The 69,448-nt window shown below is 41.1% G+C and overlaps 2 protein-coding genes across 4 annotated transcripts; both read right to left on the bottom strand.

The window, feature by feature from the left end:
- Nucleotides 1–12,398: 12,398 nt before the first annotated feature.
- On the bottom strand, nt 12,399–17,718 carry ASB12 (ankyrin repeat and SOCS box containing 12). The gene is made up of 2 exons (XM_077826282.1): nt 16,328–17,718; nt 12,399–14,358 (listed from the first exon to the last, which is right to left on the bottom strand). Exons 1-2 carry the CDS (start codon nt 17,115–17,117, stop codon nt 14,225–14,227), a joined length of 924 nt encoding a protein of 307 aa, XP_077682408.1. The 5' UTR covers nt 17,118–17,718; the 3' UTR covers nt 12,399–14,224.
- A 9,819-nt stretch (nt 17,719–27,537) lies between these two features.
- On the bottom strand, nt 27,538–66,221 carry MTMR8 (myotubularin related protein 8). Of its 3 annotated transcripts, none has more exons than XM_077825739.1 (14): nt 66,109–66,221; nt 60,802–60,924; nt 59,697–59,859; nt 55,518–55,675; nt 53,729–53,857; nt 50,687–50,821; nt 48,401–48,533; nt 46,347–46,456; nt 44,973–45,098; nt 43,650–43,699; nt 36,408–36,608; nt 35,853–35,981; nt 34,744–34,870; nt 27,538–33,811 (listed from the first exon to the last, which is right to left on the bottom strand). In XM_077825739.1, the coding sequence occupies exons 1-14, from the start codon at nt 66,130–66,132 to the stop codon at nt 33,518–33,520; spliced, it is 1,902 nt and encodes a 633-aa protein (XP_077681865.1). In that variant the 5' UTR covers nt 66,133–66,221; the 3' UTR covers nt 27,538–33,517. The 3 variants fall into 3 exon arrangements, with proteins under 3 accessions (XP_077681865.1, XP_077681867.1, XP_077681868.1); XM_077825741.1 differs by having other exon boundaries at nt 45,033–45,098; XM_077825742.1 differs by lacking the exons at nt 60,802–60,924; nt 66,109–66,221 and having other exon boundaries at nt 59,648–59,759.
- Between the last annotated feature and the right edge of the window lie 3,227 nt (nt 66,222–69,448).

Genomic DNA, 69,448 nt, shown 5'->3' with positions numbered 1-69,448 from the left:
ATAACTTTGGGACCGAAATGAGGGACATTTGAGAGGCATGTCACCAATCCCCAACAGTCATTCTTTGGAGAGGACGGATGGTCCAGTGGTTTGGGTGTAACCTGGGCAGATTTGGAGTCAATTCCTTGCCCTGCCACAGACTTCCCGTGTGACCTTTGGCAAGTCATTTGGTGCCTCAATTTCCCATTTGTAAAATGGGATTTTCCTATTTCCCTTCCTCACAAAAAAGTGTTGATGGTGGCTTTGTCTTCACTGCTGGAAAGAGGGATTTTTTTTTACCTCCGTAATTAACACGTGAGGTAAAAACACAGTGACGGTCACAAAATGTATTAGGTAAGGCAGTGGTATGGTGCTGACATCGACTAGTTTATCTTGTGGTAAAACTAATGTGCCCTGTTGTCACTGGGTTTTCACCTCGGGATAGTTCATGTGCATTAGTTACCCTGAGATAAAAACATACCTTTTGCTATCAGTGAAGACAAGACCTGAGAGATGCTCAGATACTATGGCAATGGGAGCCATATAAGTACCTGAAATAAATGTGAGATACAATTAAATCAACAGAAATACAAAAATAAAATACACATTAATGGAGCAAAAATCACTCTTGAACCCCAAATAAAACTGTACAAAAATGCAGCCTGTTTCTTAGCTTTTAATGTAAATAGTATACATGTAAATAGTAATGAGGGGTTTGCTTTGCATAGCTAGTCACATTAGTGGGAAAGATTGTATTGTTATGTTCTCATTTAAAGTAGGAGATATGACTAAGAACTAAGAAAGATTTGAATAAATGATTTGAAATCATATTATTTTCCATTAATAAGGCCTATTTTACATGCCTCCACCTGTTACTGTTTTAAGATAATCATTTGCTTCATAATCATAGTTTCCATTATGTTCAGTATATTAACTGTTTAAAATTTAGTGTTTTCCTGCTGAAGCTGAATTACAGCTCAGATTCCCGGATCAGTAATCTTAAAATAGTTCTGTGCTTAGTTCTGCTCACCCCAGCAGAACATCACTTCTCCTCCTTTGGTTGTACGATCATGTTGGTTTTACGATTTCAAGACTTTAATTTTCATAGAGTACAGTAGTTTGTTCCAATACTCCACAGAATCACACACTAGCCAGGGAACAAGTCAGCAAGATAGAGGGACAAGAGAAAATTGTTCTTGATTAGCTTTGGAGGACACCTAGTGGTTTTAGTTGGGTAACACCAAAGGAACCTGATCGAATCAAAGCATTTACAGCCCATTTTAGTGAGTGGTTGTTTGTAGACTTAGTTCCATTGTGCTCCAGCTGGCTTTGATGTTTGTGCTCAAGAACAGAGATTTCAAAACCTGCTGGCGAGCTCCCCAGACTATCCAAACTCCACTCACCAAAAGGATAACATTTACCAAGCTGCTGACTTCTCATTGCTATTGTATTTTATATCTTCATCATTTATGTGTTGCCATACCAAGCTCTGAGTCCCTTTGCGGCGGGGGCCCTTTATAAATAAAATGTATTATCATTAACCCTTAAGTATCAAAACAAAACACCCTTTCTCAACCAGTAATACATCTCTGATTGATTTTTTCCAGGTTCAAATCATTCAGTTCCACTTACCAGACCTGTAAAATACTCCAGCCACTTCCTTAGAGCTTTTTAGTCATTAAAAGAAATGCTCTGTCGTATTTTCCCTGGAAAAAAATGATGCACGGGATGTTAAAAGGACACAAGCTGTCACCACCAACTTAGTCCTAGCAGGCTTTTCCCAAAAGCTAAGATCAAAAGAAATCTTTATTTGATTGTTTTGAGCCAATTGAGAGTGCAGTTTTACAAATACAAACTCCTTCGCAGTGCTCATCAATCCAGAATATCACAGCACCAAGAAACGAAACAGACTTCACTGATTTTTCCTGTCAAAGCTGAGAGAAAAAGTAAGGAGACACACAAATGATGAAAATGTGCCAGCTGGAGTCCTTAGATTCTTTCCATTTTAATAATCTACTCTGCTATTAGTAACATAGGAAAGGAGATGTTTATTTACAATAAATCATTTTAAAGTGAATGTTGTTCGTTTGCAAAACAAACAAGCCAATCTATTATAGACAAGTACAGATCATGGTTGGAAGATGTTACTGACAGGTCATTTGCCATCAGCTTTTTGACTAAGTCTTTCTTCCAAGTTATAAAGATTTATGTTCATTATGGTAACTTTAAGGCTATTTTATTTGCATGACTCTCATTTGTTGTAAACCCACCTAATCATTCTAATTTCCACAGGAGTAATCAAAGGTGCATAGAGATGGCGGGGACAAGGACAGGGAGTGTGGGAAAGATCTGGGGGATGCAATGGAGGCAGTAAGCAAGCAGATGAGTCAACGTGTGGACAGAGGGTATCTGAGGGTTGCTGAAACTTCATAGACGAGAAAAGAAAAGGAGTACTTGTGGCACCTTAGAGACTAACCAATTTATTTGAGCATAAGCTTTCGTGAGCTACAGCTCACTTCATTGGATGCATACTGTGGAAAGTTTAGAAGATCTTATTATATACACACAAAGCATGAAAAAATACCTCCTCCCTCCCCACTCTCCTGCTGGTAATAGCTTATCTAAAGTGACCACTCTCCTTACAATGTGTATGATAATCAAGGTGGGCCATTTCCAGCACAAATCCAGGTTCTCTCACCCCCCCCCCCCACACACACACAAACTCACTCTCCTGCTGGTAATAGCTTATCCAAAGTGACCACTCTCCTTACATTGTGTATGATAATCAAGGTGGGCCATTTCCAACACAAATCCAGGGTTTAACAAGAATGTCTGGGGTGGGGGGGTAGGAAAAAACAAGGGGAAATAGGCTACCTTGCATAATGACGAAGCCACTCCCAGTCTCTATTCAAGCCTAAGTTAATTGTATCCAATTTGCAAATGAATTCCAATTCAGCAGTTTCTCGCTGGAGTCTGGATTTGAAGTTTTTTTTGTTGTAAAATAGCGACTTTCAGGTCTGTAATCGCGTGACCAGAGAGATTGAAGTGTTCTCCAACTGGTTTATGAATGTTATAATTCTTGATATCTGATTTGTGTCCATTTACTCTTTTACGTAGAGATTGTCCAGTTTGACCAATGTACATGGCAGAGGGGCATTGCTGGCACATGATGGTATATATCACATTGGTGGATGTGCAGGTGAACGAGCCTCTGATAGTGTGGCTGATGTTATTAGGCCCTGTGATGGTGTCCCCTGAATAGATATGTGGGCACAGTTGGCAACGGGCTTTGTTGCAAGGATAGGTTCCTGGGTTAGTGGTTCTGTTATGTGGTAGGTGGTTGCTGGTGAGTATTTGCTTCAGGTTGGGGGGTTGTCTGTAGGCAAGGACTGGCCTGTCTCCCAAGATTTGTGAGAGTGTTGGGTCATCCTTCAGGATAGGTTGTAGATCCTTAATAATGCGTTGGAGGGGTTTTAGTTGGGGGCTGAAGGTGACGGCTAGTGGCGTTCTGTTATTTTCTTTGTTAGGCCTGTCCTGTAGTAGGTGACTTCTGGGAACTCTTCTGGCTCTATCAATCTGTTTCTTCACTTCCGCAGGTGGGTATTGTAGTTGTAAGAATGCTTGATAGAGATCTTGTAGGTGTCTGTCTCTGTCTGAGGGGTTGGAGCAAATGCGGTTGTATCGCAGAGCTTGGCTGTAGACGATGGATCGTGTGGTGTGGTCAGGTGAAAGCTGGCGGCATGTAGGTAGGAATAGCGGTCAGTAGGTTTCCAGTATAGGGTGGTGTTTATGTGACCATCGTTTATTAGCACTGTAGTGTCCAGGAAGTGGATCTCTTGTGTGGACTGGACCAGGCTGAGGTTGATGGTGGGATGGAAATTGTTGAAATCATGGTGGAATTCCTCAAGGGCTTCTTTTCATAGACGAGCTGAAGGCTGGGTACAGACATGAGCATCATGAACTAGAAATTTGCACACAAGGACAGGAGGTAAAATATTAAAATGGCTCAATGCAATCACAGGAAAGAGACCCTCCCGGAGATGCAGCTTGCCATCCACTTTGCTCAGCATGCAGTAGGAAATAGATAGCAGAGATTCCTAAAGGCTTCAGTGGGCCTGCAGAGTTCTCAGTGCCTCAGCCCTTGGTCAGGGAAGATATTATGCCTTCTCAGGTACCAGATGCATCCCAGGATCCTACCACAATTCATCAGAAGAAAAGGCCTCAAACAGTTAGTGCAAAGGATTAACCTAGTGATCCAGAGGCCAGGCTGCATGTGGTTGAGAAGGTACATGCATATCTGTTCCAAGGGAGCAGCTTGTAGCATTCTGATCAGAACCCCAGGAGTAGGGCAGCAGGCTTTGCTGTCTGTGCTCAAGAACAGAGATTTGAAAACCTGCTGGCAAACTCCCCACACTATCCAAACTCCACTCACCAAAAGTTTCCATTCCTCCTCCTCTGGATAGTCAGGGTTCTGTTGTCTACAGAACAGATGACTACAGCTGGGCCAACTTTTTTCATCAAAACTTTTTTTTTGACAAAAAATGGCTTTTTGACCAAAGCAAACACTGTCATGAAAACTCAGTCAGTGAACTGATCTCCATTGCATTTTGAAGTGTGGCTACGTAGGTCCAAGCCTGAGACTGGGTGTCTGGACTCTTAGCTTTGACACTATTTCACTGTGTGACCTCAGGCCAGTCACTCAACTGCCTATTCCTCAATTTCCCCCTTCTATGGAATGGGGCTAATAATAATTCGCAGGGGTGTTGTGAGGCTTACATCAGTTGTGAAGCCCACTGAGATCTTCAGGTAAAAGGTACAGGAGAAGGACAAAGGATTATTGCTAGCTGAAAAGTGGCTTACTTGTCTCTGAATGTCAAAGACCCTCAGTTCAAACCTCAGGGCAAACTTCAAATACTGTCATTTGTTTTAAGTTGAGATTTCTCCAAACCTTACTTGAACCTCTTAGAACCATAAAATCAGACTAGAAATCTCTGGAATAGGGTCTCTCATGAGATATCTAGTACTGCCAGTTGGACCAGAAATAGCAGAGAACAGCTTCTCTCATGGTAGCTCAGCCCTCGCATGATGGGTGCTGACTAGTAACTGGATGTTCAGAAGCAGATGGAAGTGAAAAGTTCTCATCTTTCTGGGTCTGGGCTGGCTTTTCAGATCATTTCCTATTTTATCCAAAATGGTTAGCACATTCCTCTGTATCTCCTCTTGTCAGGTTTGGTACTGATTTGGCCTCTTTGTTTGGGTACAGCTAATTGAACCCCCTGAACTAGTCCTTCCTTGCTGAAGAACCACCTACAATAGTTCTCACTTGTTTACATACAAATTACTGTTTTCTCAGAGATTTGACTTCTTTAGATCCCACGCAGTTTGGAGCTAGGCCAAAAGAGTGAGAACTGCTCCTAATCATGAAACTTACATTAATTAATATGTAGTACTCCTTTTCTTTTTGCGAATACAGACTAAACACGGCTGTTACTCTGAAACCTGTCATTATGCAAAGCACTGCATTTAGCCGTATGGAGTGGAAATCTATCAACTGCATGAAAAAACTTGGTATGCATCCGATGAAGTGAGCTGTAGCTCACGAAAGCTCATGCTCAAATAAATTGGTTAGTCTCTAAGGTGCCACAAGTACTCCTTTTCTTTTTGCGAATACAGACTAACACGGCTGTTACTCTGAAACCTGTCATTAATTAATATATATGTGCAGCTGTGAGTGGAGACACCAGCTAGTACTTGTTTGGTTTGATTACTTTGAAAATGAAATTTTTCATCCATTCAGGTATTAACAAATTACATTTCCCTTCAGGTTCTAATCCAGCCCAGGTCAGCAGGGACTGAAAGTCATTATCCTCTGATAGCTGTTCAGTGGCCAATGTGTTATGAGAGGATAGACACACACAGGAAGGTGTCCACAACACAAAAAGCACCATAATATGCCCTCTTGTAGGCATTCTCCAGAGAGAAGCCAAGGACCCAGTGGGTGATGGAGATTCCACTATGGTTCCTTGTACATCTCAATAAGGAATGGACATAACTTTGCCTTCACGTATGCATGAACAGCTCCCCCTGACTTCAGTGGGAGTTACATGTATGTATTGGAGGCAAAATTGGGTTGTAGTTGTGTAACGTGTGTGTGTTAACACTAACTTCTTGGCTTTTGAGTATTAAAAGTTGTAACCTTAATATTGGAGTAACATTTAGTATTTAATTTCCCAATTTAATTTTTAAAAAGAAGATAAAGACATCATGTTTTTTACTGATTTCACTCTACACCTCCACACTTCAACAGCTGATATTCATCAGTGGATCTCAAAGTGCTTTACAAAGGTGGTGAGTATCACTATCCCCATTTGTACAGATGGGGAAATGGAGGCACAGAGCAGTGAAATGACTTGTCCAAGGTCACCCAGCAGGCCACTGGCAAATCCGAGGACAGGATCCAGGTCTCCTCAGTCCCGGCCAGTGTCTGTCCACTGGGCCACACTCTCTCCAATATTGTTATAATACTGTTGTTATTATTAGTTTCTATTATTTGTAACTCTACATTTAATGTAAATTTTACTGCATGAGCCTAGAGACCAACTTTAGTGGTGACTTAGAAACCTAGAAGGTCCCAACTTGTAAAGTTCAGCAATTTTTGAGCTATGTCCGTGCAACTTTTTAAAAAAAATCTTAATGTCTTCACAGCTGAAAAAGGCTATTTTATTCACACACAATTCAGAATAATTTACTCAAACTCTCCAACCAAATTCACCTTTGGCTAAGACAAAACATGGAAAATTTTAGCTCAACCCTTTTTTATTTGGAAAGTTCTGCTCACATAGAACAGAAGGGCTAGAATACTTTCTGGGGTTTTATACTTTGCCTGTCACTGTGCAATCTGAGAGCCAACAAAAGCCTGAAGGAAATCACAGCACTAGATCCGCCTCTGGAGTAAATTGGCCCATGGCAGTCAACAGAGCAATGCTGAAGTACACTAAGGATCTGACTCTCAGTGTTTGCGGATGCTTATTTCAATGCAAAAAAGGGACAAAACAGAGCCACCTAGCATGCCGCTAGGTTGAGTATTGACTGTCAAAGTACCTGATGTGCAGCATGGGATTGCAAACTACTTCTTTCTATCTCCTCACCTGTAACATTGTCCTGGAGAGAGCAAAACACAACAAGGTACTCAGTCCCCGATTCTAAAAGGTATATAGGCTCCTAACTTCCATCTTCCAAGGCCTCATCTTCGAAGTACCTGGCTACATCAAATATTATTGCTAAGGGCCTACTGTCCCCTGTGCAAGAAAATTCTGGATGGGAGAAAGCAAATGCAATGAGTTCCTACTAGCAAAGTTTTCTTAAAATTGTCCTGGTAAGTGGGATTGGGCTCCCTTCTCCCCACGGACATAGACAGGGGTTTGACCCATTAAGGCCACAGGTCTCTTGCCATCTACTGAGGGCCTGTGCCTCCCTGCTAACCTCCCAACCAACTACTTCCTTTGTTTTCCCTTGCTGACTACTGCTTCTGAAACCACCACCTCCCTCTTCATCAGGAGAAGCAGCTGTCGCTGGACACTGGTTCAGACCCCACAAAGTAATACTGACGAGGTCGGCATTATCTGGTGCTGGGACACCCTGTGGAGGTGAGGAGCTAGAACAAATGCAAGACCAGATAGGAGCTTCTATACAGGTGAAATGGGTCTTGATCTGCAGACGCATTGGGGCTGATCTACCCTAGGGCATTGAGAAGAATGGGCAATTGCTTGTATGTGCTACTGACCATGTCATTACAAAGTGACCACAAGTTTAAAAATCCCCACTGTAAAATTAATCTTCCCAGGACATCAGTAGGTGTTTTCACTCAGACTGAGATAACTAAACTCACAGTCTGAAATAGCATTATTGCCCTCAATGACACCAATACATCACCAAGCCTATCAGAAGACTTAGCATCACAAAAGGATCGCCTTGTGAGCACAGCGTGACAGCGTTACCTGCAACCAGCAGGCTGCCAAGAAACATGTCTCAGTAGGAATTTGTTTGGCCTTAACAGCAAGTTGAAAGATACTGCTGCTGGGTTTCTCCTCTGGCACTGGCAGCCATTGATATGAGTACAAAATATGCACTCATCTATTTTAGTGGCTCTTTATGATGGCATAGCTGGGATTGGTTTACAGTGTGCAAAGAAAACATATGGCAAATGGCACAGTATTTAAGGCCAGGACTTCAGTGTACAAACAAACTGAAGTCAGTAACTAGGTGAATAAGTTATATTTTAAGTCATTACCCCACTACTCAACAACAGACTGCTTCATAAAATCTAGAAATGGGCAAGGCCTATTAGACCATCCACCCCATATCCCAGCCAACACATAATTGTTCCCTACAGTATATTTTCTGTTTTTTTTGTTCAGTCTAATTTTAAATATGCCAAGCTAGGAGGCTCCTAATGTTTCCCCTGGGAGATACTTTCACAGCCTAATAGATGTTGAGTAATAGATTCCATAACCCTTGAAATAACAATTAGATTGTAAGCCTATAAATAATGCAAAACTTTGCTCTGTTCCTGTCTGTGTTTCGCAAACAAATATAATCTTACTGAAGCCCACACCACAGGGTCATTTTGCATAATATTTCAGTAAAGACTAGGAGCTAGTGAAGTTTTTTTATATCTTACACAAAACACAACTCAGGGAAACTGAAGAGAGCTGCTATACATCCCGAGGATCTGATGGCATCATAAACCATGTGTGCGGTTACCATGGTGATTTGTATGTGTAGGTATCTTGAGAGCTTTCGGTTGTGTCGATCTTACCCAGTACTTATTTAACAGTGAGGTTTGAGATGCAAATATAACATAACATGAACACAGGAGATATCCTGCTGAATCCTGACACAGAATAAAAGCCCTATGAGTCAAAACATTAACCTGCCAGGTAAGTGCACAACCATCTAGCTGTGAATGGAGAACAGTGACACCTTGTGATTCTGAATCTAAAGGGAAAAAGAACAGGAGTACTTGTGGCACCTTAGAGACTAACAAATTTATTTGACCATAAGCTTTCATGAGCTACAGCTCACTTCACGATGAAGTGAGCTGTAGCTCATGAAAGCTTATGCTCAATAAATCTGTTAGTCTCTAAGGTGCCACAAATACTCCTGTTCTTCTTGCGAATACAGACTAACACGGCTGCTACTCTGAAACCTGTCATTATGCAAGAATCTAAGGGGAGTGTCCCCTGCAGATTTGGCAGGGGTGTTCTGTCATACTCTAGAGCAGTGCTTCTCTAACTATCTGATGTGGGGGACCAGCAATTTTTTTTCCCAATGTGCGCACAGACCGGCAGCCGATGGCACGGTCCACGGACCACCACTTTGAGTAGCACTGCTCTATACCACTTAAGCAATAATATTTGTATTAAAACATAGCTCAGCATTTCCTCAACCCATTCACTCCTCAGCTCTTTGCTACTATATGCATGATGTACCACATATAGCATGCACCTCTGAAGGGTTGAATACTATTTCACTGTACATATTTAAAGGCAGAAATACAAAACCAAGTGTATAGTAACCATCTGCTGTTTGCAACATCTGTTAAGAGTGTAATGGGTATCTGCATATAATGCCAGCTCTGAGCATTTACCTATTGAACACATTTCCAATAGGAGGAACCAACCAGGCAACTTTCACTTATTTAGCTTATAAAGGAGTTAGGAAATCACCTCATCACAACATTTTGCAGCAATGATTTCTAACTCAGACATCTGGGAGCTGTTATTGTTAGTTCATGCACCAGGGAGGGTGCAGTTTGAGGGTAATAAGTTCTCAGTGTTTGACTACACACACTGCAGTGCTGGAAGCCTCATGAAATAGGGCATATAGTGGATGATTGAGCTTACAACCAAACTACTTAGACTGTAAGATCTTTGGGGTAGGGACTTTGTGTTCTGTGTTTGTATGGTGCCTAGCACAATGGGGTCCTGGATGCTACAACAATAAACAACAGTCTGCCAGGTAGTTTTCTGTTAGATCATTTTACCCATCTATGTGCTCTTTAAAACAAACTTTGTTCCATCATGCTGTGTCTCACCGAGTAACCTTGTAATCGTATTGATATTCCCTGTTTCTTCCCCCGCTGTCCCCCTACTCTTTCATTACCGTGCTTATTGTGTCCTGTCTACAGTTAGTTTGGGAGCTTGCTGGGGGAGATACTCTGTTGTTTGTGAGGCACCCAGCATGGTTGGGCATGGTTAAAATCATTAATAATGTCTGGGCATCCTATCATGGTTTTTTGCTTGTGTGGGCTCCTAAGAGAAAGTATTCTTAACCAGAAAGCAAGTAATCCAAATGCATCACTGGCACAAATGTACACCCAAAGAAGCACTTTAACGTGGACATGCCAGTTGTATTACTGGTGTGCTGGTGATTAACATTCCAGGTTTCTCTTTTGCAGCCAAGGCCAGAGAGAACAGACTTTACTGTTGCGAGTTGTGATTACATCTACACCATGGTACGGCTTTGTGCACATAGCCAGTCTGTGCTAAAATATCCTGCATATATTTGTGTCTCAATCCTCATCTCCTTCAACCCTTCCTGGCCCACTTGTTTGTGTCATCCACCTATGGTGTTTTCTAGACTTTGGGGTATGGACTGTAATTAATTATGTTTTTTTACAGCCCCTAGCACAATGTGGCTTCAGACTAAGTGGCTGGGTAATATAAAAGATTAAAGGCTTTAGTGGTGGTGTAAGCAAGGGTCTTATAAGATACCTCAGACAGATAGATACACTCTTTGTGAGACGAGTGTTTGTAAAGCAAGGTTTAAATATTGGTGACATTCGAGGCTTTGGCTGCAAGTAGAGATGGATCTGAACTTCCCCAAATGCTGGCATGTTTGCATCCAGGGTGTGAGGCTAGGCCCATCTCATGTTTTAAAGAGTGGGAATCAGGAAAGGTAGGTGGATAAGCACCCAGAAGTCCAGACACTGGCCTAAGACACCTGAATCTGCAGCATGTTTGGGATAAAAGAAGCTCTCAGGAGATTTCAGGGCTTGTTTCTTCCACTCAAGCCAGAAGTAGCATGGAAGTGGCCTCTCTCCAGATAATCCAGCATCTCCAATTTCCATTCTCAACCAGACCCTGGCAGTGCAGAGGCAGCAAAAGTGGGGGCAGGGGGGAGAGTGTTAATAGAATTGTTTCTAGCATCAGGAAAGGTTCCTTTTGATCCAGGTCTGGTTTGAAGTGGAGCCAGCTTTTTATATGATCAGAACTGCTTGTCCAATGCCATGTACTCTGCACCGACCTCTCTCTGGGTACGTCTACACTGGAGCTGGAGTAATTTTTAGCTATGGTAGGGTATCCATGCTCTGATGAAGCCAGCACCTAAAAATAGAAGTGTAGTCAGGGCAGCATAAGCAGTCTAACAGGCTAGCCACCCGAGTACGTATCTAAGGTTTCAGATGAGATTGTACTCAGGGTGGCTAGCCCACCCTACAGCTTGCACCATCACAGCTACACTTCTATTTTTTACTCTGGTAGCTCAGTCAAAGCTAGTGCAGGATGTGTACCTGAGCTGGAAATTACATCCTCTGCTCCAGCTCCAGAGCAGACAACACCTCAATTAGTCATGGTGCACTGGTCTGCTTGGCACCTCTCATTTTGAGGATGGGCCAGGACATTATTCATAAGTCTCCATTTTCCAGCAGTTCACTACTCAGGCATCAAAGTTCAGTCAGAGCTGACACAGCACGTGGCAGAGGAGCCTAGGAGTGAATTAAATCTAAGGCCTCATCTACACTAGAAAAGTGCACTTGAATGAAGTCAATTAAAATAGTAATGATAAAAAAAAAACTAGGTGAACTATTGCACCCTTCTAGAATAGACAAAGCCTCACGAACTAAGGTTCACTAGAAAAGGGGAGAAAAACGCCCCTCCCCCATAGTATTAGATGCTTTTGTTTTTCACAACACACATTTAATGGCTTTATCATCAAATGGAATTTTGTAGGTAAAATGTGGTAAAAGTGCAGTTTGGCTGGTAGAACTATGTTCACAATAGTGGCTTTTGACAGCAAAGCACGTAGGTCACAAATCACACCTCTTCACACCCCTGGACAACACAGCTATGCTGGCAGAAGTGAGTCGTGTGGACATGCCAATGGCATCTCTTGGCTTTGCCACTGCCTTGCCAAGTGACCTTGGGTAAGTCACTTCACTCTGTGCCCCAAGGATAATGATACTGACTTTTGTAAAGCACCTAGAGAGCTAAAATGTTGTACATTAGTGTTATCCCTATTTCTCACACAGGGATGAGGCACAAAGAGGTTAAGTGATTTGGCCAAGGCCACAAAAAGAGTCACTGTTAGAGCCACAATGAGAACTTGTATATATCCTAGTCCCATGCTTAGTCTGTTAGACTACGTCATTCTCGCTGCATGAGCTAGTATATATATTTTGTGGGGAGTGAAATTGGGGTTGCCAGTAAATTTAGCCCTTTTTTCTATTCACCAGCAGACTCATTTTTATGAATTTATTATTTGTAATGGTTTACAGAATAGCGTTGGTAAACACATTTTATCCTGTGCCTGTGTGAGATTCATCATAAGGTGATTGACTTTGTTCTTTGATTGGCTGACTGAAGCTTTTTAAACAAGAGACTAATGGCAAACAAACACAAAGGTAGTGAATAGGAATACTGAATACATTTGTTCATGCCCCAGTACCATTGCTCACAGGCAAATCTGGGTAGCTGTATGAACAGCAGCCAGCATGTGAGCAAAACCCTTTAGTGAATAAAAGGGGCCTGAATGAGATTGAACCAAAGAGCTATCTGGAGTTGGGGTGAATGTTCATGAACACTTGCTTTGCCGACTTGAGCCTCGCTAAGTTTAAGCCTGGACCTTTGTGTTATCAGCCAGAGTCACATTCCAAACTGATATTGTGCCAAATTTGGATTTACATAAAGCACCAAGAGGGCTTCCTGTCTCTTCCACTAACAATGAAATAGTATCTTACCAAACAGGCCAGAATAGTTTAATCACAACAATAATATACATTTTGTTTAAAACTGTAGATTCATATGCACACAACAGATTGGACGAAAATTCTCTCCCCTTAATCCTGCCTTGAGCCATCTTTAAGGAGAAGATTAAACAATGTGTTTGAGTCTTTAAAAAATTACATATGGGAGGGGAGGAGGGCTCAGGGGACTGTATATGAAACAGAGCCTTTTGCCTCTAGGTCACCATTTCAAATCCAGCCCAGGATTGGAAATTATTACCAGTTGATGGCTGTTCTATGGACAATGATTACTGTCTATATTACTAAGCATTCTCTCAGTGCTATACAAGATTCAGAAGACAACACAATCACAGCCCTAGCTATTGAGATAGTTGTCCATATCAGGTACTGATGAGCCCCCTGTTTATCAGTCTCAGCAGAGGCCAAAAATTGAATGGCCACCTTCTGACCCCCATGGGAATCACTAAGAGTAGGGTATGTTAGTTTGCACTGCTGTTCTCCATCCACCTTGCCACAGCACTCTTTGCAGGGTGCTCCGAGGGCTCCAATCTCCAGGTCTGACAAACTTCACCAGCTCTAAATTCACCCACACACAATTCTGATGTAAATCACAAGTCTAGCTGCAGCTCTTAGTCCCAGCTCAGAAAGGCTGAGGTGCACTTTTATAACTTTCCAGGAAAGAGGTGTTTTTTAAAAAACAAGACAGATAACTACACACAACTAAAGCCGCAACACGGAGCAAAGACCAATACTCTTTACCCTATTGTACCTCCTGTCCTCTCCCCCATAAAAGTAGGAGGGAAAACCAGCCTTGCCTTTCAGGTTCTGGCATAGCCATACAGACATTTTTGGATTTGATTGTAACAGATAAGAAGGTGTAAGAGGATTAAGTTATGAGGGTATAAAACCAAAATGATATAAAAAACTGAAACCAGACTTTTTCTAACATTCTCCGGTCCATTCAATGCACTGCTAGAGGCAAGTTCTTTTCCATCTTCATCTACTATTATCACCTTTTACCAGTTTGGTTTGGTTTGGTTTTTCAATAAAGGCCAAGCTGCCTTTTGGAGATGTAATGTAAGCAAACGCACTCACAGCAAGTAATGATGACTGAATCCTGGCTACCATGTACTGCATAATTGCTACTCCACAATGGCTTTTTATCAAGGTGGTCAACACATTACGTAGAACTTTGTCTTCAAAACTTGCTCTGATCTTCCCTTAAGATTGATGTTTGAGGTAGTTCACTAGCACAGGTGGGATCCCCAGTTGATCTATGGCACGTGCGCTGTTGGTCAGTTTCAGAAGCTTTCTGACAGCCAGCCTAGACTGAGACATCAAGGATTTTGGATGAGCTGCACAAGAAGGGGGAACGGGGGGTGGGGGGGAAAAAAAGACTGTAAACTTTCAGGACATTCAAAACCTTCTACCTTAAGCAAAGAGAGCACCGAGAAGGAATCTCTCTCACAGCCCACGCCTCATTCATTGTGTTGCACATTCTGCTTGGCTTCTGACCAGCCGTAAAGGGACTGGCAACTGCAACATTTTAAACAAATAAATGGCAGTGCAATGCCACCTGGGAGCCATATCGCTGGGCGAATCACGAATGATGAGAGATACTGTTTCATGGTGGCATTCCTGAGAGCAGATGGGCCTGCGTGGTTCAGGTTACATAATGCAAACTGCCTCTCTCTGTGTTGTGAATTTTAATAAACTAGAGCAACCCGATCATCCATGACAATGACATTTTGCTCTAGGTAGGTAAAATTCAAATGCTGCTGGGACACAACCTTTAGCCACATTCTCATGCCCCCGGTCCTATGGTCACACACCTATGAGCTCACTGAGGCGTCTGCCTGGCATTAAGGTACTGCATCTCCATGGCACTATGGACACAGGAGCAACTTGTTCTGGAAACCATCTTCTTGTTATAGCTTTTCCCCTTTCAGGTTTTTCCTCAATGGCATGGGCATGGGACAAGCTCCTTGTTGTGGCTGAGCTACTTAGCATGTGAAATGATGAGCCTAGCTATGGGGGTTTCACAAGGGCTGCACCTATACTGACAATTTTAGGGCAGTCTCCCACTAGTACAAGTGCAGCTCTGTGGGATAAGAACAACAGCGGGAGAACCAGCCACTAGCATTACCACTGGCCTCACCTAACTTTGCCGAGAGCATGCTAGGTTGGTAGAAGTACCAGAGCCTTGTCTACATGAGTCCTCCCACACTTACTATCAATAGTGGAGCTGCGCCGGTGGCAAATTCTGTTCAGAAGCACTTTGAGGAGAACATCAAGAGGATGAAGTTAATGTGTCTAGCCATCCTCTTCTCCCCCACCCCCATCTTCCATCCCTCTCCTCCCATATTCTCTTTCAGATTCTGGAAGACCAAAATACTAATTGTTCCTATGCATATTTCTACTCCTCCTGCTGCCCCCTCCACAAGACACTAACTGATCTAATGTCTGTACCAAACTGTTGAGATCACCGTTCCCCCACTTTGGCACCTGTTAACAGGAGGGGGGAAGGAAGGAGAATCCTGAGTATCAGTTTGATTTGATTCCTGTCCATACTGACTTTGATCATCTTTTCTTCCCTCAAGACTCTCTCTTACTCCTTGCTGCAGTAACACTTTCTGCAGTCAACTCAGTTGGGTTGTGGCAGTGGAGATTTTCAGACCAGGCTATATTGATGAAGGAGAGGAAAGTAACCCTCCTTTTAGGTACTCCATGTACTGAAGATTTGGTGATGGGAGAAGGAAGTAAGGGAGTTAAGCAGCCTTGAATGCAGAGGAGTCTTGTGGTGAAGCTACGACAGGCTCATTGGCTCTTAATGTGAAAACTCTAGGTGACGGTGAGGTGAGGTGATCTACACTGACAGCTATGTCACCAATGGCCTTATCTCGAAACCAGACCTTCTTCAGTAGCAGCAAGTTTCTTCATTCTTCACCGTGCAATTTATTCATTTAAACTTGCTGCTACTAAAGAAGGTCTGGTTAAAACATTGTGTGTTTTAACCTGACCAACCAATAGGCAGATAATAGGTTTAGCATCAGTTCACTTTTTTCTCCTGAAGAATGCAACCACTTCTGGGGCAAAAAGTAGCAGTTAATAACCGCCAGCAACACCACCCAACAAGTTAGGACAGGAAGTGAAAAAATACTGTGCCCACCTGGAACTCCAAGGAAATTTAGGCTAGCAAAAAGCCCTTACTCAAATTGATCTCAAGTTGCTTTTTTGGAAATTGGCGTACTACCCAAGTGATGTACTATCAAAGCTGGAAGTCTCGTGCAAGTTTCCAAATCTATGGCAGTGCATACAAGTTACCTCTTTCCCTGATCAGCAGCGCCAAAGCCTCACTATTCGGTGAAATCTTATCTCCTGCGATGTTTGGTAAGTACACATTGGCTCCAAAATCAATGAGCAGTTTTATGAATTCACTCCCACAACCATGTCTTAGGCAGATTTCAAGCACCGTCTTGGGCTGCTTGATTCGTGCGATCATTTTCGTATCAGTGCAGTTGTAATTGGGATCTGCTCCATAAAGCAGCAGCATTTTAAAACACTCCAGATGTCCATAGACCGCTGAGAGATATAAAGGGCCAGAACAAGCTGCAGAGTTGGCAGCCCACTCTGGGACTCTTGCTTTAACATTGACTTCCGCCCCATAGTCTAAGAGTTCTCGCAGAATGCTGACATCTCCATCTCTAGAGGCCGTGAGCAGTGGAGAACAGTTATTGTAGATGCTGCCGGAAGGACTGGCCCCTGCCTCCAACAGTACTTTAACACAGTCTAGGTGGCCATTACTAACAGCAGTGAATAGCGGAGTTTGCGCCTTCACATCTAGGCTGTCCACTTCTGCTCCATGGGCCAAGAGAACTTCTAAACTTCGCAGATGGCCCTTTGAAGCTGCTAGGCGAAGTGGGGTCCCAGGTACCCCCCAACCACTTCTGCAGTTAATAAATGTTTTGTATCTGTCTTGGCACAAGAGTTCATCAAGAGTTTGATAATCATCCTGGGACGCTGCTTGGTTCAGCTCTTGTCTTTCTCCATTATCATCTTCATTTTCTCTGGGCTGGAGCATGGAGAAGATTTTGGTTATATCCACTAGATTCATTTTTGGTTTGTCTCTTAAGTACAACTCTCATCATGAACTGTGTAAAGCATGAGATCTATGGAACAAGAAACAGGATTAGGAACTAGTTCTAAAAACAGTCTCATTCCCTGCTCTAGGGAATCTCATACTCAAGTGGAGGAGCATCAGGACAAAATAATTGATTACCTTATAGTCATTCCTTCTCAAACACTTACATTTATTTCCACACCGATAGGTCAGAGGAAAACCACACTCAAAGTTTTATGACAAAAAGATCTGGACCAATGCTCCAGTATGAGCATGGGCTATGAAACCTCGATCTGCCTACACCCATGTAGGTATTCAGAAAGCAACAATCACAGTGGCACATACTACTAATCTTTATCCTGGTTTTGTATAGATTTTCTGAGGGTGAAGGAAGAGGGTACTGGATTAGGCCTGGAGCTAGGATTCACAAGACTTGACTTCAGTACCATCTTGTTGTATGCTTCTGGGGAAGTCACTTAAGGCTAGATTTTTGGAAAAGTTCAGCATCCAACTACTAAAGTAGGCAGCTAAATTTAAACAGGGTTCAGAACTCACCAGCTCCCATTTTTCTTAATGAGAGTTGTTGGGTGCTGAATGCTTTTGAAAATCTGGCCCTTAAACTCACCATGCCTCAGCAAACACCATCTGTAAAATGGGAATAATAATACTTCACCAACAGCCACTTTTGCAAAGCACTTAGAAGACCTAGATAACATTCTCAAGAAGGTTTAGGAGCTGGCAGTGTTACTGACATTTACAGGTACAATAGACAACCAGCCTGGACATTTTGTCTGTCTTGCAATTTTTAAGTGACTGGAAAAGCCATGTTTTATTTTTTATTATTATTATTTAAAAGAGAATTGTAGCACTAAGTAAAAATGCAATTCTAATTAAGGATTTTCAGAAAGGATTGTAAGGGACTTTCTGAATTAAATATGCAAGCAGCTGAATCTCTTACAGCAGGAATTTTCAACCTTTTTCTTTCTAAGGCCTCCCCAACATGCTATAAAAACTCCACGACCCACTTGTGCCACAACAACTGATTTCCTGCATAAAAAAGCCAGGTCCGACATTAAAGGGTATGAAGCAGGGCAATTTCCTGGGGCCCCATGCCACAGGGCACACCATGAAGCTAAGTTGCTCAGGCTTCTGCTTCAGCCCCAAGTGGTGGGGCTTTAGCTTTCTGCCGTGGGCCAAAACGAGTCTAACACTGGGCCTGCTTGACAGACCCCCAAAACTTGCTGGGGGCCCTGGACCCCTGGTTGAAAACTACTGTCTTACAGAGCAGTTTTCCCTATCCCTGAGCAGGGCAGCTGAACCAAGCGGCATTTACATTTGTCTTATGGGCAGGGGAAATGTCTGACAATTGTTTCTTTTACCCAGAAGCTGTAATGGAATATGGAGGTTTGCCATATGGGATCAGTCCATTGATCCAGTTAGTCTGGTATCTAGCCTCCGCCCTGGCCAATTCCTAATGCTTCTGAGGAATGTGAAATCCCCCACAATGCACCTGACCAGCTATGAAATGCTATAACTTAGGGAAGGGCAGAAGGAATTCTTGACACATTCCAATCCCAAAGCATCTAGAATTTCCTCTAACAGAAGCTGCGTCAGTAACAGCTCTATCCGTTCCTTCTCCTAAATGATTCCTGCAAATACTTTTATTAGGAGCTGAAATTCTCTATTTGTCAAGTTAGCTGTGTTATGCATCTATTCCTTCAAACACATCTCTGACAAGAACAATGCTAACAATTGGATGATACCCACTAGCTTTGTATTAGGAAGTGTATCCACTTAGGTGTAAACAACTGGAGACGGGGGAGGGGGGGAGTTAGCATGCCCTCCTCCACCCCCCCAAAAGTTAGGGGCTGTATTAATAAAGGAAACGCTGAGTTTGGAACAGAAGCTCATTTATCTCACTTTATTAAAAGCAGACAGATTTAGTTATGATCCAAAACTACACATTAAAATGACATTCAACAGCTGTTATATTATTTTTAACTAAAGCTCCAATAAAAAAAAAACTAGTCTATGCCCCGATCTAAGGAAATTCCCATGTACCATTCCATCTTAGCAGCTACATTTTCTGAATTAGTTGAATCAGTTTTGTGGCAGTGTGTGAATCTATGAATCTGTTGCATCTGTAACTTCTAAACTTGTTTCAAACAAACAATTACCCTAAGTTAAGCAAGGAAGCCTTGGAGTTTGAGAAGAGAAACATCATAAAATTATACACAACTGATTTTTTAAACATAGGACTTGATTTGAAAGGAATGCACAGCTATACTTAAAGGAAAAGATATTGAAAACAAAGAACAGCTGTAATATTTACTAACAAAAAATCAATGTATTAGAATAGTGTGCAAAAGCATCCATGCAGTGACACTCTTGATAGTGTAAAACCTGTAGTGAGAAACATATATTTCATATAATTACTGATCAGAATAGCCAAAAATGAGATAATCGTCTATAGATTGAAGCAAAACATGTGCATGTTTGATCTTCAGATAGAGAGAGTTTGGTCACAGTTAATATCAATAGTACATATACTTACACATTTAAAGCTGTGGTTACCAGGTTACTTTAAAGTTGCCAAAGCTGCCTGGCCATCATTATGTTGCTGTCTTACCTCTGTGAGGTAGTTGATGCTCACCTAGTGCTGTGAAGCAGGCAGCTTGTCCCAGTGCTAATTCTCTTTTACCTTTTACAAAAAGGGAGAGACAAGATCTTCCCAGGAGGAGAAACCTCACCCAGGAGCGGGGCACCAGCTCTGTAGAACTGGAGCAACGCAGGTCGTCAGGCACGCAGCTGAAATGCCAGTAGCAGGGATAAAGGCCAGGGCGCTCGGGCTAATTTTAGCCCCACAGGCGTTGTATCTTACTACTTCCATTCTTGGAAAGTTCTCACTGAGAAGGGTAAATATAGAGGGGTGGGATGGTGATGCTTTTAGGGGATGGGAGGTGGAGGGGGAGACAATCAGGCAGATGCTATGGAGGGTTAGAACCATAACATGAGCACAGATCAAACACGCATTACATTTGTTTCATTACATCCCTTCCAAAGTCCGTCAATTTTATGCAGACTTGATTATTTTTCTTAACAACTAGAACACTGGTCAGATTCCTGCCCTGGACTTGCAGCATACTTACTACTGTGTTAGTTACACCCAAACTGGCAGTTGTTGTGATCTCTGAATCTTGCTCCATGCTCTCCTACCATTCAAACCTATGTTCTCTCAGCCTCTAATCTCCCCTCTCCCCCGACATCTTTTGCACCTTCAGAGCAACGTGCCACTAATTTCCAAGCTTTCAGTTTGTTTTATTATTAACCTTTGGAGAGACTGAGCTGACAATTGGCCTGCCCTCATTTCTAAAAGGAGAATGCTCTGTGTGTGTGTGCGCGAGTGTTCGTTCATAAGAGGCGGTTTTCATTATGCTTTACTGAAGATGGTGTTCAGACATATGGACCAGTATACACCCTCCTTCCCAACCACCTGTTTGGAATTACAAAATTAAGTAGCATGCAACAAGGCAAAAAATCTCCAGTACCTTGGGAGGAGGAGGATTAGCAGTGTTTGGACTGTGTTATCAACTGCTGTCAGCAGGCAGCAGTGTAATTTTATCTTAGCCAGTTCATTTTAAACCTTTTGGGGGTGGGGAGAGTAATTGTCTGACAGTCTGAAGCAGCATTATCAGAGCTATGAGAGATCAAGAAATAAACCAAATTATCCAGGAGAAAGATCTCCAATACAAGAACTAAATCATAGGGCACTCTAATAAGGAAAGTTTTGGGTTTTTTTTAAATCCTCCACCAGTGGCAGAGTCAGAATTAGTTTGTGCAACACTTTGAAAATTGTTAACTGTTATGCAACACTAAGATAATTACTACAGGAAATTTGAAATGCATTGAAAAATGTGTAGACTTTCAGTCTATTTGGAATTTCACTAACTCCAAATAGGATATAAAGCAGATTCTATTGATTGGAAAGGACTAACTTCCCAAAGCTCAGGAATATTGTGAACAAAATTGATTGGGAGGAAAAATAGAAAGAAAAATGTGAATGAAAATTGGGAATTGTTTAAGAAGAGTTTATTGGATGACCAAGAAGCCATGATTCCACACCAGGAAAGAGGATAACTTGGGCTTTAAGCATATCCTGGTTCAATAGTAAAGGAAGAAATTAGAAATAAAAAAGCAACATAAATGGGGGAAATGGATAGCACTCAATACAAATAAGAAGTTATGAAGTGTAGAAAATTGATAAGGAAAGCTAAAGAGATCAGGGAAAAAACTATATATAGCTGGCAGCATGAAGGACATGAAGTATATAAGGAACAAAAGAAATCCTAGGAATGGTATAGGCCATTTATAGGTAAAGATGATAAAAATGTTAATGACAAAAAAAGCAGAAGTGTTCAATATACTGTTCATTTGAAATAAAGTCGGATATTATATTCGTATCACATAAGGATGATAAAGTACTTCCTAGTTCATTAATAACTAAGGAGGATGTTAAACAATGTCTACTAGGATAAATATTTTTAAATCAGCAGGCCAGGATAACATGCACCTACGACTACTAAAAGAATGGGCTGAGGAAATCTCTGGCCTGCTGATGTTAATTTTTAATACATCTTGGAATACTGGGAAAATTCCAGAAGACTGAAAGAGTGCTAATGTTGTGTCAATATTCAAAAAGGGCAAGTGGAATGACCTCGGTAACTATAGTCTCATTAGTCTGACATCACTCCGTGACAAAATAACTAAAAAGCTTATATAGGATTTAAATTGATAAAGAATTAAAGGATGGGAATATACTTAATGCCAGTCAACTTGGTTCATGGAAAATAGTTTTTGTCAAACAAACCTGACTTCATTCACTGAAATTACAAGTTTATTTGATAAAGGTAACTGTGTAGATGTAATATACTTGGACTTTTGTAAGGTGTTTGACTTAGTACAGCACCACATTCTGATTAAAATATTAGCACCATACTAAATCAATGAAGCAAATGTTAAAGGGATTAAGAACTGGCTAACTCACAGATCTCAAAATGTAGCATTATTGGGGAATCATCACTGAATAGGAGTGTTTCTAACGGGGTTCTGCAGGAACTGGTACTACGTCTGATGCTGTTCACATTTCCATCAATGATCATGAGGTAAATATAAAAGCACTGATGATAAAATTTGCAGATGACACTAGTTCATTCATCAGTACAAAATAAGAGTTGGTCTTGTTTCCACTGAAGTCAAGTGGCAAACCAAGGGCATGGTTACACTTTCAGATGCAGAGCGCTTTGAGTTAAACCAGCCTTTGGAGAGCGCAGTAGGGAAAGCGCTGCAGTCTGTCCACACTGACAGCTTCAAGCGCACTGGTGTGGCCACATTTCTGGCACTTGCAGCGGCATTGGGAGTGGTGCATTATGGGAAGCTATCCCCACATGCAAGTGGCTGCAACGTGCTTTTCAAATGGGGGGGGGGGAAATGGAGTGTGACAGGGAGTGTGTTGTGTGTATGTGGGGGGAGAGAGAGAGTGGGTTTTTGGGGGGCTGAGAGCATGTCACCATGCTGTCTTGTAACTTCAGACAGCAGCAGACCCCTCTCCCTCTCTCACACACAGCATTCCACACTAATGGCTTGCTTTGTCTCAGAGTAGATAAGCAGCCGGCTGTCAGAAACAGAGCTTTCAAAGGGCATATCCGCATTCCTGCAGCAATTCAAAAACAACAACAAGAGTGGCCACTTAAGGGGATTATGGGACATTTCCAGAGGCTGATCAGAGCGCAATAAAGCAACACCTCGTTCACACTGGTGCCACAATGCTCCAGCGGGGGAGCAGCAAACGTTATTCCACTCACCGAGGTGGAGTACCAGCAGTGCTGTAGCCATGAAGTCAGAGTGCTCTATGTGCCTTGCCAGTGTGGACGGGTAGTGAGCTAGTGCGCCCGGGGCTCCTTTATTGCGCTGTAACTCGCAAGTGTAGCCAAGCCCTAAGACACCTTAGCAATGCTACCATCTTATTTTATACACTTCTCCATTTCCCCCTTGCCTGATATAAATTTCCCCCCAGATCCTGCCTTTTTGATGCTCAACTTAGATTGCAAGTGCCTTGCCCAGGGGCTGTCCTTAATTACCATACAAAGCACCACGCAATCCCTATCACATTACATTTAAGTGTTATTATTTCAAGGGATTGCTTGTGCCTCTAGTTTGCACAAGTGTTCCATTTAAAGTGCATTTCTACTCTGAAGAGTGACTATATAAAAATAGAACCTTCTTATGCCACAGATCTGCTGACTTCAGTGACAAAAATAATTTCTAGTTCTTTACTTGTATCATCTCTGATTAACCAAACACAACTATGGAAGAGTGAACTGAAATCCATTATCTCTCATGTATCAATGGAATTCTTAAGTTGCACTCAGCTACACCTATGCAAACTCACTGAAGACAGGTAAGTGAGGATCTAATTTGGCCCATAGAACATTTGTTACTGGTGTTGACATATTGGGGGGGGAGTTGTTTTAAACTCCAAAGCCCAGGTTCTCAGAAAAAATTGGAACTTATAAACTGAGCAGATTTGTTAAAGAAATTGAAACAGGATGGATCAGTTTTAGAGAAGCACTGTTCAGAATAGAACTGCACTTTACTCAATGCTATGAACTGCTGAGCAAAGGAGTTTGTGACAAACCCCTTGTTCACTGTTCCAGGAAGCCCCAAGTTGAGGATTCCATGTTTCTCCTCCAAACAGCTGACAGCTTCACTGAGAACTCAATTCTACTACCCCACCACACTTAATGAACGTTCAAAATATTTGTTTCTATGCATTTTATTCTGCATGTAAATTGTTATTAATCTGAGATCTTCACATTTTCCAGCTAAAAGATTTGTAGCTCAACCTTTAACACTGTATCAGTTTGTCATTTTATGTAGTCACGGAGCCTTAACATTACACTTGTCATGTAGCTCTGCTGCCACTATTAGTTAAATTTAAATCGAACCCTGAATCCCTATAAAAATTACACTACAGTAAGAGAGGAGGAATATTAAAGGCTCTAAGACTGTGAAGACCACACAAAGAGAATTAAACAAATCTTGGGTCACAAGATTTTGGATACTTTATAGGCAAAAAAATCTTAAGAACTAAGAAGTGGTTTATTTAACTTAACTGCTTCCCTCTCAAGTAATTTTCATCTCAACTCAGATTTAGTTAATGTGCTGTATTGACAGAAAACAGCAGATTTCAATTAAAAAATTAAGTTTCAATTAAGTTTACTAATCGCTGTACTTTTAGTTAATGCAAGGTATCTTTAGGAGAAATCAACTCACCCTAACAGCTGATAGGAAAAACAAGGCTTTGACAACATACCTACAACATCTAAAAATGTTATCTGCCTCCTCAAAGTTTAAGATCACATTCAGTGGTGAAGGGAAATTATAAATCACCCACACCAAAGTTGTCAAATAGACAATAAGCTTCCCTGACATGTAAATTACAGCCTTATAGACTCAATTCAATTCAACAAATCCTAAGAAAAACCTAAAGTAGGCCAATGAAGAATTTCATTGACATTGTCAGGAATATTTAAGATTACTGAAATGAGAAAAATCTTTGAAGCCTGCAAGGATTTAGAACTTCCACTTGCCAGGAACATTTTTGCCTTAGGATACAGAAATAGAATTTGCACTTTCAAGTTCCATACAGCAGTTGATACCATTGATCATTTGGGTTAACCATTGGGCTGGTTAACACAAAGTGGCCTTGGGCACATTTCTGAGAATCATCTACCTTTGGCATTTCTCTTTAGCCAGCGTCTTTGACTGGGGTGGCAGGACTATGTTGAGGCAATTCACACTCATACTTGTGTTTCTTTGAGGCAGCATGACCTAGTTAATGGCTAGAGACCAGAGTTCTGTCCCCAGCTCTGCTGATGACCTGCTGTATCTCCATGGGGAAATAATCTCATATCTGTGCCTCAGTTTCCCCATCTGTGAAATGGGGATAAAATTACCTACCTTTGTAAGGTGCTTTGAGATCTATCGTTGAAAAGCATTAAATAAGGACTATGGTCCAGATTTTAAAAGGTATTTATATGCTGCTGTGCTCAATGGGATTTAGGCGAAGTACTAAAATCCCTTTTGTAAATGAGGGTTAGGCTCCTCAATCAATTAGGTGTTGCAACTACCTTTAAAAGTCTGGATTTAAGTGATGTATTCTTTTATCTCTCTCAGATTCTGATCCTGTTTTCCACATAAATTTAGGGGGCTATAATTGTACTCACTAATGGAACATCTGTCAAGATTTTTTGATCAGCAAGTTAACTGAATGTTCCGCCTCATTTCATTTGTATCCATTTCTGTTAAAGTTGAATAAAATATTTGAAAACTGTCATATAAATAAAATTGGAACAATTCCAAAGGGGGTAGATTTTTAAATAGCATGAAAGACAAAATCCACTTTTTGAAGGCCAGGTTTTATAAACCAAAAAAAAAAAAAAAAAAAGAGTGTTTGAGGCCAGCAATCTTCTACGGTTCCAATCTTCTACTTAAAGAAAAACTGATCTTTAAGTAGGATCCCACAATACACAAACTTTGCTGTTTCTTAACCACGCCCATTGCTTGTTACTATATGTTCTACTAATATCTGCCACAAATTAACAAATTTTAACATGCCCGCAAAAAAGTTTGCATGCCGGTGTGATTTTATTTATGACCTTGTGGAAGTTTCATTGCTCAAGTAATTTAAAACTATACTGGACAAAACTCTGGAGGATGTTCTACAGAGAATAGTCCTACACTGCCCCTGCGGAATGTATGTGTCTGAAAGAAAATGGACTAACTGACTTAAGGCTTTTCTACTTCTTATTTCTAGGATTCTTGGAATTTAAGAAGGGCTGTTCAATTAAAGCAGTGTCATTAGCTTCATCCAAAGCAGCAGTTTCTAAGATTTAAATGCATCTCAGGTTTCAGAAACCCTAAGTTCAGAAATCTCTTTTCAGAAAGAAAATAGTAACTACTTGATAAGGAAAAACAGCAGGTGAAGAAGTGTGAATCTGCAGACAACACAGTAGGGATGGAAAGAAAGTTGGTATCTGCAGAAAGCTACAGAAGCTTACACAACTGTGGAGAGAATTTAAGAGGCACTGGCTATTATACAGGATTCTTGCCTAGGACAGCAAGGCAAAAATTGTGGGCTGGAAACTGAGGACGGAAAAAGCCCTAGAGCCCATACTGGATTTAAAATTTAAAAAGGAGTCGATATAATTATCTGTAAATAGCACCTCCATCAGAAAGATTCCAAATGTTATACACAAACTGATGTCCAAATCTGTTCAAATACACCAGTTCAGCTATCACTGAACAAAAAAAGAAAAGGAGTACTTGTGGCACCTTAGAGACTAACCAATTTATTTGAGCATGAGCTTTCGTGAGCTACAGCTCACTTCATCGGATGCATACCGTGGAAACTGCAGCAGACTTTATATATACACAGAGAATATGAAACAATACCTCCTCCCACCCCACTGTCCTGCTGGGGTGGGAGGAGGTATTGTTTCATATTCTCTGTGTATATAAAGTCTGCTGCAATTTCCACGGTATGCATCCGATGAAGTGAGCTGTAGCTCACGAAAGCTCATGTCTCTAAGGTGCCACAAGTACTCCTTTTCTTTTTGCGAATACAGACTAACACGGCTGTTACTCTGAAACCTATCACTGAACAGTGGCCACTGGAGCAATACACCGCAACTGACAGAAGAACTGCTATTCAGAGATCCAGGCCCTGTGGAACTGGGAAGGCGGACTCCAGTTGTTGCAGGATCAAACCTCTAGTGCTTTGAGCAGAAATACAACATTTCTTAAAGAGACTTGTTTTACAATGAGATCCAGGGAAATGAGCTGCCACGATGGGACAAGACCAGAGTTTAGAGAGCTGCTACTAAAAATTTGCTGAAAGTCATCCGAATGCCATTTTCTAGGGAGTCATTTGTGTCAAGGGAAGGTTGTTTTTGATGGAGGAAAAGTGTGTTTCCTTCTAATATATGGAGAGGAAAGCTGAGCATCACTCTGGGATAGCATGAAAATATGGACAGCATGTATTGTGATGGTTAATTGTGTTTCATTAGTATCATTCACCACAGATCAGACTGAGACCTCTATTGACATTGAGTAGTGCCTTATTCTGCAAGTAAGTGCCACTGAAGCCAGTGGACTGCTTGTGGAGTGATGTACTAGTCAGCATGAGCGGGGGCGAGGAATAGGGAGGGAAATCACACTCTAGTTAAGGTAACGTTTGTGATTTCTAGCCGTCTGCATTGATTTGGCATTTTAATATTTTAAATTTTCACACACGGCAGGAATTCACAAGCTAAAAAAACTGACCAAAGAGAGAAACATCACACAAACCTTTACCTTAAAAATGCAAAGACTTTCATTTTATTTTTGTAGGAAATAAAAATAAAATTGTAATGCAAAATGAAGTGCCAACCAAATGCCGTTTGAGACAAGAACACAGTGCTGCTCTAGACATGGTACAAAAAACGTTCAGCAGTGAATCAACGCAGCTGATTACACATATGCAGCTTCAAGGAAAACAGCACATGGGCTTTAATCATACACATTTTTATACAACTGTCCCTCAAGAAGTACATTAAAGACAAAATACCAGCCGACTTACAGAAATAGCAAAAACATTTAAAGGTTTGAGCTGACTAAAACACAGAATTTTAGAGAAGTTCCTACAAAGACCAGCTCATGGCTAGTATAAGAGAAAAGTATTTCTTGTGCTCTGTTTACAGATGACTAGATCCAGTGCTATGAAGTGCACCGTTAGTACACTACTACAGTAATACAGATGCCTATATACACATGAAGGAATGGTATGAGAAAAGACATAGGCCAAACATTTTAACCTCATCTTTCTGCATTGCTTTTGCAGTTTGAAGACACCAACGGATGCAGCAGCACGTGTGGTTTTAATACTTAACCTAACAAATCACACTGACTGCAATTGGTACTGAGTTGGGTACCATTAATACTACAGATATTTAGGAAACCAAGGGTTTTAACACTGCCTGTTGTGCGAATTTGCTTAATTGTGTTAATTGAGTGATGTAAAGTATTTTAATTAAAGCAAAACTATTACATTCGGAGAGGGCTTTCCCCAGCAGAACCCATGTGCCTGCATGTCATGGGATCAGAAGGTAAAAAAGGATCGGCTTCTGATTCACAATGTGCATTAGTAATTTCCACACAAAGAATCTGGTCACTCATTGCAAATTGGGGGTGGAGGGGAGAGAGGAGATTAAAAATGAAAAAAAAAAAAATTTTTTTTTTTGCTTCCAGCCCCATCTTAATGGTCATCCCCCATATATTTCTTATTGAATAGTATCAAAAACCAGATTTTTTATTAATTTATTGCATAAGTCACCAGCTCTAAAACTTGACTGGAAGACCAACTGTTCCTGAATGGGGTCTGATCCTGCAAGGTGCACAGTGCCCAATGCTCACTGACCTCAGTGGGAACAGGAAGTACTAAGCACCTCAGAGGACTGGGTCCAAAGTGTACCTCCATCTGTGACCGAGAGTCAGTTCAAATGCAAAAAGGCAATTGTATAGGTCATGATCCTGCAATGTGCCAAACTCTCTCAGCTCCCTGTGAATATCATTAGGCATTGAATGTAGCAAGCATATCCAGGAGGCACTCTACACCTTGTGGAATTGGACCCATAAAAGTTAAAAAAAACCAAAAATGTCCAGCTATTACTAGCAGTCTCCTTCCCTAGTCAGGAGGAATGGAGAGCAAAACCAGCAAGCACTCATATTCACCCTCTTCCCACTCGAAGAGTATTTTTTCCTATGCATTTTATGGATGGAATTCCCTTACAGCTGAAATACACTGCAGCTAGACAATGCCATGGGAAAGAGTGCATAAACCGTGTTTTATTTACTCTAAAAAGGGCCAACTAGAACTACAGCAGCTGTGACCCAATTAAACATTCCCTTTTTTCTGCCAAGCAGTGGAGAGAGTACCACTGTAGAGAACAATTTTGCAAGACAAAGCATAATTTAAGATTCCAGCATTATGAAGCTCATTAAAATATTCTGAAGAATGTGAAAAAAATAAAGCCATATTGCACCTCTTCCATCTCAACCTCTAAAGCATGTTAGAGTATCGACAGCTTCCTTAGGACCAATACATTTTACAACCAGATACCCACACACATTGTAACACTATCAATTGTAGCATGTGAAGTGAGAGACTATATACAGATGTGCAATCATTAGAATTTCTAATTCAAACACAAAAAAAACCTCCAGGAGAGAAAACATTTATACCAACAAGACACCACCCACTTGAAACAGCGCATTTCCCAGTTATACAAGTCAGAATGGAAAGAGGCATGTAACACTGTTCTGTTTACAGCTCCAGACAAAAGTAGTCTTGACCCAATACATGCAGGCCACTGACTCTGGATAAATAACTTACAGTAGTTTGTCTCCTATAAGGTGGATTTAAGACAACTGCTTCGTAACAGTTTTTAGATTTCCTGTTACACTAGTAGTGGCCCTATAATCAAATCACTCAACATCTTATCAGCAGGCAGGACATTATAAACAGAACATAGGCTTCTACAACCATTTTGAAAGCAACAGCAGGAAGCCAATGCTAGTCGATAGGAGTCCAGAGGACATGCTACAGTGCTTTCAACTGCCTTTTATTTCTGAAACAGAAAATCTTCCTCTTGAATGAAAAGCTTCTAACTAGCTGGTCTTCAGATAGTCCAACAATGTTACGGTATCCCAAGAAACTATGGAATCATTCCCATGACTACTACTTTACTGCACTCTGATTAGCACTGTAGTACAAATGATTTCTGATACACGCTCTAATTGTACAAACATACATCTTAACAAGATGAACTTTGTTGTAAACAGTTTCCCTTTTTCGTTGAGTTTTACGTTTTGAAGATTTACAGCCATGCACAGTTTTGTTACTGAAATCAGAAACAAGATTAAATGCAAAGATCACGCTCAGTGCGTAGAGTAACCCTGCCAGAGCTCCATGCACATACCAATGGTCAAGGCAAGAGTACAAGGGATTTGCAAAAAGGTCAAAATGTCAGATTGTTCTAGATATAATAAAGGTCACAATGTATCTTTTTTAAAAAACAAATCTATGGATGGTTTAGAAGACAAGGTACTGTATGAAGACTTTATAAAAACATTTTGCAAAACGCTTTTGTACAAAAATTAATGGTATGGCTAAATCCAACAGTAGTCAGTGGAAATTGTTTTTATACACACAGCACTGTACACAATTTTCATTAAAGATCACATAGAAGAGTGTTGAAGTTTAATATAATTGGTCCTGAAGAGTACCTCTACTAGCCTCATGTGCAATTTAAAAGTTCTCAATTTCAGGAAGGCCTATGTAGGGTTTAATACCCATTTGCTCCTGTCCAGAAAGGAAAGACAAGCTACATCTATTGATCCTTTTGAGAAGGGCTCAACCAGCTAAAACTGCCAATGTGAAATTAATCTCTTATGGAAACTGTTGCGGAGAGGCAGAAGGAAAAGAAGTTCCCATTAAAATACAGTTTTCATAGAAATCTAAAAAAGCATTTTGAGCCAGGCATACACTTAGAATTCTGGACCAACAGACTAAGACTAAAGGTGTTTCCTTTAAACGTAAAACAACTATGTTAGTGTGGCAAACATGAAAAAAGAGGTTAGCATACAGGTTAGTTTTGATTTTAGGAGTTGGGCAGAGCCCTTTTCTTTTTAAGGCAGAGGGATTCAAGAGTGGATTTTCTTCTCTTGAGATGTGAGATTCATTGCCACAGAAATAATGCATTTAGAAGTGTTAAACTAAACACCAAGATATTAAATTCATAATCATTTAAATGATGCAATATTTCTGGTGTATACCATAACTTAACATATGTAGAAGAGTGGCTTTTTTGTCCTTAACAGATCCTTTCACCATCAGAGTTCTGTATCTGATGTGCTTATTACAGTGTTTAAACCGTTTAGATACTATGTAACTATCTCCCTCATATCCTGAAAACAAATATTTTTATTTTTAAATCAGACTAAAACCAGCTTGCTTTAAAAACTGAAAAATCCACAAATGAAGAAAAAAAAAGAAAAGACTTAAAAGGCTTGTCCTCATTGCCATTTTAGGCACTATACATTCTCTGCCATTCACCTTTTTGCATTATGTATATTGTGACCCATAACAGGATATTTTCTTGCCCAAACTGCAAACAAGATACTGAGAGTAATACAGTCAGCATAAAACCAGAGCTAGTTTCCTTCTTACTATTTACATAGTTTTACTTCCCCAGTCTCTACACATTGATCAGTTTGAACACTAAAAATAGCCTGTAGTCAGTTTCACATTCAGGTTGTATGCTCTACAAGGAGGGCTGCTGCATTTCATATTACCACAGGGGAATGTCTGAACTATTTATTGAAATAATATATTTTTTTAAAACTTTGAAAACATTCCTATTTGAATTAGGTTTCCATAAATCTAAAACTGGGTTTCAAGACCAGTACAAATTCTAAAACTTGAACCAGAGGAAGCAGAAATATTTTCAGGACAACTGAATATACACAAGAGGCCATTTGAAACCTCAGAGATATTTTCTTTTTTGTAATATATTTCCCCAGAAAAGTTCAGTACTGATGGAACACCTGTTTCTTCTTATTGCTGGGTTTTGTGTGTGTGTGTTTTTACCCAATTTCTCCAGCTGAATTTACTGAGATTTAAGGAAGTCAAGTACTTGGCAAACACCACAGTGAGTCCATGACTCAGCCAGAATTATAACCCAGGGAGATTTCCTCTCCTTCTCCCTCCCAGCCCCCCAAACAAGATGACAATCCCCAATAACATTTTTCACCTGTTTTACAAAATCAAAAAGTCCACTGTCATAAGAGGTGCTGCTTATTATCATGGTCTAAAGCAAAAATCTTTTTAAAAAGTTGACTGTCTGAATGCAAATTACTGAAAGGTAGGCCAGTGAGAATGGAGACTATGAGCAGTGGGATCATCCCTCTTTGGCTTTAACAGAACGGGAGCTGATACATAGTATTTTGTGTATAATGGACTTGATCATGAGAGATGCTGAGCACCTGCAACTGTTACTGAAATTAATGAAATGTTTGTTTCATTTTAAAGGAGGAGGGGGAAATGAGTTTGAATGTCTTAACTGGAAATGGAATGCAAAGTGAGCAGAATTTGCATTCATGTTTTAAGATCAACTATTACATTCTCAATTGGCACTTAGGATGTGCTGTGAGGCGATCATTTTTAGCCTTCGTTTTTAATAACAGAAATACATTGCATTTGTTGTTGCTGCCTTGTTTCTAGGTTTGAGAGAAAGCACATTTCTAGGTCAGAACAAAAAGTTATCCCCTTGTTGCAAGACCCACGTTGGCAGGATAAAACAAGAAAAGTTCTGGGGTAAATTTAAACATTTCCCTCCTTTCTGGTTTGTAACTCACAGGATTTTAGGGGAAACTTCTTCACCACTGTCAAATGCAAATACTACAGTATGTTTTTGTGTGGTTCAAGTACATTAAATCAAATAGGGATAGGATATTCTTAAACATGTGGGAGTAAAGAAAAGCCAGTGACTCAGGTGACCATCTGAGATCCTAGGCAAGTTGGCAGCAGGACATATACAAAACGGAGTTTTAAAAACACTGACCACAAAAGAATCATGTACTAAACCTGCATATTACAATAATAAAAATTACATTGTCGCGGTTGGACATTAAGATGGTCTCAATAAAAAAAAGGCACAGTTCCTTACAAATGTGCAAAGGAAATGAAAATAATTAATCAGCCTCTGCTACACTGTAGGATTCCATGCAGAGCATCATTAAACAGCTAAGAAAAGCCTTTTTAGCATATCCACATTTTAAGGTGAACTAAAATGGCATTTACATCCTTTCATTGCCAAAACCCAAAGCACATCTCTTTTACCCCAGTTATAAATACTGTGTGGCTTTTAACCCTCCATATCAAAGTGACCAAAAGCATCTTTATACTCTGAAAACCCAGTAATGGAAGTCAACTTTAAAACCTGGTAGGAGAGACCACATTTTCACTGGAAAGTGAGGTTTATACTCTCAGTCAAGATAGCCTTCTAGGCAGCTCTGCATGCACATTCGTCTTTTTAATCTGTGGTGATGCAACCCAAACTAAGGTAAAATCCCTTCTCTAGGTTGTTCACACACCTCACAAAGAACAGCCCCTCCACACACACACATTAACACTTGGCTGTACATGGTCGAGGCAGCTATGCCTTCACAGGGCACAGATTTTGCATACCTTACTGCCACATTTGCATGGCTCACACAGACTACACTATAAGAACTAATCACTGGTGCTGCAGCTTCTCTTTTTTAGCGTCCGATTCTATAACTTCCGTGGTGCTGTTAAGGTCAGGAAGGACATGGTGATTAGCAAGGTTCTCTTTGTTCCTTTGGTCCTGATCAGGCATGATGCTGACTTCTTCCACTATGGCACCATTGGTCAACAGAGCAGGTGGTTCACTTTCGTAATCCTGGGGAGTGTTCAGCATTGGGGTTTTCGAAGACTCAACTGAGGCATTAACAATTTTAGATAAGGAGCAAACTTCATCTGGCAGGGGACCATCTAGGAAGGGCAGCTTCTATACCAGCAGAAAGGAATTAGTGAAAAAGATTAACAAAAGATGAGACACCCTGACACCAGGGCTTTATGATGAACAAATGTTAATAGTCTCGAAAAGACTCATATCCACCAGTTCCTGAGCACTGCATCTCCTAGGTCAATGCCTCTTTTGCAATAAGCACTCTAATATTTTATGCATAATCTGTATGCAACATAGCATTTGTAAGAGTATCAGGAAAATGGCTTTTCTTAAAACACTGTGTTCGAGCTAGCAATTCTACAATTTTCAGTATTCATACTAATCTAACAAAGGACTCAAACACCACCTCACTAGTCTATTTTTAGATGTCTAGTCATGTGTACAGAAATGAAATCATAAGCATAGAATTTTGCAATTTAGCAATTAAAAGCCACACTGCTCTTTTCTGTAGGCTGTATAGAACAGAGATATCTATGTACAAGCTACAGATCTTAAACAGTGGATCTACACTATTTTTGCTGCCTTGTGAATTTGCATCCTCATTTTTCTCTGTACAACAGGTCAAAGAAAAAAACACTTCTATATGTAGCAAAATTTTCTTTTGTTACTGGTGAAAGGAGATGGATTAATTATATGAGAGATTTTAGTGCTTTGTTCTTCAGGGGTGGCACAGCACACGCAGCAACAGTGCTAGCTTCTCCCATGTACCTCAACCCTGTTCAGGAGTGGCCACTCTACGGGGGGAAGAGAATGTGACCCATTTACTCTTTGGTCCCTCTGATATGAGGGAGTCAATTATAATCGGGTTGTATGTGTCAATTACCTAGATATATTCAAACAAGTGTTGGGATTCCAACGTGCGCTGGATTTGCACCAGTTACCTAGAGATACATGGTGCCACTATCCTAGTCTCAGACACATTTGCTCAGATCATCATGCAGTTTTGTACATTATCCACGTGCAGGACTCACGTTTTCCAGGTCAGTTGCATTGTCCTCCAACTTTATCTTCTGGCTCATGCAGTTGAGGAGATGGTCCAACACAGACTGCTTTGGATGCATCCCTTTGTCAAAGCGGTTATACATTCCGCACCAGAACCTCAAGGACAGAAGGAAAGGGAATTAAAAGATCTGCTGTACTTTGTTGCTTGTGACAGGGAGCAATTGTTGTTCCTGTTTAAAGAAGAGATTTTCCACTAGTTCAGGCTCCACGTTTACTTAAAAACCTAAAATCCTAGGTTTTATAAAACTTAATAGGAATAGACAAGTTTTCATGAAGTTTTAGAAGGGCTAAATAAAAAGTTCTGAGGATCTACATATTCTTCACCATGCCCAACATGGTCCAGAGGATAGGGTACCAGACAAGGAGGAGACCCAAGTTTGCTCTGCAATGGATTGCACTGTGAGCTTTGACAATTCAATTAATGTACATACCTTTAACTTTTTCCATCTATACCCTCATTTCCAAAGTACCTTGACTCTTCAGTAATACTTAGCACTTTGAGATTTGTGGATTGAAACAGCATTGTGCACTAGTGACTGAGAAACAGGAAGTGAAATTGACCAATGCAATTGTACAGTAGTGCCCAAGGCAAATAAAGATGAAAAACAAGCAGCATAAATAAATAATAAAAATCCATTAGATTTTATAATAATTTCAGCAGCAACAGCATACTTGTGTGTATCAGCAGCACTTTAACACAAAAAGGTCCCTGTTTTAAAAAAATATATATATATATAAGGAGGCACTATTTTTAACAATAATGTGTCCACTCTCTCTAAGGAAAGCTCTCAGAGCTGAAGTGGCATATATTTTATTCTTATTTTTTTCCTGTAACAGGGAGGCGGCTACCCGGAGATCAAATATTTAAAATAATAGTACTTGCACTTATTTAGTAGATACCTATTAATTTCAAACTGCTTTACTAGTTGGAAAGCATGGTTATCCTCATTTTACAGACGAGGAAATGGAGGCACGCAGAAGTCAAGTGACTCATGCCAGGACACATGGCAAGGCATTTTAGTTATCACTTCCATTCCTGTGAAAAAAAAAAGTATCCCTCCTCCAGTAAGTGACTTACTGGAAACTGAAAGGTAGAGTGTTTGGCTTAAGCTCCTTGTAAGCTGTGAATCCCTTATACAGAGGATTCCTGAACTCCTGCTTCTTCTGTAATAGGAAAGGCCAGAGGGAATGGGTCTTCTCAAAGATCCTGTCAATTACAAAAAAATTGAATCACTAACAGTTACGAACGGTATAAGTATAATGCTAGCTGCACTGTTCAAGATGTGAGTAGGACTGCATAGAAGATATTTATCCTTTCTATAGTGCAATTAGTGCACCAAACACAGACATACCCCAGTCCAAGCCCTAGGGAGCTGATAAATTAAATTAGACAATGGAGGGAGTAAAGTGAAGGGCAATAAATTGACACCTGCAAGTTACTGTGGAGTTGCTATTTAAAACAGAGTTTTGGGGATACATTCCTCAATAGATGAGATTAAGTCTTTCACACTGCAGAGCACCTGCAAGAATTAAGAGAATTTATCCCTTAACCTTGATTACCTTTCCAATTAAATTTCTTAAAAAAGAGTTTAGAGAGACTTCCAGACCTTTGTCCCATGAACTGCCAACTCACTTCAGAGCCTCCCGTTCCCTATGGCAAGTCCCAAGGAAGTTGCCAAACTGGCAGGAGTAGACATGGTCATGGATTTCGAGGAGGAACCGCTCATTGAATTCAAATGCACAGGGAAACTGCTGCATGAGTTGCCAGACACATTCAGCAAACTGAGTGAAGACAGGGGACACTTCCTTTGCATCACCATCGAGATGGCCACACCTGGAGAGTTAGAAAGAAAGCTACAAGGTTGCATCCTATAACATTCAACAATAAGAGAAACACTCTGACCATCATGTGACCTGGAGAAAGAGTAAATCTTTAGGAGAAGTGATGCCAGTAAGTCACTCTATATCATGTATAGTTTAGGTGCCGAGGTACAGAGTACTGTCAAGGTAATTAGTACTGAGGTTGGAACGTTCTGGGTAACACATAACCGAGGCATTTGGTACTGAGGGAAGCAGAGTCCACCAATTTAGTGGGGATCACATGTCCTGTCTTGGAGGTTGATACCAGTACACTGGAAAGGTCTTGACAAATGAGTCTGTATTGTGAATCTGATGACTCATGTCTCAGTTTGCTAGGTGCCAAAGATGGTGACGTGTGCCTTGGCTCATCTCTGGAGTGGTAGTGGCAGACAAATGGGGCCTCTAGGTACAGGTGCCCCAGGAGTTCAAGGTGCAATCTCGGTTCACCAGGACACTAACAGAGAGAGAGAGACTGACCAAATGGCTGAGGCCTAGCGACAGCCCTCCTCTCAGGGTATGTCTACATTATGAAATTAGGTCCATCTTATAGAAGTCGATTTTTAGAAATCGATTTTATACAGTTGATTGTGTATGTCCACACTAAGCGCATTAAGTTGGAGTGCATCCTCACTGCCATGGCTAGCATCGACTTATGGATCGGTGCACCGTGGGTAGTTATCCCACAGTTCCTGCAGTCTCCGCTGCCCATTGGAATTCTGGGTTAAGCTCCCAATGCCTGATGGGGCAAAAACATTGCTGCGGGTGGTTTTGGGTACATGTCATCAGTCGCCCCTCCCTCCGTGAAAGCAATGTCAGACAATTGTTTCGTGCCTTTTTTCCGTGCAGACACCATACCAGGTCAAGCATGAAGCCCGCTCAGCTCAGCTCACTGTCACTGCTGCTGTTTTGTCCTGTGTGCTGTTGTCAGCAGACGGTGCAGTAGGACTGCTAACCGTCATCATCCACTGCTTCTGCTGCAACTCTGCTCTCCTGCAGACCAATGCCACGGCAAGCATGGAGCCCACTCAGCTCCCATCACCGCTGCTGTTGTGACATTTGTAAACACCTCGCACATTATCCTGGAGTCCATGCAGAACCAGGCTAAGAGACACCAGCACGAGGAGGATTTTGATGAGGACATGGACACAGACGTTTCTGAAAGCACGGGCTGTGGCAATTGGGACAGCATGGCAACAGTGGGGCTAGTTAATACAGTGGAACGCCGATTCTGGCCCTGGCAAACAAACACAGACTGGTGGGACCCCACAGTGTTGCAGGTATGGGACGATTCCCTGTGGCTGCAAAACTTTCGCATGCGCAAGGCCACTTTCCTGGAACTCTGTTAGTTGCTTTCCCCCACCCTGAAGTGCAGAAATACCAAGATGAGAGCTGCCCTGACAGTTGAGAAGCAAGTGGCAATAGCCCAGTGGAAGCTTGCAACGCCTAACTGCTACCCGTCAGTCGGGAATCAATTTGGAGTGGGCAAGTCTACTGTGGGGGCTGCTGTGATCCAAGTAGCCAATGCAGTCACTGACATTCAGTTATCAAGGGAAATGTGCAGGTCATGCTGGATGGCTTTGCTGCAATGGGGTTCCCTAACTGTGGTGGGGTGATAGACGGAACGCAAATCCCCTTCTTGGCACCAGACCACCTTGCCAACCAGTACATAAACTGCAAGGGGTACTTCTCAATGGTGTTGCAAGCACTGGTGGATCACAAGGGACTTACTTCCCAGACCAGAAAATTACCCTTGGGGACGTTGAAATGCCAGTAGTTATCCTTGGGGACCCAGCCTACCCCTTGCTCCCATGGCTCATGAAGCCTTACACAAGCAGCCTGCACAGTAGTAAGGAGCAGTTCAACTATAGGCTGAGCAAGTGCAGAATGGTAGTAGAATGTGCCTTTGGACATTTAAAAGTGCACTGGTGCTGTTTGCTGACTAGGTCAGGCCTCTGCGCAACCAACATTCCCATTGTTATTGCTGCTTGCTGTGTGCTCCATAATGGCTGTGAGAGTAAGGGGCAGATGTTTATGGCAGGGTGGGAGGTTGAGGCAAATCACCTGGCATCCAATTTTGAGCAGCCAGACACCAGGGTGATCAAAAGAGCACAGTAAGGCACACTGTGCATCAGAAAGGCTTTGAAAACCAGTTTCATGACTGGCCAGGCTTCGGTGTGACAGTTGTATATGTTTTTCCTTGATGCAAACCCACCCCCTTTGTTGATTTTAGTTCCCTGTAAGCCAACCAGCCTCTCCCATTCAAATTAAAGTAACTATTGTTTGGAAACCATGCATTCTTTATTAATTAAAAAAAAAATGAGATAGCTGACAAGGGAGCCTGGGTGGAGTGCAGAAGGAGGGAAGGACAAGGCCACATTGCTTTTTGTAGCCACACTAAAAATCAAACTGTTGGAATGACAGCCTTCTTTTGCTTGGGCCATCCTCTGGAGTGGAGTGGCTGGATGCCCAGAGGGCCCCACCCCCACGTTCTTGGGCATCTGGGTGAGGAGGCTATGGAACATGGGGCAGGTAGGCGGTTATACAGTGGATGCAGTGCGGGGGTCTGTGCTCTTGTTGGCTTTCCTGCAGCTCCAACAGATGCTTCATCATGTCCGTTTACTCCCCCATTAGCCTCAGCATCGCATCCTGCCTCCATTCTTCGCGCTCACTTAATTCTTTCCTGGCCTCTGCCACTGAATGCCTCCATGCATTAAGCTGTGCCCTATCAGTGTGGGAGGACTGCATGAGCCCGGAAAATGTGTCATCGCAAGTCCATTTTTTTCCACCTTCTAATCTGCAATAACCTCAGGGACAGAGATGATGGGAGAAGAGTAGAAACATTTGCACCTGGGGGGAGATAAGGGAGAGTAAAACTGAGTTGGCTTCTTACACCTTTGCAACATGTGGGAACGTTTCAAACTGCAGCACCCTCCCTTCCCAGAGCAAGCAATGGGTTGGGTTTCACATTTAAAAGAAGGGGCTGCAGTATTCGGGTAGATGTGAAGCACACACCTACCCCCCACCCCATGGCTATTCTCCAGGATGATCCCTTCACACCTCTCCCTCCCCCCGCCGCGTGGCTATTCTCTGGGATGATCCGTTTTAGCCAAGCGCAAACAGCCCAGCATGAATGGGGTCCTTTTACTGTTCCCTTACAAAAATTCCCCTATTTCAACCAGGTGACCATGAACACTATTGCTTTTAAACCCTGTACTGTAGTTACAAATGTGCTCTCACCAGAAGTCCCTTCTCCGGCTTCAGGGTCAGGGATCCCGCCTTGGGAGGGTATTGGCTCCAGGGTGATGAAAAGGTCCTGGCTGCCGGGGAGAATGGATTCACCACTTGCCTGCTGTGCATTCTCCTCTTCATCCTCCTCCTCCACAAAATCCTCCTCTGTGTGGCGTGAGACTCCCCCCTTGCAGATGTCCACGGACAGTGGTGGGGTAGTGGTAGGGTCCCCCGCTAGAATGCCATGCAGCTGTTCACAGAAGCAGCATGTATGGGGCTCTGACCCGGAGTGACCATTTGCCTCCTTTATCTTTTGGTAGGCTTGCCTGAGCTCCTTAACTTTCACGCGGCACTGCTGTGTGTCCCCGGTGTAGTCTCTGTCCAACATGCCCTATGAGATTTTGGCAAATATATTTGCATTTCTTCTTTTGGATCGGAGTTCTGCCTGCACAGATGCTTCTTCCTGTATAGCAATCAGATCCAGTGTCTCCCTTTTGGTCCATGCTGGAGCTCATTTGCGATTCTGGGACTGCATGGTCACCTGTGCTGCTGAGTGCTGCTGAGCTCGCCATGCTGACCAAACAGGAAATGAAATTCAAAAGTTCCCGGGGCTTTTCCTGTGTACCTGGCTAGTGCATCGGAGTTCAAAGTGCTTGTCAAGGTTCCTCCCCCACTCTGAATGCTAGGGTACAGATGTGGGGACCTGCATGAAAAAACTCCTAAGCTTATCTTTACCAGCTTAGGTCAAAACTTCCCCAAGGTACAAAATATTCCACCCTTTGTCCTTGGATTGGCCGCTACCACCACCAAACTAATACTGGTTACTGGGGAAGAGCTGTTTGGACACGTCTTTCCCCGCAAAATACTTCCCAAAACCTTGCACCCCACTTCCTGGACAAGGTTTGGTAAAAAGCCTCACCAATTTGCCTAGGTAACTACAGACCCAGACCCTTGGATCTTAAGAACAATGAACAATCCTCCCAACACTTGCACCCCCCCTTTCCTGAGAAATGTTGGATAAAAAGCCTCACCAATTTGCATAGGTGACCACAGACCCAAACCCTTGGATCTGAAAACAATGAAAAAGCATTCAGTTTTCTTACAAGAAGACTTTTAATAAAAATAGAAGTAAATAGAAATAAAGAAATCCCCCCTGTAAAATCAGGATGGTAGATACCTTACAGGGTAATTAGATTCAAAACATAGAGAACCCCTCTAGGCAAAACCTTAAGTTACAAAAAAGATACACAGACAGAAATAGTTATTCTATTCAGCACAGTTCTTTTCTCAGCCATTTAAAGAAATCATAATCTAACACGTACCTAGCTAGATAACTTACTAAAAGTTCTAAGACTCCATTCCTGGTCTATCCCCGGCAAAGACAGAATATAGACAGACACACAGACCTTTTGTTTCTCTCCCTTCTCCCAGCTTTTGAAAGTATCTTGTCTCCTCATTGGTCATTTTGGTCAGGTGCCAGCGAGGTTACCTTTAGCTTCTTAACCCTTTATGGGTGAGAGGAGCTTTCCCCTGGCCAGGAGGGATTTCAAAGGGGTTTACCCTTCCCTTTATATTTATGACAGTGCTGTCCAGAGTGGCCACATTGAAGCACTCTGGGATAGCTCCTGGAGGCTAATACTGTCTATTTGCATCTGCACTACCCCAAATTCAACCCAGCAAGGTTGATTTTAGCGCTACTCCCCTCATCGGGGAGGAGTATAGAAGTCGATTTTAAGAGCCCTTTAGGTCGACGGAACGGGGTTGGTTGTGTGGATGCGGTCATTTTTAAAATCGACCTAACGCAGCTAAATTCAACTTAACCCCGTAGTGTAGACCAGGCCTCAGTGTCTGAGGAATCTTGTATCAATCTCAAGGAAGAACAGCTTCAGACAGGCTTCCCTTACTCCGAGTGCATTTGGAAAAAGTGTGTCAAATAGAACACGGTTCTGCGATGTGTCTATCTCCAGTGCAGAATAGGCAATAGGAGAACCCGTCATTAATAGGCAAAGAATTACACAGGGGACAGATCTTAAATACTGGTGATTTAGTTTCTGCCATGAAGCTAGTACCACCCACATCTTTCCATACTCTATACTAACAAATGTATTTAATTAAAATATATATTTTGCCAATGGGTGACTAGGCATGTGAAAAACTTCACTACCACAGTGCTCTGGGAAAGGGCAGATACTGCATGGGTTCCATCTTCCTGCAATGGGCGGTAAGAAAAAACCGAGGCGTAGTTGGGCCTGTTCTGCACTTTATGCCCTTGGATGGAGGGTGCGCAGGACCTAGGGCACAGGCAGGGCTTCGCAGACATTGCTGTCCAAAATAATCCAACTTGCACACAAAGACTGGAATCCATACGGACAATCATTCAAAGAACATTATTGCTTAGATGAGGCTCAGAACACCTCATATAATTTTGCAAAATGTTTTCTAGGTAAGAAAGGATTATTTTTCCTTTTAGTATATCCAGAAACAAAAGGACCAGAACAAAGGAGGGTTCACAACAGTTTAGCAAAGCAGGCAGTTCTCCTACTCTGGCACTGAACATTCCACCACTGCCAGGAAAGCCAGTGGGTTGGAAAGGGACACTGCCTTCAACTCTACAGAAACAAGTAGCAACTTTTGCAAGTTTGCTTGGGGCAAACAAATTGTTCAGTACTATTTTTTCCAAGCTAATGGCAACATGGTCTCCTGCTACAGAGAGCAAGCTGAATACATTCAGGGGACAAAGTCACAGCCTGAACTCCTTCATTCCATCTACAGTATCATGCAGCTAACCAAATTACAAAGGAGAAATTCACCTTCCCATGAAGCATCGTGCACCAGCCATGACTAGGGGCAGAATAACTATCTCATCCTATGTTCCTAGGCGATGATGAAATTTCACTCTTCCCTAAGAACTTGACAAAGTGTGCAAAAAGTAATTTAAATTTTATGCTGTCCTTCCTTTACAATACTGGTGAAAGGCACATTTAGTTTCTGGTCTTAGAAAAACACAAGGTGAAAACAGTTCTTCCCACAGAGGGAAGAACTGTGGGATATGTTTGTTTGGGCTGCAGTTCATCTTTGGATAAGTCCTTATAAGGTAATGTTATGTGGATCTCTAAATGGGCTTTTCTTCAGGTGTGTCTCACTCTAAGAAAAAATATTTATTGACTACACTATTAAACAAGAGTATTTTCATATTGAGACAATTGTTAAACAAAGTTCACTTCAGTACAGAACCTCAGTTCTTCACCATTTAATGTGATAAAATAATCAGACTATTTCTTCCTAGTGTTAGTCTGGACCAAGTAAATCTCTGTATTTTTCATTTGTTAATTAAATTACCATGCAGTACAAATGGATTATCAATTAGAGAGCAACATTTTTATAAGCCCATGGAATGCAACTCTTAAATTGGTTAGTACTAGAATTGTGAGCTGAAGTTAAAGCTGCAAATACTCTGTAAATGTTTGTTGGGTTTTGCCCCTAGCCCAGTCAACACAGAAGGGTATCAGAGGCAAAAAGCCCCTCCAAAACGTGACTGTTTCACACCCAGTATCAATGTAATATCAACCCATTGTACAGATGGAGAAATGGAAGTGTAGAGATTAAATAATTTGCTCATTTTATAAATCAATGAATATAGGAAAACATGCACAAAACCCAAGAGTTGATGAACCCTAAGGATTCCAATTCAAAAAGAGCAAATGCCCCTTACTCTAAGCACATACAGGTTGCATTTTACCTTCAACCCTTCCCTCCTGTTACCACCCCGAGTATAATCTGCTTTTACCTGTGTGAGAACTTGTGGCCCATCGCAATCCATTCCTTTTCTATTAGAACCTTCAGTTTCAAAGAGAGAGAGAGAGAAAGTAAATGAAAAACTATTAAGTTGCTTGGAAAAAAGTGAAATGATGCCTCAATACCACAGAATTCTTCTAGCTAGGCTTAGTGGATAGTATCTGTCGTACCCTGCCTATTTATCAAAAAAGGTTGATGAAAATTATAAGATGATTTATGGAATTGGAACAATCCTCCATCACCAGTATTAGACTATTGCTGGGATAGGATGTTATTCTGAATCTTATTGAGAATCTTTGTGCTGTCACTTTGCTGGTGATTTTGCTTTATTAACATAAGAATTAATTTCAATAAATACATTACTACCCCCAGGAGACAAGTAAACCCTTTCAAAACATAACCCCACAGACCAGACATCTGGACATTTTTCTTGAGGTATATGCTAGAACCATCACTGTTTATTCCACTACACAGCTACTTCATTCTGAAGAGACCCAAAAATACCTTGAAAATTTTATTTTTAAAAACATATAAATGGGACTGTAAGGAGTATTCTATCAAATGGTACAGGCCTTAATTAAAGCTGGATTTTTTTGTTTACTTAATTGAGATGTTTCTATTTTAGAAAAGTATGAACCTGCATAAAACCCTTATCAAAGAAAATATATGGGATTAGCTTAGCAAGGACATGTACAGTGATGCACTGAATAAATGAATCGGTGCCTTAAAGGAATACCTTTTTAGACCATATTACATAGTCAGCCCAGAAGTCGTCATCCAGGGATTTAAAGAGCAGAAGATACCCATACACCTACATGCAGTATTTCTTTGGCAAATACATTATTTTGTTTTAATGGTTTCGGGATCTTTTTCGGGTATTATATTCACCTGGGAATGACTACACTTTTATGATTCATAAGGTACATATTGGATGTTACAAAAATGAAAAAATGTCTTTTATATTATATTAGCACCCAGTGGTCCTGATCAGAATCAGAAGAATTTGCCGCTCCAGGCCAATGGGGGCTGCGGGAAGCAGCAGGGGCCAAGGGACATGCTGGCTGCCCTTCCTGCAGCCCCCATTGGCCTGGAGCAGCGAACAGTGGCTAGTGGGAGCCGCAATCAGCCGAACCTGCGGATGCAGCAGGTAAACAAACCAGTCTGGCCTGCCAGGGGCTTTCCCTGAACAAGCAGCAGACAGGCTTTGAGAAACACTGATCTAAAGTGTTTAATCAGGGCTTGTTTACATTCCAAACGCTTCACAACGCTACAATGCATACTTCATTTTTAAAACCCAAAGCATATCTGTTCTTACCATGAGTCCTTTAAAAGTTCTATAAAACGGGTCTAAGAGGAGGCTAGCCAGTGAACAGACCTGAGCTGTACGATCCCACCCATCTGAGCAGTGGACTAAGACACTGGCTTTTTCTTCTTTCACTGCCTGCCAAGAAGAGAATAAAACAGAACACAATTTAACAGCTTGGTAGTTGTGGTAACTAAACATAATCCCGTCATCTCACAAAGTCTGATTTATCTTTAATAGAGTTTCCAATCGGCACATTACAGAATACAGAGATGTGGCCCTCACCTCTAAGAGTTTTCAATTTAACCTGAAATGTTACACAAGTTGGTGGGAGGTAACAAACAGCAAGGAAGAGTCGGGATGAGGAAGGACACAGATTTCAGAAATATGAACATGCAATTACTTGGCATGTGTATATTCATATCCGTATAATATGTATTTGTTGCTGACACTTCTTGTGGGCATTATGGGGGAAGAAATCTTAAAGAAGGATGTAAGTGAGGAAAGTTGACCCTATCGCTACCCTGGGACTGGGAATTTTCAAGGAAAATTAGGGGACAGAGGAAGATCATCACCCCAACTTCCTCCCATATTTGTGTCTCTCTTCCTTTGTACCGGTAGCAGAAGACTAATACAAAATCATTCCTCTTTTAAAAAAAAAGAGAAAAGAATTCACCATGGAGCAACCCAGAGAAGAGAGAATACTTATGCAAGGCAATTGATTTCTACCAATCATTTCCTGCATTCCCTTTGCGGTTACTGAAGATCTGTTTGCGGCAGCAAATTTGCTCCTTCCACTTGATCAGAAGAAAAGTCATGCGCCTTACAATAGCCCATGGAAAAAGAGATCGGTGTTAAAAGTTCAAAATTATGCCATCCATATAGCATATAGTGACAGGAGATGACAAACACACTCAGAAAAACCCTCACTTAGAACACCACAATTTTTGCTAACTAGTGAAAGTGTTAAGAAAAGTTATGAGTTGTTTGCAACATTAATTACACATCAGGGCACCTAGGCATCTTTTTTAATTATTCAAATTGAAGTAAAATAAAATTGAGAACAAATGAACAGTAGGTAATGTTGCTCGTTGGAATATACTGGATAGGTCACAGTTTCAATCCATGTAGGAAAACACTATATTATAGTCACAAGACACACACAAAGAGACAGTTAGGTCTCCCAGTCTAAGTCTTTACCATTGCAGGCTCATTTTCTACATTTTCGGGTAGAGAGTCCAATCTAGTGTTAAGTGTCCAAACAATGGGGCTTCCCCCACTTCTCTTGGGCAACTATTTCACAGCTGTCATTACTAACAGGAGGAGGAGGGGTGTGTGTGTGCGCGCGTGTGTAAAAAAATAAATTTCTCTTGGGGAAAGTTATACCTTAGCAAGAAAGACTCCAGCATCCATTACAGCTTTAATGTGCCGTAACCAGCCTGAGTTCTCCAGTCCAGTAAGAAAGTCACTCATTGAGGGAGATTTTGTTTCACACACTGAAAACACAAACAAAAGAATTAGCAGAGATTTCTCAAATGAAATGCACAGTAACCATGATTTTCTCAACCCCTCCTGTCCATCAGTGCTAATCCTCCTCCACTGAATAATAGTGACACAGCTTGGTTGATCCTGAAAGCTAATGTTCTCTGAATACTGAAATACAGGAATCAATTTTCTCTCTTTAAAGAGATCACACACTATGGATATTGTGTGTGTGTGTGTGTAAACACACAATTAAAATTCTTTAGCTTGCAGAGGGCTCTAGCATTTAAGCCTGGAGTATCTTTTCCCTCCTTTCACCATTATAATCAAAATCTCATTTCAAAAGAGCTCTCTTCAACCAAGGCAGGTGATTTAAGGTTTTATGTGTTTACCCATCCCTTCATTATAGAACATCATACATACTCAGACACCACCAGCATATAATCACTATAAGAAACTGACTAGAGAAAGATGGGGAGTTCTAATTTCTAGGGGTAAATGACGTATCTCACCTGAAGAGGGCTCGGATAATATGGTGAAAAGCATGGTAGAAAATGCTTATAATGTTATAGTTCAATAGTTCCTCAGAACCTCTGAGACACACTATCTTTGTCAAGGCCTTCTAGCCAAGGGGATAAAATAAGAATAAACTAGCATTTATTCTGCTTTTTCACCCACTCCAAAATAAATCATCCAGCATCAGGTCCTCTTGACTAGAGCAGTACTTTTGCATATACCAAACCCCCTGTTCCGTCTAGCCTGATTTTTCTCCAAGGCCAATACCAAACCCTGGATCCTACCAGACCAGCTGATCTGGGCATCAGTTATTCGATCACTCCATAGCATTACACTGACAACCCAAATATTAACCTCCTATATATTTTGAATGACTGTGTTTGTATTATATGCCTCACGATTCTAGGCAATGGGACAAGACAGAAGGACTTATAGTATCAGCTTCAAAACGTTCCCCAGACTCTGCCAGCAGAAGGATGTTAATACTATAGTGAATAAGCCAGCAGGAAGTACTGTATCAATACTCTCACTCTTCTCTTTCTTCACTTAGGGTCTGAGTCCCCTTTCAGTTTTAGACCAGAACAGCTCCGTTAGCTTCAATGGCATGGCTCCCAATTTACATCAGTGTAAATGAGAGGAGAATCAGACCCCTAATCTCCACTGGTCCAGAAGAGTGTCCCCTCAAGTCCATCCCAAATAGCAGTGCAAGGCCATGAGAATGTGCATTCACATTTAAAAACAAATGAAAAAAATAAAAGCTACATAGTGCAAGTTGTTAACTCTCCTGCAGGAGAGTTCTGAAACCTACTCTCACATCACAGATTACTCATACCAAAATAACCCAAATAAAAATAACTTCTTTCAATTGCATTTCAGTATTTCATAAATTAACTAATGATCAGCTTAATGGTAAAAGGCTATGATCATCTTACTTGTTTGTTTTTATTTTATTTTTGTATGTGGTTGATTGTTTACTTTTAATGACAAAATTTGCTAAATATTAGCTTTTATTTTAGATGCATGGTAAAACTGAACACAATGCCTCTTATCAGATCCTTTTTTAAAGTATGCAGTATTGTTGCAGTCATGTCAGTCCCAGGATATTAGTGAGACAAGGTGGATGAGGTAATATCTTTTATTAGACCAACTTCTGTTGGTGAGAGAGAGAAGCTTTCAAGCCTACCTAGAGCTCTTCTTCGAAAGCTTGTCTCTTTCACCAACAAGTTTTTAAAGAACATTTTAACATCAGCTAAAATACTGTAACACTTTGAGCCTTTTCTATAAGACTAGCACAAAGCCAGATATTTACTCTCCTTATCTTTTTTCTGTCCCATGCCCCGAAGTGCACATGCAGTTATGTACACAGGATGTGTCTATTGTGGAGTGCGAGTTACGTCAATAGGTGGCAACCAACACCACAGGGACAAAGGCAAGTGCCATACCTTCCAAGAGTTTCTGCAAGCTGCTCCGCATCACGTGGATGTTTTCTATGCCGATGAATTTAAAGCGAATGTTGTCATAGTTATCTTCATTCTCATAACCCTTACCAGCAGCTCGGTTTGCCATGGCATTTAACTGTAGAAATCAAGTGAAAAAAATGCATAAGCAAACCTGGCTCACAAATGCTTTTCATCTTCCAGAACATCAGACATCAGGCAAAGCAAGTTCACAAAAGTGAGAGTGGTGGGGAACGTTGTTAGTTTTGGTTATTTTTGCCCATTAATTGTTTCCAATCGTTTTACTAAAATTACGTGTGTGCAGTCAACTAACACTAGGCAAAGGCTTAAGAACCTGGATGTCAATTTCAAGCTGCCTAACACAAAGTAGTACCAAAAGCTTGTTTAACTATAGAAGTTTCACTGTTATCACAACTGAGATTCATTTTCTTTTTAATTGAGAAGCTAGAAAAAAAAGCAACAAATAAAAGCAATAGTTACATTTGAACACATCTTTCATCTAGCAGAAATATTTTTATAAACCACCATAAATGTGCATGGTGCTGCAAAAATAATAAAAGGATTCCAAAGCACTTGAAAAAAAAATAAAGAGAGTTTGTTTAATCTATCACTAAAATGCAGCCAACTCAGAGGTGGAACATGGCAGCTGCTTATTAGCAAACCGCAACAATGTGTAAGTTTACAACAGCAAGAATACCGTATTCAATTGAAGTTGCAGGAAGAAGTTAAGGAAAAGGGATGTTGATTATCCAGAATGGAATTGAGCCAGGCCCATACTAAAGTTACCATAAAATCTAGAATGGTCACAAGTGAATAGGACCTCAGTTTTAACTCTCAATCCCAAATCCATGGATTTTGGAAGTGGAGTAGTTTGCCTCCATGGAAAGGAATGAGGTAGAGAGATTCAGAAACACAAGCCTAGTAGCACATAGTGAAAATAAATCTAGGTTATTTCATTCTCCTTAAACAGGTTAAACGCTGGCTGGTGAGAGGGAGAAACGTGGCTAAATATAATCTCCTCCCTTGCCATCGAGAGGATTATCACTACATAGCCATTAATTTAATCATAAATGTCGATGGAACACCTGTCAAAGTACATGAGCGCCACACAAATGCCAGATGAATGTATTATGATCAATGTTACTACAAACAAATGATTATGGAACAAATAGCACAACAGAATTAGCTCTAGGAAACACCATACTCAACAGCCGAAGACTTGCTGAAACATCCTCTATGTTTACCTGGAGGCGACACCTGATCTGCACCTTGTGTGTCCCATTTCCAGTCTAATACAGGCCATGCCAATATCCCCTAATAGTAGATGAGCTCACTACTTCAGATTCAAAATGGCCAGCAGTATAGAGCTGCTTTTTTTGTAGTTGGATATCCTCATGCAAATCCTCATGTTCCAATTTCCTTATGCCGAGAACTCTTCATGAATAGGTCCACAACAGATGCAGACATCTCACCTTGTTTTCAAGCTATTTATGTCTCAAGATGTAATCATTAGATGTTTCAGTGCAACTTCATGCAAGCATTTCCCGATCGCCTAGGACAGAGCTATTACTGAGCCAACATCCCAACAGTGACGTTTTAGCCCTGAAGTGCCATTACTGAGGTAAAAGGAACTCCGTATACTGTAATGGCAGGTTTCACAGTGCACTAGCAACTTTTATGCTCTCCACTGCAATATTCATTAAAATTACTTTTATGTCAGAACATTGCAGGAACTGCACCTCTTCAGACTGTATGAAACCAGATAATCCTTGAAGGCCACTGTGCCTCTGAGCCACACCAATACTAGCACTTCGGATTTGTGCAACCAGTACTTTAAACTCCCCTCTCCACGTCAATGATAAACTCGGGGCCTAACCTCTGTACTGGGACCCATTCCACTGCCTCAGTCAACCACTAAAGGTCATTAAAGTTGGGCTACTCTTAACTATAACGTCAGATAATCTGGTATACTCTAGGAACGAGTGCCCCTATGATCACCGCAGTTTGATCTCACACAAACGAATGGGAGGAGGGGAGACATTAGGACCAAGAACGGCAGCTGGACACGGAGTTCATCATTAAGGAGCGGTGAGGTGGACACCAGTTTCTTGGGGAAGGAAGGAGTGGCCTCTGACATCCCCCACCATAATTTTAGCAGAGCTTCCTCATACTATACTAGGTTAGAGATCTGAAAACCATGATCCATTGGAAGCAGTGTTGACATAACAGATGTGAACTTTAGAAACATCCACAAATCCCATTAAGTGATACCTTTGGCCTTGTGTCTACAACATACATGAAGGGACTCCCTGGGTTGGCTTGTCTAATTGCCTGCAGCATCTGTTCATCCTCCACACAGCGAGCACTGAAACCAGAGAGAGGCTGGCTACAGCGACATATGGCAGCCTGAAACACACAATAGTTTACTGTAGAGAAAAGATCAAAATCAGGAATATTTATTGCTCGGAGGGACACGCTAAAATTTGATGGGGATGGTTCTAAGCCTGGTCTCTGTTTAACTGTAAAGCTTCTGTCACGTGGACAAATTAGTGAAAAATTCCAGCTCATGCTTCTAATCTTCTCAAGAGCTTTGGGAGTCTCAAGTGGATTGTGCTTCTATGGAGACAATTATCCACCCTCCTCTCAAATGCATTGCTCTTCTGCCTAATGACTTCTATCTGTTGTAATAATTGGGCCTCCAAATTTACCTTAATCATGCACTCAACTGTTAAAAGTATGTGGAAGTTCATAAAATGCCATAATAACCTATAACAACAAATGTGGATGGCAAACGATGCAAAAGGGAGATCGAATAACTGAATAACTAAACAAAAAGGCCAAATTGATCTGATTCAAGGTCTGTGTTGAAATTATGCTCGCTAAAAACAGAAGACGTGGAGCTGGAAGTTAATGAGCCAAAGCTTGTATGTTGGATATTAGGCCTAATTGGTGGACAACATAATGAGGGTGTGACACACTATACCTTAGGGAAGTGTCTCTTAACCCCCATATTCCTCATCTGTATATAACTGTGATATTGCATATAAAGCATGCCATGTGAGGTAGCAGGGAAAAGGTTATGATCAGCTGAAAGACACTGTTCTATCTAAATATGCACATCACCAATACATATGAAATTATAAGAATTGTGTTGTATGGTTTTCACTAAAATATGCTGTGGGTTTGGGAGGCACCCAAATACCAACTATACAGAGACACTGACAAGGGAGGTAACCAACAACCAGGGGGGTGCTGTTGAACAGACATCAGCCATTGTCCAGCGAGGGAGCTACAATGAATGACTCACCTGCACTGATGAAGTGGTGAACCAAATTAATAAATCTGCACTGCTCATCTTCAGCAGTGCAAGACGGTATATTCCTGAGGTAAAGTGCTGGGAGCTAGCGGGATTTTGCTAATGCCTTTCTCTGTGTGATTCATGAGCGGCTCTGGAAGCATTCATGCAATCTAGCTGAGTGTGGGGCTCCACATGTGGTTGTGCTGCTGAGTGATAACACCGCCTAGAGGGGCTTACTGCTTGTCACTAGCAAGGCATTGTGAGAGACAGCCCAGGCTGGAGAGAGAAAGGGACAGAGCGGTCCCACTGTCCCAGGCTGCACCCCGGTGATCTCGTCACAGAGGGGATGGGCTATTCCACTTATCACTCCCATCTTGGGTCCTTAAAACAAATATTTTGTGGGGAAAGTACTAAAGGACCAAAAATGAACAACAACAACAGATGGAAAGAACAGAGAAGGCTACTGGAGCGAGCTTCATATCATGGATGCCACTCCCACCGTTTCCTGGGACTCCGGGCCTTCACCATCCTGATCCTGAGAAGTGTCTTGATCAGAAGGGGCCGGAAAGAGAGGGACCCAAATGACGTTACCTTCTCTACCAGCTCAAGCTGAATCCCAACCACCATGTGCAAAGACAGTTATTACTATCTTCAATACTATCTAAGAGACTGTCAAACAAGGGGACCTTTCTTTCTAAGCCTCGTCTTTAACAACAACAGGATCTCCAGCCCAACTCAACTAAGGCCTGGTCTACACTAGGGGAGGGGGATCGATCCAAGATACGCAACTTCATGAAAGTGTAGCTGAAGTTGATGTACTTAGATCTACTTACCGCGGTGTCTTCACTGCGGTAAGTCGACTGCTGATGCTCCCCCGTTGACTCCGCCTGCACCTCTCACTCTGGTGGAGTACCGGAGTCGACGGGGGAGTGCTCGTAGGTCAATTTATCGCGTCTAGACTAGACGCGATAAATCAACCCCAGCTGGCTGAGGTCTCTATATAAAAGCCAGACATTGTTTAACACAGTCTAAATGTTGGACAGTGACTGATCTATGTTCACGTTTGGCCCATTTATTCTATCTCATACATACACCATATCCCAACTGTTGCTGTCCCGCTTCCCCACTCCCTTTCCCTTGTTCTGACTTCCTCTCTTCATGACTTTAGTTAGCTATTACCGATCCATACTTGTAGCAATGCTGAATTTGACTGTAAACTTCAGTAGTTTCTGACAACACAACTTCATGCAATTTGTTGTGTCAAGACAAGCTTCCTCAGGAAAGCACCTTGAGCCTAACAAGTTAACTGTGACAGGATTTTGCTCATCTCTGTGCCTGAAACAATGCTGAAACAACAAAATTAAAAAAGCTGCATTCTACTCTTCAGTTAGAACAAACTTCACTTATTCTGAGTTAATACAAAAAAAATAGGGATTTGTTCCAAGCTATTTCCTTCTGTTCAAAAGTCAGAAAATTGAGCTGAGTTAAGCTGCAATTTGTTAAAGATTGTCCATTATAACTAACTTAGTTTACAAACCCAAAAAGGCTTTTCTTACAATTGATCCAAGTGAGATTTCAAAGAGGAAGTTTGAAAGGATCATGCTTTTTTTATGTTGGTGTAAAGGACAAGCTTTGCCAAGTGACTGTTTTATTTGGGGAAAAGGGAAAGTAGCAAAGAGAGTCTCAACTTCTGATAGCTGAAGTTGTGTTTGCTTAGAAATTTCTTCAAAACGTAAAAAACAATAGTTACACTTGCATATACATTGCTCATAGAAGGATCTCAAGTGCTTTAAAAAACAATTAAGCCTCAACTCCTTATGAAATAGGTCAGCATTACCCATATCTCATAGGATTATATCAGGTCACATTGCAAGCTAGTGGCAGAGACACAACTCCTGGCTTCTGTTCTAACTCTCCAATTCTTTTAACAACTTGATCACATTCCTTCCCTATATTAAAGCTGGGTGGGCAGCAAGAAAAATAATGAGAAGACGACCAGAATGTGCATAACTAACATTGTTTTCTTTGTAAAGATAGGAAAGCACTGGGATCCGCCCTCTGCTTCTGAACTTTGAACTTCCAAACACAGTTGCTTTATTAGTAGCCTTTGGCACCACTATTTCTGGAGGGTACGTGTTGCAGACCTAGAGTACAAATGGGGGGGAAAATTCCAAATATTAAATTTGCCAGCTTGATATTAACATGCCTGAATAATTAAAGATTTGTTACTTAGCTTTAATAAATAGTAACCATGGATCAGCTTGATATACAACCAGAATTAATCTTTCAAAAGATTAAAATAATTAATGCTGTTTTTCAAACATGTGAAACACTATAATTAATATGGATGCACGAAACTAAGTAAACATTTGATATACTAATTCCAATTTGTCCTTGAAGAAACAAGACAATAGCAATGCATAGAATAGTAAGATTATACTAATAAAATGCATCTTCTGAGGATCATGGCTCATGTAGGAGCAAAGACTAGAAGTGAAGACAGGTTGTTCTTACGTTAAATAAAATAACTGCCCCCCTCCAATGCCTGTGCATCTTGGAATGAGCTCCAACCACACAGAGCGTATACTCAGAGTTCAGTGTTACCCTGATACTCGAATAATTTTCAGCCCCCCAAAATTTTTAAGGCTTGGCGTCTTTTCAGTGTACACTTCAGACAAATTATTCTCAAAGCCTGGCTTTACTTAAATTTGTTGTTTGTAAACCTAAACTGGGAAACACTAGAGGAATTAAAAATAAAGAGATCCCGAATGAGAGGTATACACTGAAGCCTAAATTTCAAAAGTGACTAATGATTTTGGGTGATCAACTTCAGATGCCTGAAGAGGCTTAATTTTCAGGAAGTGCTGGGAGCAACCTTTCAGAGACCTCAAGTTGGGTGTTCAAAAACTGAGGGACCAAAAATTACTGATCACTTCTGAAAATTTAGGTCTGTGTTCCTTGGTGGATATCCATTGCCTGGTGGCAGAATTATACACACAATACAATTTAATAGACTGCCTCCTTTCTCAGATTTGACTGCTTTGTCTTTTAGCCAGGAAAGAGATCTCTCCATTTACAATTTCCAAAGAAATATAGAGAACATTTTAAAGCAGGTGTCTAAATAAGTGATGCTTAAAATCTTTCTTGGCATAAAGCTTGTTGGGTTTAACTGAGCTTAAAGAGAGGAGAGAAGGCAGCAACTGGCAATAGCAGCTCAGTAGGAGTGGAAGAATCAGGGATTTAGGCCCCTTTTTTCTGAGAGAGGATTGAAACCAAGTAGACAATGAGCCAGTCCTTTTTTACTGCTTTTGTTCTTTTCTTTTTGCTCCCAACCTGAAAAGGCAGAGTGGTTCCACTGCTCCTCCACACATCAGATACCCACCTGGGAATGTATATATGGGGAAGGGGGTTGGGAAGGTTCCCTTTTACCTAGGGAAGCTAAAGGAATCTTAGTTTCCTAGTGAGTTTGTTTGATGCTTCTCTAGAAAATAAATATCTGGTATTTTCCCAGTGGGATCATGCAAATCAAGAAGACTCTGCAGCTCTCTGCTCTTTTACAGTATCATGATCTCTGGCTTCATATCAAGAAGATGATACTTTAGATAGACTGAGCTCACTTCTGTCAAGGCATCAGTTATGCAGCAGTAGAACGGCTGTTCCATGTCATTAGTACAAATAAAAGGATGTTGCACTGAGTGGCTACTCTGCACAATAAGAAAAGGAGTACTTGTGGCACCTTAGAGACTAACCAATTTATTTGAGCATAAGCTTTCGTGAGCTACAGCTCACTTCATCGGATGTTACCTCATAGTCCTTATTAGCATCCGTTATTTCCCAGAAGTCATTTGGAATTCCCATACGCTGATAATCTACTTTTAAATCAATCAGCTTCCATCCAATCTCCCGGTTATCTTTAGGCATTTTGGGGTTATAAGAAAATGCATAAAGTTCTTCAGGTTTCACTGGAGAGAAGAAATTTAAAAATTAAGTAGAGAGAAAAATTTAATACACTTGCAAAAGAAAGTCAAATGTTCCACACTTTCTCCTAAAGATTGTCCCTGGGGTCAGGCACACAGGGCAAATCACCGTTCTGCATTTAGATTACAACTAAATGAAAGCGAGTAGAACCAAACCTTTTCTGGTTCTTTGGCATATCATTATACCAAATGTTTAAAGCAGTCAGTAAAGAATGATTGGGAGACCTAGAAACATATGTATGTTATTATACCACACCAGGGGACTGAAGAAAAAAAAATACAGCAAGTTACTTGTACTTTTATAACATGAACAACCAACTATACTAATAGTTTTGCTAGTAGTTTGTTATGCACTTCTCCCCCATTCTCTTTAGAGGAAACCTTTGCATGCATGCTATTAGTGACAACGTGTATTCAGTCTCCAACTCATAATGATGAAAAACCTGTAAACATTGTCCATCAGAAGGTATGGTCTAAATTACCACCTTATAACTTAAGATATCATGTATGTTGTACAGATTCTTTACCTATGTTACTAACAACATCATAGATGAAAACTGACACAATCTGAAGTATTTACTTTAATTTTCACCATTTCTTTTTGTTCACTTGTGGAACTTTATTCAGCCTGAAAAAGGTATCTAGTCTGCTTCTCGTGCACTACCAAAATGTTGTTCAGGGCATCCTGAGAGCACAGAGGTATGGTTTAAATAAAAAAAGAAAGTTAGTGAAAAAACATTTCTAATCACATTAGGTGATACATGATAGATTGCCTAATGACAAAAATGAGTTAAGAGCCTCTCAGGATCAAGGTCTATATTTATGAAGGGCAATATGTTAAGGGCCAAAACTGTACATATAATGTTCATTCATATATACATATGATCCTGAGATGCATTCAGATTCATAATTTTAGTAATTGGGAATTGCCTCTACTCAGGACCCAACTAGATCAGGTCCATACATAGCACCAGTACCCTGTATCATGATGCTAAACAAAATACAAACATCCACCATAAAACCAAGCAAGCACTAAAACAAACATTTTAAAATGAATAACTTTTAAAATTTTAATTTTACACTTAAAGCAATGTATTTCCTACTTAACAGGTTCCTTTAAGAATACATTGGCCTTTTCCAGCAATGCATGAAGAGTTAATCCATAAACAGCAGAGAGCAACTAAAACTAACAGCTTCTGCAAAGAGTTCACACAACACAGTTCTTATCAGCCTGTAGCTTCCCATTTCAATAGTGTGCTCTCCTTCCTGCAGAAAAACTTGATAGATCTCTGGAGTATTACTGTCAGCCCAACAAGAGCTTCAGGCTGAGCCTGAGAAACAGTAATTCCGCCATCCCCTCCACACCACCCCTCACCTCCAATTTCATTCCTTCTCTTCAAAAAATGCAAATCCTGTCAATAACTCACTCAGTTGATACTCAAGACAGCAAGCTCTCCTGAGACAGATTGAGTCCTGCCAGAGTCTGATAAAGTACCCAGCTTGCTAAACAGGTAACCCTCAACTGTCAATCACATACTAGCAAATAATGAATAATTATTTGCTCTGCCAAAACAGATGAAGCAGACATGCAAACAGAAATCTTAACCTGACAAGAGTAAATTGTGAGAACCCATGAATAGGACAGAATAGTTACAGTAAGTTACATATGCAGCCACAGGGCAATAGAAACCAACTAATTTTCTATTTCCTGCAAGTGACAGTTACCACAGTATCTGTAATATTTCATAGCTATAGGACAGTAATAGCCATTAACAGAGCACCAGAAACTTGTATATGATCATATGCCAGATTACAAAGTTTTAATTCTAATACTGTAATAAGGAGACTGAACAGCTCAGGAGATAAATGAAAGTTTTTATCATACTATATTCCTCTAAGTCATCAGTTCAAACCCAGTCCAGGGTTCAAGCACTTTGCTGGGACAGCGTGGGCAAAGTCTGCACTGCATCTGTACAAAGGACTTCATTTTACCAGGCTGTCAGTTTAGCATCTTTCACCAGTACTAAAAAAAGAGGATCATAAAGTTCTTCTGGGATAGCAAACTAGACACATTTCAGAGGGCATCAACAATTCTGCCTTAAGACTCTCCCAACCATCTCATTTACACAGTAATAAATACTAGGGCTGTTGATTAATCACAGTTAATCGCGATTAATCGCAGTTTTAATCGCACTATTAAACAATAGAATACCAATTGAAATTTAATAAATATTTTGGATGTTTTTCTACATTTTCATATATATTGTATTCTGTGTTGTAATTGAAATCAAAGCGTATATTATTTTATTACAAATATTTGCACTGTAAAAATGATAAACAAAAAGTAGTATTTTTCAATTCACCTCATACAAGTACTATAAAGCAATTTCTTTGTCATGAAAGTAGAACTTACAAATGTAGATTTTTTTTGTTGTTACATAACTGCACTCAAAAACAAAACAATGTAAAACTTCAGGGCCTACAAGTCCTCTCAGTCCTACTTCTTGTTTAGCCAATCGCTAAGACAAACAAGTTTGTTTACATTTACAGCAGATAATGCTGCCTGCTTCTTGTTTACAATGTCACCAGAAAGTGAGAACAGGCATTTGCGTTGCACTTTTGTAGCTGGCATTGCAAGGTGTTTACGTGCCAGATATGCTAAACATTCATATGCCCCTTCATGCTTCAGCCACCATTCCAGAGGACATGCTTCCATGCTAATGACGCACATTAAAAAAAAGAAGTTAATTAAATTTGTGACTGAACTAGTTGGGGGAGAATTGTACATCCCCTGCTCTGTTTTACCCGCATTCTTCCATATATTTCATGTTAGAGCAATCTCGGATGATGACCCAGCACACATTGTTCATTTTAAGAACACTTTCACAGCAGATTTGACAAAATGCAAAGAAGATATCAATGTGAGATTTCTAAAGATAGCTACACCACTCAACCCAAGGTTTAAGAATCTGAAGTGCCTTCCAAAAATCTGAGAGGGAAGAAGTATGGAGCTTGCTTTCAGAAGTCTTAAAAAGAGCAACACTCCAATGCGGAAACTACAGAACCTGAACCACCAAAACCGAAAATCAACCTTCTGCTGGTGGCATCTGACTCAAATAATGAAAATGAACATGCGTTGGTTCACACTGCTTTGGATTGTTATCAAGCAGAACCCATCAGCAGCATGGACACATGTCCCCTGGAATGGTGGTTGAAGCATGAAGGGACATATGAATCTTTAGCACATCTGGCAAGTAAATGTCTTGCGACATCGGCTACAACAGTGCCATTCGAATGCCTACTCTCATTTTCAGGTGACATTGTAAACAAGAAGCGGGCAGCATTATCTCCTGCAAATGTAAACAAACTTGTTTGTCTGAGCGATTGGCTGAACAAGAAATAGGACTGAGTAGACTAGCAGGCTCTAAAATTTTACATTGTTTTATTTTTGAATGCATTTTTTTGGTACAAAATTCTACATTTGTAAGTTCAGCTTTCATGGTACAAGTACTGTAGTGCAATTTCTTTATTAGGTGAATTGAAAAATACTATTTATTTTGTTTTTTTACAGTGCAAATACTTGTAATCAAAAATAAATATAAAGTGAGCACTGTACACTTTGTATTCTGTGTTGTAATTGAAATCAATATATTAGAAAATGTAGAAAACCTCCCAATACATTTAAATAAATGGTATTCTATTTTTGTTTCTCTATGCGATTAATTGCACGGTTAATCTTTTTAATTGGTTGACAGCCCCAGTAAATACTGCATTTACTTGCAAGCTACCAGCCCTCTTTTGAGGGCCAGAATTTTGTGCTACAACAGTGTGCTAAGTAAACAGCAGCTCAACAGTGGTGGAAATGGCTTAAGATTTCAAATCCTTCCTTCCTGTGCTGATTAGGGAAAGCCAACAGCCTAATAACCAGGGTTTTCCCCATTGCACAAACAAACATACTTGCCAATTAGTTGCCTCTAGATTTCAAAACAGACTCACTCCTGAGTACCTGGCTGTGAAAGTTTAAGCAAGGATGTATACACTTCATGACAATCCCGTTCGTGTCCAATGACAAAGTGTGCCACACGGAAGTTCTTGCAGTGAATAAGCAATGGACATCCAAATGTGGTCAGAGGCAACTTCTCCACGGTAGCTATATGATGATGTAGAATCTGAAAAACAGGAAAGGAGACTAAATCTTTCTGCACCAGCTGACAAGTGACAATTATAACCAGATACGAATGATTCTGCAATAATATTTGAGAGAAGTTTCTGTTTATCTAATCATTTCCTTTCAGCACCTCGTTTAACATCACAACCTCCTTCTTTGCTAATTAGTGACAAATTACCTAGCAAACATGAAAAATCCAAATAGCCCCTCAAATTGGGTTATTTAACTAAGGGGTGGACAACAAAAAATTTATTTCCTTTGCATGGTCAAACTGCACAAAGGAAAATAAGAGCTTTTCAATTATAATAGCTATTGATCAGTCTATTTTTGGTGCTGGCAACTACCTCCGTTTGGGGGAAAATCATGGACACACACTTGCATTGCTTAATGCCAACATTAACTAGGATGGAAATGATACATTAGTCACTGAATTGCAGTAATTTTTTAAAAAGATGACTCACAAGATACTGAATCTTATTCTCAAATGAAAACAGATACACTAGCAAATACAAGAAACAAGTTCCTGGAAATTTTAAATTTTAAAAAGTTCTGCAGATACAGAGTATAAGTCTGCTACACCACATAGCACATCTTCACCAGATACGCTCCACTGGCACAGCTGTATCAGTGCAGCTGCACCGATGTAGCACGGTAACGTAGATTTGCCCTCAGATTGAGGTACTGCTGCCTTCAACTCTTCATACATCCGAATGCTGTAAATTAAGATATTGTGGTCTAGTGTACTGAACTTGGGGGTGGAAGTCAAGCAAGCAGGGTTCTGTTCCTGAATCTAACACTGTCTCTATGTTTGTAAGACACTTTACATAAAAGTCCTATAAAAGTTTATTATTATGACCTCCAAATTAATGAAACCACAATTACACACAACCAGAATCAGAAATTTTAATTAATATTTTTACAAGTTCCACACATTACAACATACCCATGTTTCTTTCCGGACTTCAGCTGAAGCATCTACGTAGATCAGATGGGTAGCTGTCAGGTATAACGTCCCATTTGCTGGCTTCCTATTGGTATAACGATCTAGTAATTTGACATTTTCTACCTGCAATATGGAGAAGGGAGGAAAAGCAAATCAACTTACAGCTGAAAGGTCTGTAATTTACATTTGAACTGCAGCACGTATAAATGTTCAAAGCACAGCTCAGAAAGGATGCTTGAGTAAAGGTTTCTCCTGCATCATTAACTCAGCCACATTGCACATCCTGTATGTTTTATGCTACAGATTAATAAAAGATAGACTCTTTCAAGGCTATTCACCCCAAATGATTAATTTTTGACAGGCAATTAACATTTTAGTTCTCTCTTTATCAAGCATTACGGTAATTGGTGAAAGGCAGGCAAGTAGATTTTGTACCTGAGATGGTCATAAAAGTTTGCCATTTTGCAAGCTTGTAGAGATATTTTAAGATTTAAGAAAAGACAGGAAGGAAAAAATGCTGCAAGTGTAACATGACCAAGTTAATATTGTGGTAGAAAGAGCCCTCTGGAATTTCCTATACTTCTGGATGCTTGATTTCTCATTTCTAACATTGCATTCATGTTGGTTTTTGCACTTAGTTTACCGAGTATGTAGTTTCTTAAAGAGAAGGAGAAAGTACTAGTAACTGTCTATATAGCAGAGTTCTTAAATGTGAACACCCATTTTTCTAAGTCACACTAAGATAACCCCACAGAGTCAATAGAAAATTACAATGCTATGAAAAATGTGAACTTATGCTTAAAGTTTAAAATTACTGAACGGATTTTCTTCAGGCTCATATCCTTCTTTGATGAGTAGTTAAAATAATTTTGTTTTAGCAGATGAGCAAAAAATAGTGCAAAAAATTAGTTGGAATGTGTACAGGAAGTATCTCTCTCTCTCACACACACACACACACACACACACACCCAGCCACCCCACACCCCCAATAAAAACCAAAAGTAAAACGTCACCATTGGACTGAGAGAAAGCATGGAACATTTCAGGCCAAAAAGAAAGGTAAGAAAGTTCTAAGCAACCGAAAGGGGAGGTTTAGAACACAAGCCTCATTTCAACATTATATATTTTTAAATCTATAGCAATAAGCACTATAGTGGCCCTTTATCAGTCCAATAAGGAATAGCTGAATGGACATTAAAGTGCCTAGTGCAAGTGTACTTAATTATCCCTATCAATACATATTTGACCTAGTGTTTAATACGTTTTATAACTAAAGAGTAAAAAAATTGTTAACTTTACTGAAAGGGCCACACCAATGAATTAACAGCTGGCAGGATATGCTTACCAAGCAAACGTAACATGTCACTTGCAAGATTACCCACTGTTTTGAAAGTTATTTATATTTTGTTTTATTAAGTTGCCCTCTGATTTCAGCCACACACACCAGTGTGGTGGAGCATTCTGGAACACGACAGAGTTAAAATGTACAAGAGCCCTACTTTAACCACTTCATGGACCAGTATCCTTGAAAAATTCCACTTGCTACAACCAGTTATACTGGGGAAGTGTCACATGTCAGTGACTGAAAATACACAACAGCTGTTAGTGACATCTTAAATAAATGTGCGGATGTTCAAAAATATGCATTCTTTAAATGAAGGCAAAGACATAGAACATTAATTGGAAGAAACTTATGTTTTAAGCTTGAATCAATCCTGTCAAAACATACCAGGCTGAAAGTAGAGCTAGTCAAAAGTAATGCCTTTTTATTTGTTGGTATTTTCTGTTTTCAATTAAAACCCAAAGAATCGCATGAAATTTTTTTGATGAAAATTAAAATGTTTACCTTAGATTATTTTTGTGGGAAATAAAATACATTTCCCAAACAGCTCTATTTGACTGTGTCTAGGTCTGAAGTTCTAGTCACAATGACTACAACATGGGAAACAGCAGTTCAAGCTCATCCACAACATCCCACCAATATGACTCCATTTTCATCTTAGGCTTTGTCTACACTGCGTATCACAGCAGTACAGCTGTGCCACTGTAAGATTTCCCACGTAGCCGCTCTTCGCCGGTGGAAGAGAGCTCTCCTGTCAGAAGAATAAAACCACCCTAACAAGCAGCAGAAGTTTTGTCCACTTTTAATTGGTAAAAGCTTTTGTCAGTTGGGGGTGTGTGTGTTTTTCACATCCCTAACGGACAAAAGTTTTATCAACAGAAGTGCTAGTGCAGACATAGCCTAAATGGATCACCTATAGAACTGTAAAGCATCAATTAGCACCAATCATCGAGGCCATGGTGCATATCATCATAGAACTTGATTGATGTAGTTAAATTTACTTCTCTAAGGTCACCGAATAGCTAGGTGGCAATTTTGTTACTACCAACTTGAGTTCAATTTAAACAAGTGAACAACTACCCAGTTGCCAATCCTCAAGTCATCCCAAAATGAACAGTTTAAAAAAAAAAATCAACTATGACTTGTGGTCACTAATGACCTAAACAAGATGGGGTTTTTTGCTTTTGATTTTTTTTAAACAAATCAATGAATTCACCCTTCTTTTAAACATAAGTGAAATACTTCGAGGCATTTCATAAACACTACTCACCTTAAAAGAAGTTAGAAGGTAGCAACATCACATATTTTAGAGCAGCCTGAGAAACTAATTTGTAATTAGCCTCCTCTCCCCAAACACTGAGCTCCAGTAGCTCAGCATTGCTCCAAGCAGGGGATTGTTTGCGCTGTGGCGTAGGCATTGTCACTTAGCCAGATAAGCGAGGAAAGAAAACTTGCCAAGAAAACAGGAAGGGGAGTTTCAAAGTTCCAGGGGCTTTACAGGGGGAGGGGTGGATGTCTGTTTACCAGAGCTGCTGGCCAGAGTGGTCACCTAGGCACTGTGGGATATCTTGCAGAGGTTAAAAGTTCTATAAACAGGAAAAACATGTCTTCATTTGCACATCACCACAAAAGCATCACCGACAAGAGCTGCATGCTTTTTATGGAGGTGGTTTTCTTTCTGTGGTGAAACTCGAAGTTTCACTACAAAAAGTCATTGGCAAGTGTAGACACTCCCACAGTTTTTGCGCAAAAATAAAGGACTCTACTTTAAATGGCAAGTGTAGACATACCCCAAGTAACACACAGTATCAGATAATAAGTACTGTTCATGAGTAGCAAAAACCAAAATTCTAAAAAAAAAAAAATACACAATGCTCATGATAGTCCATAAACAAAGCCACTAGCATAACTTTTGATGTAATAATGAAAAGAAGTTCTTGTTTAAACACATTGGAGACTACAACAAAATCAAACTAGTTAGTCTAGTTGTCTGAATCCAAGACACTTGGTAGCTCTCAACCATAACTCATCTGTTTGTCCAACACATCAGAACAACTCAACAGCCAATGAAAAAATCCTGGGTAAGGATACCCACCTCATCCCTAAAAAACTGAAAGTTTAATGAGCAAGTCATTTCATCTCACCTTGAATCACATGTTCATTAGTATTTTTAAAAGCATCTGCTCTCAACGAAGCAACTTCAGACTTTGAAAGTAGCAATAAAATACACTTAGATCAGTGAAAACACCTGTGAGCACACAGCATCCCATCATCTAGTGCAAATAAAACTTTCATTATGGGTTTTATTTTAAAGATCACAACAGAAAAGTGCAGTAAGCACAGATTATAAGAACCATGCTCAAGTTCCCACATATGTAACTCAAGAGCAAACAGATACTCTGACCTCATAATAAAACAATGAAACCATCACACAAATAATCATGTTCTTTATACCAAGGGTTTAATCCCACACATCCTACTAATATGAGCCCTCCAGATTGCAATTTAAGATCTGTTAACCCTTCATGTTATTTTATGCATTCATAGAACATCCATCAATGTAGTACTCAGATACAATTTTGACCAGCAAACAAGAATTCACAGAAGTTGAGGACATTTAGAGATCTTTATATGATATACAATATATAAGCTTTATTATTTTTACTAAACTAGTAACAGGGAATCTTGACTGATTTCTGATAATCTAGAAAATTTTCACTGTTGCTACTAGGTATCTGTCACAGCCCTGGTAAGAAAAATGGGGCATGTCAAAAAACAGAAGCTTCAGAACCCCAAATCTATAGTCCAGGCCCAAGGATGGAAATGATCAGACCTGGGACTAAAAGCAACTGAGAAGAAGAGAAGTGGAAAAGCTGTTTTAGGGAGACTGTCACAAAGAAGATAGCTGGAGTGAGGGGGGGGAGGGGAGAGAACAGTTTAGAGCATTTTAGGGAACAGAGATTGGGAAGTAACAGAGAGAGGTTTTAGGAGGCTGGGAAATGGGGTTTCGGAATCTAAGGAGAGGATGAGAGGTTTTCAGGGACACTGAGGAAGCTATAGGAGGAAGAACAGTTTCAGATATATTTGAAAAGCAGGGAGAGCACTTTGGAAGCCAGGGGGTGGGAGCCCGAGGGGATGGAGGGGAACAGGGGAAGAGGGGTCAGGAGGCAGGGAGAGAAGCAGCAGAGCCCTAGGGGATGGAGGGGTACTGGGGAAGCCAGGGGAGGTGGTTGAAGACAGGGAGGGGAGTGGGGAGCCAGACAGGATAGAGGAGCACTGGGAAAGCAGAAGTAAGGGGAGCACCAGGGGACGGAGGGAATGGGGGGGAAGCAGAAGTAGGGGGCAGAAGCCGAGTTGGGGGGCACTGGAGAAGCAGAGGTAGGGACAGAAGCCGGGATGGGGGGCACTGGGGAAGCAGAGGTAGGGAAGGGGGGCGGGAAAAGCAGAGTTGGGTGGCAGAAGCCGGGCTGGAGAGCAGGGGGGCACTGGGGAAGCCGGGGGCTGGGGAAAGCAGAGGTAGGGACAGAAGCCGGGTTGGGGGGCACTGGGGAAGCCGGGGGGAGGGAAGGGGGGCGGGGAAAGCAGAGTTGGGGGGCAGAAGCCGAGTTGGGGGGCACTGGGGAAGCAGAGGTAGGGACAGAAGCCGGGTTGGGGGTCACTGGTGAAGCCGGGGGGGAGGGAAGGGGGCGGGGAAAGCAGAGTTGGGGGGCAGAAGCCGAGCTGGAGAGCAGGGGGGCACTGGGGAAGCCGGGGGCTGGGGAAAGCAGAGGTAGGGACAGAAGCCGGGTTGGGGGGCACTGGGGAAGCCGGGGGGAGGGAAGGGGGGCGGGGAAAGCAGAGTTGGGGGGCAGAAGCCGAGTTGGGGGGCACTGGGGAAGCCGGGGGGGCAGGTAGCGCGGACAGGGCCTGTATCGGCGGAGTCCCCGGAAGGGGCGGGACGCTGCCGCTGGAGCCGGCTGTCCTACCTTCGGGGTGGTGATGTGCTCCATGGCCGCGGCCCGACCTGCGCGCTCCCCTCCTCATTCGAGAGCCACCCTGGGTCACAACCCCGCCGCCTCCTCCGCCATCTGCACAGGCCCGGTCCCGCCCCTCCCGCTCAAACACCGCGAGACTCCCTCGCGAATCCGGCATGAAGCCTAGGCCGCCATCTTGGCAGAGGGCAACTTGCCCATACATGTGCTGCTGGGGGCCCATGACACAAATTGTAGGGGTTAGGCCAAAGGGGCCTGAGTCTAGACTAGAGGGGACCCCGGCCTGGCCAGAGAGGTCTGGGCAGAGACATAGCTGGGCAGAGACATAACTAGGGCTATCAAGAGGGTTAACAGTGCCCATGACTTTAGAGCAGTTCTGAAGGGATCCTGTGATGGTCCCAGCGGCCATTTTAAACAGGGGCTCCAGCCCTCCATGTGGTAGAAATGGGGCTGCCAACCCTCCAGGATTGGCCTGGAGTCTCCAGGAATTTAAAGATTAAGCTGCAATTAAAATGGTGTCATGTGAGGAAATCTCCAGGAATACAGCCAACCAAAGTTGGCAACCCTAGGTAGAGAACAGCTCAAAATCAGGCACACTTGACGCCAGAGTCGGGAGTCCATGCATTATTGTTGTTAAAGTCTTGTGCCAGTCTCGTGGGTTTTGAGGTTCCGACTCATGATTTGTTAACACTCAAGATTGGCAGTATTGCAACAAGGCCATGTCTAGTGAAGTCTATGCAAGGGCCCAGGCCAGATGGGCTGGTACAACCTTTGTTATGTCTTAAATTAAGCATTTTGTATCCCTTTGCCCTGGATTCAAACCCTTTCTATTCCTGCTGTCATGCTGGTACAGCACTGCCTGTTTTTAAGTTATTTATAAAGCTGTTTCTCATTGTTACTCAGGGCATTGTTTTAAGATGTTCTTTTTTAAAAAGCTGTATTTAGGATTTTATTTCACACAGATGCAATTTTTCAAGATGCAAGGCCACATCAGTGCAGCCCAGTCTAATAGCAATCATTACCTGGCTTGACAAACAGGAATGGATACGTTTATGACCAACACTAATATTTGCAATTCTGTAGCTAAAATGCGGTGAGCAGATTTCATCCTTCACAGATTTTGTTCATTGTAAGAGCGTTCCAGAAAGAGAATTAGTAGGGAACCAAATGAATCTCTACAAAGAATATCTACAAAATCCAGATGTTAGATTGACAGATGTTTTCCTGGAGGTCTCTTAGCTAAAGATCTCAATCACTATTTCAGTTGTGGTTTCCAACAGTAGTGAAAGTTGGATGCTCAAAGGAAGATATAAAAACCCATAATTCACTTAACTGTCCCACACTATGTTTGTAGGATTTCTTTTTGACCCCCCCTTTAGTGCTCATATTTATCCCTGAAGAAAGAAGCTCGTAGTCCTTATAAACTTACCTTAGTTAGTGGCACTGCAGAGCCTGCTTTTATTTATATGTGTCATTTTTTAAAATTTAGTAAGCTATTCGCCTTAATATTCTACAGCAGCAGATTTCACAGATTAATTACATACTTCATTTTAAAAATTGCTTTTACCTGTTTTTACATTTGTTTCCTTTTAAATACATAGCATGTAGCGTTCTTGCTCTCTTAGATAATCAGATTTGATCCTGGAGAACCACTGTGATTACCATTCACCCTGTGCTGCCTCCATAATCAGTATTCATGATACCTTGCAAACTCAAGGACAGTGAAGTTTTCCCAGGAGTGTTCCTAGTAAGACAAAACCACATTGAGTTGGCTGAGAAGTTACTTCAGGAAGAATAACCTTGTATCTATCCTACATTTCCTGAAATGGTTACATCAAATATGAAATTAGCAACTCTTCTGATCAACGAGCCAGCTGAGTTGAAAGATTTAGAAGCAAAAAACTTCAGGTTTTTGTTTGTTTGTTTTGTTTTTTGTTATTGTTGGGTTTTGGTATTTTTATGCACCTTTGGAAAGTGGGTAAAGGACTGAATTTTTCTACTTCCTCACTGCTTTTGCTATGCATGAATCTAAGTCACAGGTGATTTAATTAAAGGAGAAATGCTGAAATACCATATAATTTTCCAGTTTCTCTGACACAAGTCCAGGACCTTCCTGACTAAAACAGATGGGAACCCCTGCAATTGTAATCTACCTTATTTATCTGGCAACCTAGCTGTGAGGGGCGGGGGGGGAGGTGAGCATACTGATGTTCCAACAGGGAAAATACATTAAGCCAAATTAATCTCTGGTGTAATTTCCTTGGCTTCAGTGATGAATGTGAACCATTATCTCCCATCTCCTCTTGCTTCTCTGGGTTTTGGAAATGGTGCTGTAGATCAATCCAAATCTATTTTTGCTATACCCAATCCTGAGCTTTGCGGTGGTGTTATCTTTTATCATTATTAATAATAAACATTTGTACTAATGCCACTTAAATTCTGCAACCAGGCTGGTCCCTATTGTGCTAGGTACTCTACAAAAACATATAAATTTCAGTCTCTGTCCCAAGAAGTTTACAACCTAAAAGATGAGACATTACAAGAGAATGAGACACACAAGCAGACTGGGATGCGTAGCAGAGGAAATAGGTTACAAATATCACAGACTGGGCACATTTCTTAGCCAGTCAGCAGCAGTTATCACATCTCACCACCTGCCTATTCATTATCAGGTTGTAGAGGTGAGTTTGGGGGAAGGATTTATAGGAGGACAAAGTGATGGCTTTATGAATTCTGACTGGGAGCTTTTTCCCACTAGTGTGTAGTCGCATGGGAGAAAACACAAAGGTGGCTGATCATGGCTGACATCATTGGCAAAACGAGATGAGAAGAAGGAGGAGATTACAGTGTCAATGTGTGAGATGACCAGGGGTTAGACAAAATATTATCTTGACACAGTGACTCACCTGTGGCTTCGCTAGTTTGCTAGAAAGCCAGGCTTTCAAGGAGTTGATCAAACTCATTGCTGAGGTAAGGCTGAGCTATGTTTCTTAAGATTAACCTGAGATCTAATCTGCATTAAATCCATCATAGCACTGGCTCACTAAGGAGGAATAATGTGAATGTTGAGATGAACTGGAGGCATGATCATGAAAGAAATAGTTGGAGTTTCAGGGTGCCTGCCAGAAAAGTTATTTTTAGAACAAGAGTTATGCTTAGTGGAGGCCTCCTGGTTCCAAGCAGGGCCATCGTGCTGTTGGAGCAAAGGGAGACATGCCACCTCAATATATCCTCCGCCAAAAAAGGGCTGCAATGTCACAGTAGAACAGAAAATGATTTTAAGGTGTGTCTAAGGGTCCAGTCCTGCACACACTTAAGTCAATTGCAAAACTAG

Source organism: Eretmochelys imbricata, chromosome 9 (genome assembly GCF_965152235.1).
Source record: "Eretmochelys imbricata isolate rEreImb1 chromosome 9, rEreImb1.hap1, whole genome shotgun sequence".
Lineage (NCBI taxonomy): Eukaryota > Metazoa > Chordata > Testudines > Cheloniidae > Eretmochelys > Eretmochelys imbricata.
This window is presented reverse-complemented; position numbering and strand designations above follow the sequence as displayed.

What these genes read in the sequence shown, in the direction of transcription:
- ASB12 (XM_077826282.1), bottom strand. Translation starts at nt 17,117, where the DNA reads ATGAATCTAGTGGATATAACCAAAATCTTCTCCATGCTCCAGCCCAGA. An exon ending in GCTGCTGATCAGGGAAAGAG is followed by an intron (nt 14,359 to 16,327) that starts GTAACTTGTATG and finishes CTTCTTGTGCAG; the next exon opens with CTCATCCAAAATCCTTGATG.
- MTMR8 (XM_077825739.1), bottom strand. Translation starts at nt 66,132, where the DNA reads ATGGAGCACATCACCACCCCGAAG. An exon ending in AGCACATCACCACCCCGAAG is followed by an intron (nt 60,925 to 66,108) that starts GTAGGACAGCCG and finishes TCCATATTGCAG; the next exon opens with GTAGAAAATGTCAAATTACT. An exon ending in ATGCTAATAAGGACTATGAG is followed by an intron (nt 53,858 to 55,517) that starts GTAACATCCGAT and finishes TTTGTACTCTAG; the next exon opens with GTCTGCAACACGTACCCTCC.